At 37.4% G+C, this 72,089-nt stretch overlaps 1 protein-coding gene and 1 long non-coding RNA gene across 2 annotated transcripts; one reads left to right on the top strand and one right to left on the bottom strand.

The window, feature by feature from the left end:
- Positions 1–25,325: 25,325 nt before the first annotated feature.
- hs3st3b1a (heparan sulfate (glucosamine) 3-O-sulfotransferase 3B1a) lies at positions 25,326–46,175 on the bottom strand. Its single transcript, XM_077211711.1, has 2 exons — positions 45,441–46,175; positions 25,326–27,953 (listed from the first exon to the last, which is right to left on the bottom strand). Exons 1-2 carry the CDS (start codon positions 45,914–45,916, stop codon positions 27,335–27,337), a joined length of 1,095 nt encoding a protein of 364 aa, XP_077067826.1. The 5' UTR covers positions 45,917–46,175; the 3' UTR covers positions 25,326–27,334.
- A 14,687-nt stretch (positions 46,176–60,862) lies between these two features.
- Positions 60,863–63,807, top strand: LOC143722397 (uncharacterized). Its single transcript, XR_013196877.1, has 3 exons — positions 60,863–61,029; positions 62,703–62,834; positions 63,426–63,807. It is a non-coding gene; the product is annotated as an uncharacterized LOC143722397 (long non-coding RNA).
- Positions 63,808–72,089: the final 8,282 nt, after the last annotated feature.

Genomic DNA, 72,089 nt, shown 5'->3' with positions numbered 1-72,089 from the left:
TTAGAATACCACAAAAATGTGTTGATACTACAACATTGTAATTTTAACAGGCTTGTGCAACATTTTTCTTTTTATTCACACGATACAGTGAAATTTCAGTACATATAAGCAGCGAATGATCTGCATTAATATAAATATAGTTACTTAAAGCTTATTTGCATAATTAAATGTAGGAAATATGTTGCTGTGTTCATATTATCCCATTTCCATTTTCTTCTCTGATCCAGTTATTGTGGAAGCTGGTTTCCATCACGTAAAAAAATAAAATAAAAATGTAATAGCGACTTTTTATCTCTCAGAATAGTGTGATATAAAGTCGCAATTGTGTGTTCTAAAGTCAAAATTGCATGATATAAATTCACAAATACGTTATAAAGTCAGAATTGAAAGATATAAAGTCACAATTGTGAGTTATAAAGTTAGAATTGCGTGTTATAAAGTAAGAATTGCGAGATTTAAAGTTGCAATTAAAAAAGTCAGAAGTTTTTATCTTGCCATTATGACTAATTCTTGCAATTGCAAGTTTGTTACGCAATTCTGAATCCTCGCATTTGAAAAAAAAATTCTAAATTGTGAAATAGTCGTAATTACTTTTAAAAAAAATGTATTCAATGGCGGAAACAAGCTTCCATAACTATTAGAATAATGATAAATGATTAAAGGGGTGGTAAAACACAATTTCACTTTTCTAACTTTAGCTAGTGTGTGATGTTGCTGTTTGAGCATAAACAACATCTGCGAAGTTACAGAGCTCAAAGTTCAAAGCAAAGGGTGATATTTGCTTTTAAAAAATTCAATTTCTAAGCACTACAGCAAACAGCCGGTTTTGGACTACACGACATTCCTCCAGAGTTGCTGACATCAGCAAGTCCCATTATTTACATAAACCCCTCCTCGGAGAATACTTAATAAGCGGGGCGAGGCCATTTTATATTGTTGTTTTGGAGAGGAGTTGTCGCAATGCCGTCGAAACGCTGCCGTTATTTTCATCTGGATTGCAGGTCCACTTTGTTCAGCCTTCCTAGGGATGAGGGAGTTAGGGATCAATGGTTAAAATTTATTTTTAACTCGGTCCCTCATAATTATGACCCAAATCTCGCTATCTGTGCTGCACATGTTACGGAGGAAAGCTTTCACAATCTTCACGAGTTCAATGCAGGATTCGCACAACGGCTTGTCCTGAAAGATGAAGCAGTTCCAACTTTAAGAACAGAAGCTTTTGTTTACGAGCCACAACCTGTAAGTATGATTTATTTTTCATCGATGTGTTTTCCTGTAATAGTTCATATTGTTAATTGTACATTGTAGCAAGGAAGTAAACAAATGACAACGCTGTTTGGCTCTGCTGGTTTGTTAAATGCTCATTCATACTTAACGTTATCTGACAAACACCTAACGTTATAAACTTTTTTTTAATCTCAACAGTGAACTTGGAATTAGTGTAAATTATTCTTTGATTCGAGCTTTTATGTTTATCTACATGCTTGTTTATCTACAGGCATGCTAAACATGGTTCTGTGTTTGCTTTGGCTAACTTAGTGTAGTAACGTTAAAGCCAATGTTAAGTGTTAGTTTTGGGTTAATAGTTCTGTCGACAGATATTTGTCTACAATCGTTCTAAAAATACAAAAGTAACCGTGGCATACAGTCAGAAACGATCACTATAGATCCGCAGTCTTTACTCAAACAAATCCCTTTGAAGACTGTAGTATAATTTGTTAGAACGATTATATGAAATTCTTGTTTATGAAGCTTATTTTTTTTGTAATTCTATAATAATTAGTAACATAATTAAATTAATAGCGTGTCTAAAAAGTAATGAGAGAACAACAAAAACAAACCTTTCTGAAACGTCGCTTAACAGCCGTTCTTGAACAGGTTCTGCTCCATCATTCACTAACGTTTCCCGGGTATTGACGCCATTGTTTATAATACACCAAAGCACAAAGTACCGGTAAAGGTTAGGGGCGTGACGTTTCTGGAAAACGTGCACTCGATGGCTAGTGAATCACAACACACTGGGCCAGCTAACCAATCTGAGCCCATTGCGTAGTTTTGAGGGACTGGCTTCATAGAACCAGGAAACCATCAGACCGTTTTTACAAGGAGGGGCAGAGCAGTGTAGAATAAAGGTAAAATATATGAAAAATAATGCAATTTAAAAAAAACAAAGCATGAACACATGTTACAGTGCACCCCACAAACACAATCAAGCCTCTGTATTTTTCATGCCAGGCCAGTTGTTGGCTTTGTTGACTTTGTAAAGAAACACTACGCGTCTATTTATTGAACGCGTAATATCCATTTTCACAGATTCCCGTTTTAGTAGTTTACACAGAGACGATCATGGTATTGTTTTCAAAAACTTGCACTGTACACTATACACTATACACAATCTGATTGGCCTGACCAGTTTTTGTTTTTTCCAGCTCGAAAGTCAACGGAGAGTTGCTAGACTACACTGGCTGCAAAATAATTTTTACTGCCGCTAGGGTGCGTCTAGATTTCTAGGCTAACATTTATGATCAGTGAGGCAAATGAATGGCATTAAATACAAAAACACAACAGAGATAACAGCATTGATCATTGGATTTATTCCATACCAGGTACCTGAAAACATTTAAGTTTAGCATTCATTGGAAAGAGCTGAATTGCTTCTAAGCGGTGAGTCTGATTCCACACACATGTGAGTATGATCATAAATTAATATTGGCATTAAAAAACTTACATAATGCGCTTGTTTATTCATATAACAGAAATATTAGTTATAACATGATAGATGAAATAGAATTCCAACAAACTCCATTTGCGATAAAAGCATATTCTTCTGCTCATGTTGTAGTCATGTTGCAAGTATCCACATAGTGATTTGAGTGTGTATTTGCAGAACGGCACGGAAACACCAACGCTGAGCTATATCGCGAAAATAGCCGCGTGAGTAGTCTAAGTGGTCCGACGCAGAATTATAAATTCAGCCTTTACACTTTCTCCAACAGTAGAGCCTCATATAATGGTAAAATATCCAGCTGTTGTGGGATTTGTTCAGCCATTTTATGTGTTTTATGTAGCCCCACCCCATTTCCTCACTGCATTCGTTGTGATCTGTCTTACGATTTGTGTTTCCACAGCATGGAGGTAAGATCTTATGGATTTATGAATGAACCACTTGTTTCCAGTCTACTGACATTTGTTATGATATCCGCCTCAAACATCACAATGGTCATGCTAACTTTAGTTAACTCTGCAGTAAGTAAATGGCCTGCTGCGCTCTTGTTGTGAAAAAGGTGTAACAGCATACCTTAAATCCTCAACAAGCAACATTATTTGAGGTATTATTCATGTCAGTAGAACAAACAGGGCAAGTTACACATCAAAGTTTATTACTTGGGGATAGGGGGTTTGTTTGAATGTCTAACCTTAAGTATGAGCAATAGTAATCGGCTTGATTGGGGCCGTCCCTGCAGGACTACAATGCCTCAATTTAATTCCTCTGCAGTGGATGGCTATATGGGTCGTTGTGAGCTCTCTGAGTTAGTTTAACCCCATTGACCTCCTTACCTACAGCTCTGAGTATGTTAGTGTTAAAGTGCTCCAGGTTTGTGTTCAAGAGGGGTTGCTTAAATGGGTTTGTTTGCTTGGCCCCTCTGGACCCTCTTCCTCCATGAGTAATGATGAGGGGCCCGGTGGACCTCGTCCAGGAATTAGATAAATGAGAGCACGAATTACTCCTTGAGTAAACATTTTAGCCCAAATGACTGATGGAGACTTTGGTGAGAATGGCACAGAGAGATTACTCTCCTGACCAAAGACTGACACAGTTGGAAACAATGAAGACTCCAAATCAATTGTAGGTTCGCCAGGATTGTTAGTGTCACCTCTGCTTAACGACAGACTGTATGTATTTTGAATGTGCCATAATGGTTAACTATTTATCTAACAACTGACTATTTTTCTATTTATGTTATCTCTCTATACATTATAAATTCATTTACTAATTCAATTCAGACATGTATTCAGCCAGTGTGTCACGTCTTGCAATTAACTGTGATCTTATCTGAGTTATCTTTGTCTCCCGGCCGTATATCTCACCTTAAAGATGAGCTTGTTTGTCAGTTACAGAAGGGTGAGGCTCAACCAGCATCTGCTCAGATTTGCACATTCCTCCCACAGATACATACCTGAATCTTGCCAGCTTGCAAGTTAAATGCGGTTTCTAATTGTTCAAAGGTGGGATGATTGTGGTTGTGATTTGCGATTACTTGCGATTTTCTGCTCAAGGCACATTAGGTGAGAACATGCCATAGTGGTTGCACTTATATTTGGAATTTAAAGGGGTAGTTCACAAAAAATTTAAATTATGTAATTATTTGCTCACCCCCATGTCGTTTCAAACCGGTACGCTCTTAGAAAGTGTCAGGCTCTTTTCCATACAACAATAAGTTATTTGTTATCATTTTCAGATATCACTTTCAAATCTTTTACAGTCCAAAAATGCTCTATAAAAGTAATGAACAACAGTTTAAATTTCATCATCAGACTAAGCTAATGCATTACTTTAGAAGATTTTAATGAAATGTACAATTTTTGCACCTTTTATAATACTATGAATTGAAGTGCTGCATTATTTTCAACATTTATTTATTAATTTTCATGGAAAATGTAAAAGTAAACAGGTTTGGAAGACAGATGACGGAGACTAAATAATGACAGAATTCTTATTTTTTAAGTGAGCTACCCCTTTAAAAGCCAGTATTATTCATGAATAATGCAACTAAGCACCAAATGTCCCCATGGAATGTAAAAAGAGGCACCGATAGACAAATGTAAACATTGAAATGCTTCAGGCATTTATTCCCCTAGTCCTCAGCTGTACGTACCACACAGGTTCATTTGGAATCTCTCAGCCTTTCTAAAGTTTTAAAAGCCTAAAAATGCAAACCGAGTGACAGGGTTTAGGGAGTATAGAGGTCTGTGTATAGATGATAACATTGTTATGTTCATTACACCATCATTGTTTACATTCACCTCACTTCGAGGATTGCAAAGCACCGTAAATGAAGACAGTCTCAATCTGTCTGTTTCCCCAGAGGACAAACCCCTAAGCTTAAATGAACACATACTCTTTATGATGCAAGTCCCAAGCTGTTAATGATGACGCCATATTGAGTATTACACTAATACACTAACAATGTTGTTTGTCTAAAACAATGTAGGCAGGTTTGCAATTCATTTAAGTTCATTCAAGTTTTCGGAAAAAGCATAAACTAAATGAGTATATAAAGAAACAAGGCCCATGGAGCCGTGGTTTACAGAGATTTTAAAACAGTTTAGGGGAGTTACGAAGAGTTACTACAAATAGCTCTCACAGCAGTGCAGTAATACTGATGTAAAGATGCCACAGTTGTGTGTTTATTTTATACAATGACTTTGAACTGGAACCATCCGTTTTATAATCTGAAGTTTTCCATGAAAGCTACATTTACATCTTGAATAAATACAAAATTGTAGCCTAGATGCTAGCCGAACTTAGACCCGCCCACAACATTTGAGGATGGGAAGTTCGGTCTGGACTTTATCCGTTGTGAAGCAAGTATGCCCGAACCAAAGCTGTTCGGACCAATCATATTGTCAGGGCGGACTTATAAGATGATGGACTGATGATCAACCGTAGCGTATTTATCCACGTCACCAAAGAGCGCTTTGGTTGAATTCGTTTACAACAAAGAATGGCTGTCCCTGGATAATTTAGATGTGTAGTTTCAGCCATCGCGTCTGTTATAGAAGATGTAGACAGCGCCTTCATTTTAAAAGAGGAACAGAGAACCGCGAACCGTGATCAAGGCATTTGTCAATCCAGTTGAGTGCAGAGGCATTTTCTTTCCTTGTTCGGTTGAAACACGCCCTATAATCACAGCCCAATGGACCAGTATCAGACTCACATTCTGACTAGAATGAGTATGACGACGACAGGCTAACAAAAATTGTGTCACATTTGAGATTCTTTCACTTATAGGCCGCACTGTGTTTTGAGAAATGAATAGAAATTTACTGAAGTGAATCAAATTAAGGGTAAAAAGCATGTCTTAGTTAATTAGTGGTGGTCATGCATTAGGGTGTGTTCACAATTGTAGTTTGGTTCGCTTGATTAGTTTGGTCCAGACCAAAAAAAAAGCTCTGGTCAGCTTAGTGTTCACATAGGCATTTTAACACTGAACCTAGAGATTCCGAAGCTAAAGGCATAGGGATATGGCTTTTATTACATATATTTTGTGACGGAACTGACTGAACATTCAAAACAATACTGTGTTCTAGGATAAATGCAGGTATCTGTCCTTTTTAGGGTCGCATCTTGTGACATTGTGTCCCATTTTTGGTTCGTTTACATGTCTTTGGTGCATGTTGAATTCATATTTCAGTTGAACCGCACCAGAGTTTGTTTGGAAGTGGAGCGAGACCCATCTTCTCAGCGGTCTTGGCCCGTTTGTTTGGTGACACCAGGGTTCAGATGGCAGCGTTCACACTTGTTCAAACAAACCTCGCTAACAAAACAATCACACCAGAGTTCGTTTTAATTGAACCAAACATGCCAAGTGTGAACACACCCTTAGTGGCGTGATTTAAGACCGTTTACACCTGGTATTAAGATGCGTTTTGATCGAGGGGATCACAAGTGGACGACGCTAAAAACAGGAGTAAACAGAGTCTTAAAGGTTTTTGATGTCTTGTAAACAATCCCTAAATGTTCTCCTGCTTTCTCTGGTTGTTTTCAAATCTAAATTGCACAAGGTTATTTTGTCCATTAGATCGAAATATCTGAAAAAGTCCATACATTTACCCGCCCATAGACCCTCCCCTCAAAGATATCAAGACAGAAATGGTACATAATCAAATACCAGGTGTAAACGGGAATGCATCTCCCTCGTCTACTTGTGATCCAATCGACCAAAACGCATCTTTTTACCTGGTGTAAACAGGGCCTAAAAGACTTCTGCTCCACCTTGTAGTTCCCCTAAAGTCTCAACAAGAGATGGAAATATTTTACACTGCGCTTCAATCCCTAAATCACACTTAATACTATATTAAAATCACTTTACAATTAAGTTAAAAGATTCAGCACATCGCATATTAAACTGATTGCTAAGTAAGCAATTAAGACCTTCTTCAAGCCAGATCTCAGACTTCACGACAGCAGAACATTTCTACCAGGCCTGAACAAGATTTGCACCATTGAGTTTTGCTAAGTCACTTCCTTTGAGAGCTGTGGTTTACCAAGAAAACCCATTAGTACTTAATCATCATCCAGTTATGGCAAAACACACCTTACCTGAATCTATAAAAAAAGTAAAAAAGCATGCAATTCAGCACTGTCAGTGTTGGCGGTAGCTAAAAACATGTCTGTTTGAAAAATCGCTTGATAAAAATACAAAGGTGTGGCTGTTTGATGGTGGATTTCTGCAAAGTTGCACAAAAAACACTTTTTTTACTTTCACAGAAGTTTCATCTAAGCATTCTCAAATCCTCAACGTCATAAAACAAGCAATTGTATCTGTTTCAATAAGAGAAGACGTTTGAGTGATTTGAGAGAGCACATCTGTAATGTCTTCGCTTGTTACACCAACATCATTATAACCAAAATCAGAGAGAGAAAGTGCTGTTGACTTGAAACCTCCACTGTCTGTAAACAGCTCTTAGTTAGTTTTATGTTGTTGATTTAGACACTTTTATGCTTATTGTGAGCTAGTTGTTCAAAAGCCCTCAAAATCAGTGTCACCATCGGTGCAAGTGCTAATGACTCATTTGACCCTTGACCTCTTCTCGCACCAGCTTACGAGTGGCCGCTATGTTTGCTGACATGAGTGTATGGTACTGTTGAATTATTTATACGCTTCATCTTGTATATGATAAACCAGTGGCCATAAAAAAGTCTGTGGTTTTGCAAAGTAAGACATGCTCCTGGATCAACCCTATCCCTACCCGTAAACCTAACCCTACCTGTAACATATCCCTAAATCAGAGAGAAATTATGGTGAATAACACTGATGTAACAGCACCTAACCCTGGTTGTAAGCCTAAACTTGACATAAACTGTAAACTTGTCTCTCAAATCTGATTGGTTGATTGTGAATATTGTTCCAGGATTAACAAAGATCTGTATTCAGGAACACGTTTCACTTGGTGAAATCACCAGTGGTTAAATTGGGCCGGGGCTCTTAGCCTAGGCACATAAGCCTGCTCGTTTGCAGTCAGTTGCCTACTGGAAATTGTTACATACAATTTGATGAAAGTGATGTTTTTGAAAACATCTTTCTGACAATAAATGAAAGATTTTTGAAATGGCATGTCTATTTTGTCTCGGCGGAGCTGAGATGAGAACAATAGGAACACGGCCGTATTCTTGCTCAGCTGCTTGATCTCGTTGTCAGTCGACCATGATCGCGCACAGCTCGCGCACGCGCATCTAGGTGACACGGATAAATGTACGCACTACGCAGCGATATATAATGAATATTCCTGGGAGACCCGTAATTGCGCGGGATGTGGAAGCGCGCAAAAGTTCCAGAAATGTACAAAAAGTGCCCTGGCCTTGAATGACAAGGGGAAAATAAGACTAAATAAAAATGAAATAACCAAGACTGACCATGTGATTTTTCTCAGGAGATGTTTTGAGCATTTTACTTCAGACACCGGATTATGAGCAAACTGCCAAGAGAACTGCTAGCTGGCTACTCAAAATGAACTAGCAATCTATTCAGTCAGCATATTTGTATCTGATCTGTTTGAATTACAGAAATAAGACTTGCCAGACCTACTTTTACCAAGCAACCTTTCCACAAGGATAGATTGATTTTATTTTTGTGACTTGTGCATATCTTGATGAGAAATTATGCAGAGTAGGATGTGTGTGTGTGTGTGTGTGTGTGTGTGTGTGTGTGTGTGTGTGTGTGTGTGTGTGTGTGTGTGTGTTGTAGTAGTAGTAAAGAGAGAAAATGGGAGAAGGAAGTGTGTGTGAGGTGGACCTGGTCACCACAGACCCAAATCTTCTCAGCTGTTGCTACTGTCATCACTGTCTCTTCATGTGGCACATTATGTTTGGCACATTGTATGGGAGGTAATACAATGTGTAATCAAGTGATGACTGATTAACAGTAATGTAAATGCTAAATGTCTAATACCTGTTGAAACTACAACGATGCAAAGTATATGCTCTTAACCTTGCAGTTTTTCACATATCATGTAATACTCAATTTCTCCATTTCTTTGCACAAAACTCTCCAGAAAGTGCCATTTAATGGTTTATTTTTCACAAAAAAATCACGGTTGGGGGCTTACCCCCGGACCCCCCTAGGGAGAGCCCCCACACACAATACATCCCAATTTAACCCCTGGAAATCACGTTCACTTAACTGATCCTATATGGGCCATTAGGGGCAGGACCTTTTATTAGAAGAGCTTAACAACAAGGTTGGCAGGTTTTTTTTGAGCACGGGCTTAGCAAAAGGTCATCTGGGTAGTTTGTGGCTAGAATAATCATACTTTATGTAGTCTGGCTCTGAGAGAATAACTGACTGAATTCAAGCTCACTTTTTAGCTCAATTTAGTGATTTTCCTCCTCAAGTTAAAAGCAGAAAACGGTGAATGTCTGAAGCCTTGACCGCTGCTTTTTAACGGGAACTCAGAAAGAAAAAGCATTGATTGAATAGACAATAAATAGCCAATTATGTACATTTTATAAAATATGTGCTTATGAATCATTGTTTTATTTGTAAATTTGGTTATGAAACATTTTGTTCTGCACTTATCAGTAATATCCTGTTATGATGCTTTCAGAATTTTTTCTCAAGGATGCATTTACAAGGTTAGCAATGTCATTGTGTCTTAGATCAGGTGTACACAGGTCGAATGACACAAAATTTCAGTTTTAGTCATTTAGTGGTTTATTTATTTTTCGGATGGTAGATCTCTTTTTTTTTTTTTGGTCACACACCACCTTCATACACAACATAACATATTGGTGCAATATTCAATATTTTTGTACTTTTTAAAATTTGTATGTGCTCGATTTGAGTCATTTCACATGTAAATTCTTCCAAGTTTATCCTCCTGTGTGGCATCATGGCATGTTTTGCATCCAGTAGGATTGGGGTGGATTTTCCAAAAGCATTGTTAGCCAACTATGGTCATACGTTCCATTGTTACCAGAATAGTTCAACTGAACTATTTAGTGTCTGAAGTTCCTGCAAACATTCACAAAAAGCATTGCAAAATTATGTGGTTGGAACTATATTCCTCAAACTCTGGTTAGAAGCATAGTTTATTGACATACATATAGCTCATGCTCTTGGAGAAAATAAGCAAGCTAACATGCATTACAATCTATATCTTTCATTTTTATTTATTTATTTTTATATTTAAATTTTTTTCAAGCATACAATTAAAAAGTGTACAATATGTACCACATAATACAATAATCAAAAGTACACTGATAATCAAACAAATAAAAATTCACCTCTGCTTGAAAAGGAGTGGGATGAAGTTTAACACTTATTGATTCCCACCCCTTATTTCAAACTCTTGATAAATTAGTTTATTCCTTTGGTATTATTAACTTTTTTTTTTCAAAACACAAACTCATATTTCATCATACATTTACACAATATTCAAGCAACATTTCATATGTATATGCAAATTTCATTCTACATTTTTAGTTTGTCAAGATAATGAAAGCACTCCCAGGTAGCCAAAACGGTTCGGCCCAATGATGGCCCAGATCCAGCAGGCCGGAAGAAATAACTCGGTCCGGTTGCAGTTGGCAGAGTCGAGATGGACGCGGAATGAATTACGCCCCAGAATCGGCCTAAATACTTTGGCCTGAGTCTGGCTGCCAAAACTGGGCCACAATCATGCAGACAAGAATTGAAACACTTAATCGGTACTGGCCCAAGTCTGGGTACACTGAGCCGATACTGCCGATACTGCATAGGGCCACAATCACGCCAACCAAAATGGTACACTTAGCCGGTACTGGTCCGAGACTGGGTACTGAAACTGAGCCAACACTGGGCCTCAATCATGCCAACACTTAACTGTTACTAGTCTTGTTTGCTAAATTAAAAAATATACTTCCACTTACTCTTATACAGAATTAAAAACATTTTTGTTTGTTCAGGACACCTTCTAAAAAATGTGTATTAAAGACACCTTCCATTTTTTATATAAAACAGAGCTTATATAAAACAGAATAATTTGTTTTTCCACAAAATGGCATTGTGACCTTAAAGCAACACCAAGGAACTTTTCCTCTGCGGTCGCCCTACAGGTTGGAAGCGGAATTGTCCATTACCGCTGTCGTAAATAATTTAGCCTACCGCAGCCTACTGTTGCACACGCACACTCGCTGTTTATCCAGCACCGGCTTTGGAATCGACAATGGCCACAGAAAAGGTAGAGTATGATGAATGATTTTATGAAAGACATCCCAAACGAAGAAAAACTATGCATGCCATAAAGCAGTCGAATTTTGTAGTTCTCTAAGTACTAACCGAAACCCGAAGTTACATAGTGCCAGTAAAAGCAATACAAACCACGTCAGGCTATGGCAGACGTGTCATTTAACCTATTGTAAGTCGATGTACCATCACAAGGGTCTTGGAAATATATTATGAAGGTTGAAAAACTACATAGAGTTACTTTAAGATGGCATCTACTTCCAACTAAAATTTACATTCATTTTACAGTGTCCTTGTTAAGCCTACACGCATGTCAACTAAATATGTCAACTTTACAAAGATTTGCTACCATAACATGCAGCTTTGTTTTGTCACTAAACCGTTCTCAGACTCTCGAGCGTCAATTTGCAACACTTCCAAAGCAAGAAGTTTCGATACACCTGCGGTAATAATCTACGATTAGTGGCGAGGACAGATAATTGCAGAGATTAGCATTGGTGCTGACTCTCAAATCATCATCAAAAGCACAATAGACTCTGCTGAGTTCAGGAGAGCCATGAGATCACAACTCAAGGGCAGATCTTCATTACTTCAGATTAAGACCCAACTGAGCCATGTTTCCCATGGGCACAAACACTGCTATAAATCTGAATGTATTGTACTACCCTACCCTCACCCCTAAAGACATACTCAAACACAGTGCAATACAAAATAATCTGATAACCTTATTGAAATCTTTCCCTTTGACCATGAAGATTAAATGTACTAGAAAATATCTCCAGTACCATACATCTCCCTATCCAACAAAACGTTGCACACAAACAGGCATACAGTATCTATACACACAACAATACATGAATTTGCTGATTCGGCTGGGTATTTTCGGGTGCTTTCACACCGTGGGCCTTAGTTTGTTTGACGGCAGAGATTGGTTTGCTTGGTGTGAAAGCGTTTTTATGAACATGGATGTGCCCCACTGAAACTCACCCTTCTTCTGCCTCAACCTCCTCCACAGTTTTGGCATTAAGTATTGATGAACGTGAATTTTTTTTCTCAACATTTTCTGGCATTGTTCAGTTTGGAAGCGTTCAAGGTCGTTCAACTTTCAAGCTGTCAACTTGTGGTGTGAGAAGCAGCCTCAGAGCTCAAATGGCTTATGTAGCCTGATCTTTATATTTATGGTCAGTGAAGGGCCTATTAAAACTGGTTGATCTGAGTGTTGAATCAAATATGAAGAGATATGCCCACATTCCAAGAGTTTTGGGTACCATAAATTATGTTGGAATGAGTAACTGATGGCTATTAAGGGATGTTTCTATAAACCAGTCCATTGTAAATAGCCTTCCACTGCAAAATATCTTTCCAAGCGTACAATCTATCACATCATTGTCAATATAGTTAACAGTCCTTTCACTAGACGAGAGGGAAGTTAGACACTTTAGAAGCACCTCATCAAACCAAGAGAATTGTAAAACACTTTAGGATTGTGCTAGTTATCAGAACAGGTAAGGTGAGGGTTGTCTGATATTGAAATTCTATAGGCCTACACATGTTCTGATTTGCTTTTTGAAATTGTTGCAGACTGAGTTCATCATTTTATTTTAGGACACTGATTTAGCAGAAGTGGCTGAAGTCAGTCCTTTGAAAAGAGTTTTGAGCTGGGTGAAAACCATTTTCATGACTCTATAAATGATTATCACTATTTTACCCCTCATCCCTTGCATGCATATCCCATAAAGCTGGCATTGCTTTGATCTTGTGTTTTTTTTTTGTTTTTTTTGTGATTTGCTCCAGAATCTGAGTAATGTACAATTTTGCAGCAGCCTTTCTTTGGAAAGACTTCACCATTCTCAGAATAAGCTCTACCTTTTTTGCACCAGGAATAGAAGTAGGGTTTTAGAGTCCTATGTGAAAAACAACAACAACAACAACAACCCCAAAACATAGCCTATGCTCCGTTTTTAGTAAAACATTTTTTAACTGATCATAAACGTGTGTAGGCACGGAGACCCAATGATTTCGACTGTTTTCTTTGTGGACCATTATTATCACATTCTTCATCCTCTCTCTTTTTGAAATGAATATTCTTCTCAAGTGTGGGACACCAGATTAATTTTGCCAATATAAAAAAAATACATCTTATTCCAGTACTAACACATATGGCTTCATTTTTCCAGTTTTATAGCATTCATAATTTTCAAGTGTGAATGAGAGCTTGCTCACAATAAAACCATTATGCATGTGGACTTTAAATTTCAGAGTCCAAACTTCGTACTCGGGACTTCAGCAGAGATTTTGGCCAAATGTAAATGACTGTTACTTCTGGCAAGACTGGTCATTTCCACTACTGACTATAAGTGACTTTGCAACTACATGTCAACTATTCTACTGCATACTAAGTTTTGCTTTTCCTTATACTAAATCTACTGTTTAACATCAGTTAGAGAATACTTCTCTTTGTGTTAATAAAGGTGCTTTAGATTTATTTACGTATGGGTCTCTGGAAGACACCAACATTGAAATGTTGATGGAACTAAATCTGCTGGAGAGGAAATAGTTGCAAATAATAAATTTAGCACGAGCAGTTAGTGAAATATTGTAATTATATACTGTAACAATTCCCAGGATTTGTGACAAATTAAATAGATTGTACTATTTGCCATCAAACCGCACTGGAGTTTTTACTTCGAAAGTTCCTACTTTAAAACAGCAGGACCTCAGAACTGAATGATTGGACTCAGAGAGGGTTTACTTTGGCAAACAGGTGTAACTTTGAGATATAGAGAGTGGAGAGGGTAATGGCCAAATTTCTACATTTTACCATAAGATTTCATATTTCCATGAAGTGATCCATCACAATCGCTTGGATATTAAAGCCACACACGCACGTGCACACACACACACACACACACACACACACACACACACACACACACACACACACACACACACACACACACACACACACACACACACACACACACACGCACTGGAGTGTAAGATGATAATGAGGCAAATGTTAAAAAAAAAACAGCTGAATATTGTGCTGAATTTGGGTTTGTATGGTGTATTTAGGTAAAGTTATCTAAGTTATTAAGTTATCTGCTACTGATCTAGCAATTTAATTTCATATAAATCCAGACCCAATTCATGAGTTCACACTTACAAATAAGTCAGATTGCATAAATGGTATGCATATTTGGGGTGCTGTCCGAGGAGAGGGCTCCGGGCTCGGTATCCGGCCCGAACCAAGAGTACTACCCAGAACCCAGAGTACTCCCCTCGTATTCCTGGCTGTGGAAGGAACAAGCCAAGAGTGTGGTGTCGGGGTGGTGAAGGGATGCTGAAAAACTGTCGAGGAATGTAGGGGAGTCGACTGAATGCATACATATATATATTCTTCCTTCTCATGCTGATGGGATGGACATGATGATTGTTGATGACAAGTTAATTTGATTGATTATTTGAACGTGCTCCGCCCGAACTTTGTTTAATGAATCATCATAACAAGAGAGTTTGTTTGGCAATTGTTTGACAGTATTACAAAGAAACAGTGATATGATCAAATAGGTCTATCATTGCATTTGAATGGGTCTAGCTTCATATACCAATACATAGTAAAGTCTTGAATCAATTAATTAAAATGTGCGGTTTGAACTGATTCACTTCCTGTAATTCAAACGCACATGCCGCAGCCAATCCATTATCAAGGATGAAGCAAACTGGATTTTTTCACTCAATTCAAATTATATTCTGTCTACATAGACAGTGTGGAATGACATTTCACAGAGAAACTGAAGTTTGAATTATTTAACAGTTCAAAAATGATAGACAGCCCTAGTCAGAGGATGACCAGAGAAACGCTCGCCTTGTGTTTTTAACTTCCATTCCCACAGCCACCAATTCCCACAGGCACCACCGCCAGGACAGAAACTATTCTTCAAATGGTCCACATGTTCCTTTATTGAGAATTGTAGATCTATATTTTTGCATTGTAAAGCCCAAAGTGGACTTTAGTTTTGATGCAAATGCGGAGTGAGTATATGTGTATATATATATATATATATATATATATATATATATTAAATGATTGTCTGTTCACATGCATCAGTTGGACGTTTTTGGCTGTTGTGTCATGCACTGTTTTTTTGTGGAGTGAGCACTGTGTGAAGGTGTAAAGTTTGATACAAATTTAACTTTGCATGTATATGAAGTAATGAATTTTGAAGAATTAACATGTTTTATGAAAGTAAATATGGTTGATTATGGTTGGACTGTAAAACAGCAACATGTTAGTAGAGTGGGATGCATTTCTCAACTTTGAAAGACAGTGCCTTCGTACTTTCACTAGTTTCATGTCAGAATCAGGCAGCAGCAGTTGATTCATGATAGTATCATCATCTTGTTGTTTGCAGTGCTTCGTGAAAGGCTGAGAAAGATTCCATCTGCCTTCATTATTTCAGATGTCACAGGAACATTAAAGCAGTGATTGATGCAATGCTGGTGGAGACATCCAGGGACTAAAAGGAGAGCAAACAACCTGCATACAATTTTTGGTGTGATAAAGAATCACATGAAAACATCTTATTTGTTGATAAGACAGAAATGTTTTCGCACATGTGCCTGCATGTGAGCTTACAAACGCAATATACAGTGTGAAATAACACTACAGACAGGGCTTGACATTAACACCCGCAAACGGGGTCAAATGCAGGTGTATTTCAGGAGTGGCGTGTAACGCAGTCATTCCTACTATACAGTAGCCACTGTGGATGTTTGATTTTTCAATTGTAGTATTTTAAAAAGGGATCTGAGAGAATAAACTCAGTGCAATGTAGTATTGTCAAAAATATTGATTTTTCTATACATATCTGAAATGCTTCCAATACTAATTTCCCACAGAATAGATACACAATACCAGCTGCTGCGCTTTCTCGCTCTCTCATCTCTCTGACAGAGAGTTGACACACAAACCCACCTCTCCTCGCTCAATTGCTTCATTTGCTCCATATGAGTATTGTTGGTGTTACAGGGTTCGGATTGTGGCGTTGGAATATTGTGCGTATTACACATAATTTGACTCATTCCCACAGATTTTGTGCTCACATCTAAAGTATGCACACATAAAGCTGCCTCTCAGCACTAAATTTAGTTATTTTTCGCTGCTTATTGTGCTTAAACAGTCAAATACGCACAAAAAATGGTCAAAATGCTGGTCTTGGTGAGTATTCACGTAAACACAGTCATTTATGATTTAAGTGAACACAAATAGTTGATAAAGAAAACGCATGTCTAACAGTATAATGGATCTGTGCGGCAGGTCTTGAAGTGACAGCATCCTAATAAACCTGCTGCCAAATTATAAGATAATATTAAAAATATCTATATGCCAGTTTTCCCCATGGTATCAATGTCAAAATTGTGGCCAGTGAAAATTCTGAGTGGCTAGTAACTTTGGAAAACCTCTAGCCACAGTGGCTGGTGAGCCAAAAAGTTAATGTCAAGCCCTGGTTACAGAGAAAAGTGTCATTTTACAAATCCTGCCAATAGAAACTGTGCAGGCTGGCCCATTGTCCAATCTGAAGTTGCACGTGAATGGGTTAGGGTTAGATCTGATCCGGCCGTGTGGAATCCACCTGTACCAGATGTGTGCGGGATCTAGGCCAACACTATGTTGCTGTCTGGGAAGACAGTGTGGTCGAGAGCCATGTATGGAAATCATTTCAGGATCATTAAGGAGACCTCGGATGTGGCATGATCTCACACAGACTTGCCACAGAAACGGACTGCAGTTCTAGAATTGAATGAATGAATCTGAAAATTGTAGTCATATTGAGTCTTAGCAACACTGAAATGAGAGAACAGTAGACAAAACATCTGCTTAACACCTTGATGAGGTTGAGAAACATCTCTGCCTTTCTCCATTTTTATTCTGCCAACCTCTGTCAGAGACAATCTGGCAGCAGAGAAGAGAAAACTCTTTTAGATCTCTCCTCAAAAGTGTGCTGAATAAAGTACCAGGAGAACAGAGAGGGTTGCCAGGGTGACAGGAGGTGACATGCCCATGCAAGAAACCATGGAAACATTTGGAATTCTGCAAAGTAGGTCTGTAACGAATCGGGACTCCGATGTTCAGAGCAGAACGGAGGAGCAGAGGAGTTTGAGCAGGGAGCAGCAGTATCCACAGAAACACAAAATACAACCTTCATGGTGGCCAACGAACAAGAAAACAGTCTAGCAGAGATATAGTTAAATAACATGTCAGAATTGAATCACAAGCTTATGAATTGAACTCGGGACATTTGAGTCAAGCACCAATAAAACAGTAGCCTACCAGTTATTGTACCATGTAAACATTGTTTACCCCGCAAACACACTTGTCATGTATCACTTATCAACACACCTCTCCCCAACCTCCATAATTCTCACTCCAAGCTAAACTCAAAAGACTTGTCAAAATCGGCAGGTCCTGATGAATTGGAACTTTACTTTTTAAAGCTAGCAGCTGATTTTATTGCACCACCTCTGACTCATATTTTTAACCTTTATCTTGTCTTAAATGAAATTCCACATATGGAAATCAGTTTTTGTTCTTACCCTGTTTAAAGGCGGAGATCCCACACACCCAAATAATTACCGGCCCACTTCCAAGCTGTCAGTCTTGGCCAAAGTCCTCGAAACATTTGTCAAAAATCAATTAAAGCACTTTCTGTCTGTTAATAATACCCTATCTGATTTTCAATCTGGTTTTAGAAAACAACATAGCACAACTACGGCAGCCTTAAAAGTACTAAATGATTTTATTGAATCTGTTGATAACAAGAAACACTGTGCAGCCTTATTCATTGATCTATCAAAAGAGTTTGATACTGTTGATCATACCTTACTGATACAACGACTTGTCAGAATTGGATTATCTAAACATACTATTGGTTGGTTTAATAACTATCTCTCAAACAGAACTCAGTGTGTACAGGCAGAAGGTTTTATCACTGGTTCACTCAATGTAACTAAAGGTGTGCCACAGGGGTCAGTCCTATGACCACTCCTATTTACTCTATATATAAATAATATTGGTCAAAATGTTCATAATGTAAATTTTCATTATTACGCTGATGATATAGTTATATATAGTTTGTTATATAGTTCAGCATCCAGACTCAGTCTGGCTCTCTCTCGGTTACAGCTTGCATTTAATATTGTTCAGCGTAACTTATTTGAATTAAAACTAGTTTTAAATGCTGATAAAACAAAATTCATGTTGTTTTCTTAATCAAAATCAATCCCTAATAATCTTCTGCCTACATCCCAAGGTTCGAAGATTGAGTTTGTGTCTCAGTATAGGTATCTTGGGATTTTAATTGATGACACTCTCTCCTTTGGCCCTCATGTTCAGATGAAAAGATTGAAAGTGACATTGGGTTTTTACTTTAGAATCAAATTCTGTCTTTGAAATACTGGCAAGTTTTTATTTATAAATCTATCCTGGATCTACTTCCTTCATATCTTTATACCTACATATGTAAAAAGTATGTTTGTAGCTAATAGCCTACGGTCCCAGGAATTATTCTTACTGTCTGTTCCAGTGGTACGTACTGAATTGGGGAAAAAGGCATTTAAATTTGCTGCTCCTTCTGAATAATTTGCAAAGTATGTTGAAACTAAGGGAGCTGGTTTCATTGGACATTTTCAAAGTAGTTTTGAATGATTTGGAGAATGAAACATCAGGCTGTAGATGTTAAGTTTTGATATTGAAATTTGATTGGATTTGCTTGTGGGTGTATATGTATTGATTGGATGTTATCTGTTAAACTCAAACGAGCTGTGTCTGTCAGTTTTGGCCAGGACGCTCTTGTAAAAGAGATTCTTAAACTCGATGTGCTTCTTTTCCTGGTAAAATAAAGGTTATAATAAAAAGTTAGGCAGCGCTGCAGAATAGGCATATTTTTAGATATGAACAAAAGTTTGCAGTATTATGGATAATAAATAGAAGTGTAAAACTGGGTGTTTAAAACTAACAAACAAAATCGCAGATATAAAGAATCCACTCAAAAGTGTGGTTAAAACCTTGTCAAAATGCTTTTGATTTAAAACCTTATATAACTAAGATAACATTTCGAGAACTTTCACATTTGACAGCCTCTCCTGCTCTCCACTATCTAAGCTTTCTGTGTGTCACAGTTATGTTCAGTTATTTTCAACTGACTTTCACACGATTTACACGACACCGTTTTCAACTAAAATCGTTAAACTTTTTATCCGTTTTGGCTTTTCGTTTACACGACAACGGCATTTTGGGTGCCTGAAAACACAAACTTTTAAAAACAGGTTTCAAAGCACAAGTTTTTGAAAAAGGTGTCCGTGTAAACAACAAAAACTCACATGCATATTACGTGTTCAGCCTGTAGTGTTTCATCGCCATCTAATGGCCTGGCAGCAGAATACGTGTTTAGTCGTTTTCGCGGATCCGTTTGAATGCGGATCGTTTTGACAATGGTTTAGTCAATGACAATGACATTTAGGTATGTGGAAAATTCAAAAGAAAAACTTCTGTTTTAAGCATATCGTTGTCATGTAAACGTACCCTTGGTTTGTTTTCATTCGTTCCTGTGTTCCTTTGATTGATTTTACCCCTTCTCCTTTGTTTCTATGGTTACAGATTATTAGTTTGTTGGGTTCAGCTGTGTTTGATTAATTATCTTGTTTGAATCTGCACTTAAATTCCGTTCTCTCCTCAGTGTTTTATCGGTTGTTGTTTGTGTTTGTTATACAAGCTCTTACGTTTTATCGCCTGCTTGTGGATTGAACCTGGTTTATATTTTATATCTGCCTTCATCTTCATCTTGTAACACTGTGATGAAGGCTGCATTTTTCAATATTTTTATTTTAAAGACAGTCCCTGTCTGTTCTCACACATAAGATACAACAAAAAGATTAAATCCTTGATTTTTGTAGTCTTCATCATAGCATCTAAACTTGGGTACGGGTGTGGCCGAAGCTCAATTTATGGTGACTTTTAAAGAGACAGATTAAGCATGAGAAAAAGAAATAAGAGGAGAGGGCGATACAACCATCCTTATCTTTAAGAGCCAAGCTGGCTGAGCCACTGCACCTCAGGCATTCAGTGAGCTCCTTTACTTCTAGATCTTTCTTGAAGGTTAAACTGTGCTTGGGTTGTAGATGGTCCTGGGTGACGAGGACAGACAACAGAGAGGTCATTCTAATCCCACTGGGGGTCCTTGTGCCCCATTACTGTGATTATGAGGATGACACTGGGTCAAGGTCACAGTACTGCAGTGGAAATAGAAGATCTTTATCTCTTTTTGTCCTCTTGAGCTAAGATCAGGCTTATTTTGGGCATGATACCAGCAGGGGTAAATATTACCATCTGCGACTAATGTGGGAATAGTGATTTCCCATCTTTACTAATGAGGCTTGTTACTTCTGTTAAGGAGCTCGGGAATGCTTCATCTTGCTCCATCCAAGTTGGAACAATCTTAGCAGGGAACCTAATTTAAAGTTTTCAGTTATAAAAATGCATTGGTGCATATGTTGCTGAAAAACAGAGACGATTAAATGTCAAATAGTTAATATACATCAAAATAATATCTCCCTGAAAGATGATCTCTTTATGTCTTTTCTCATTACCATAGCACTTTTCAAAGGCATTACTCTATTAACAAGTGCTGCTGCATATTTGGATTAAGTGAGTGAATAAAGAAAATCTCTTTTTTCATGGTTGGGTAATACTGTATAAAGCTTATGCAGTCTGCAATTAAGACATTTTATAGCAGGGAAATCTAGCCCACTCTCAAACTCGGATTAGGGCCCATGTTGAGAACCATATGTAAAGTTCACTAATCTTATTTGCCAAAGCCTAAAGCCTTCAACTCTGCCATAGCTGGTATTAAGAAAAAGTCAAGTGCTTTGCCCAGCATACAAGGGCTTGAACAGTTTAAAAGCTACTAAAACAAAAGGGATTTAACCTCTGTGAAGAATATCATGTCACCAAGGCTTAAACTGTCATGTTTTAATTTGTTTTAAAAGTTTATAATGGGGTTTTACAGGGAGGAGATTTAGGCCGTATATGATGGCAGACAAACTAAATTAAAAAAAAGTTTAATTGAACAGACTCATCGTTTTCCAATAATTATTCATTCCAATGAAATTTGGAAACAATCACATAGCAGTAGATCTTGACACTTTTGAATAGGATGAAGATGTCCAAAATCTTGTTTTTTTGTTTAAATATCTGTTTCCCAGAAGACAAATTAAGTACAATTTACCTTGATCTTCAAATTTAAAAAGTTTTCACCCCCCGCTCTTAATGCATCGTGTTTCCCTCTGGAGCATCAGCGAATGTTTGAACCTTTTTTAATAGTTGTGTTTTAGTCCCTTAATTGTCATAAGTATGAAAAGTTCTCAAAACCATACAGTCACTGCTGGAAAGGGTTCAAATATTCCAAATATGCTGGAAAACTGAAGAATTTTCGGGACCTGGAGGATTTTTCTGAAGAATATTGGTCAGTTTAACTGCGACAAAAAAGGGACTCAAGAAACACCATCACAAAACATAAAGATAATCGTGGATCATCCAGGTGACGACACAGTATTAAGAATCAATGGTAATAAACTTTTAAATGGGGTCATTTTTATAAATTCAGCTATTTGTTTGTCTTGTGGACTATATGTAAACATCTTTTATGTTAAATTAAAAAAGAAATCAGGACAATACTAAATAAAAAATAATATTTACACAGATTCCGCAAGTGCTGTGTAAATCTTTGAGCATATATATATAAATAGCATCCAAAGTGCCTTTTCTCTGTGATATTTCTTGTTGTATTTACTGGCTCGCTATGTTGTAACCACCTGACAGCCAAAAATATCTTTTTTGACGGCCAATAAAAAACAGTGTATTTTTCGGAATGATTTTTTTTTTTCTGAGCAGCACAAATTACAAATTTATATCGTAATAATAAAATTATTTCTTTATATTATTGTGTATATTTACCAGTTTTCTGTTTGTTTTTGGAAGAGTCTGAAGTGGACTCCAGCTCAGGTAAAAATACAAGGCCATAAAACTGAGAGCCTATAAGCAAAGATGGCATACTTTTGGGGGATCCTGCACCACTCCAGCAAGTGCCATTGAGATGAATGTGAATGTTAATGGTTCCAGTATGGTTGTCTCTGCAATAAGACTGTTTTTAATTTTTTTACATTTACATTTATTCATTAAGCAGACACTTTTATCGAAACCGGCTTACAAATGAGAACAATAAAATCAGATAAACTAACAGTCAGACAACAATATGCAAGTGCTATGACCCCTCTCAGTTTAATCTAACGCAGTATATGTATTTTTCTTTTTAATAATAATAAAAAAATAGAATAGAAGAGAAAGTGTTAGTATTACTGAATCAAGTGCTGCCGAAAAAGATAGTTAGGCAGATCATTCCACCAGCAGGGAACAGTCAAGGTGAAGGTCCGAGAAAGCGATTTTGTGCCTCTTTGAGATGGTATACAACAAGACGACGTTCGCTTGGAGAGAGCAAGTTTCTGGATGGCACATAAGTCTGAAGTGGTTAGTTTAGGTATAGGGGTGCAAAGCCAGTGGTTGTTCTGTAGGAAGACGTCAGTGACTTGAATTTAATGCGAGTGCAAACTGTTAACCAGTGCAATTTTGTGAGGAGAGGTGTGACGTGTGCTCTCTTCGACTCGTTAAAGACCAGTCTTGCTGCAACATTCTGGATCAGTTGCAGAGGTTTAACAGAGCAAGCTGGAAGACCAGCCAAGAGAGCATTGCAATAGTCCAGTCATTACAATAGTCCAGCGCTTGGACAAGGAGTTGTGTTTTTTTGGTTAAATAAACATTTGAACGGAAGTATATTATAGCCTAAATGATTTAACAGATCTTCATAAACTTTGATTAATTTATTTGCACATATATTCATTTTTCATTGCACAGCATGTTCTTTGTTTTGAAAAAACAAACAAACAAAAAAAAAACAATACTGCATGACTATTGACAGTGATGTTGTTGACAACTGATGTGTTTGGATTTCTTCAATCTGTAATATTTAAACAGTAATATAATGAGACCTGCCACAATATCACCACCAATTTCTCCAGCATTGTTTAACCTGGTGAGCTGTTTTCTGGGGCTTCGGGACACATCGTAGCTTTTAGCACTGGCTGTTAGTTCACAGGAGACCATTTGGAGGGTGGAGACCTGTCCCTTGGGCTCCTGAAACAGCACCTGCTGTTAACTTGCACATTATTAACACGGTTACCTTGGTGATCGAAGAGAAATTGGTGCCTTACAAGCACTCAAATAATTCCCTGTTCAAACGCTTTACATTTACTGCACATACATGAAATTAACTATTTAACACAACTGTAAAATGAACGAAATTTTAGCGTGTCCTTCAGTGACGTGCTTCCCATGCAGGTAATAGGGAACGTCCTCAGTACTTTAGCTAATGTTCGGGTTTTCTCAAAATTATAAATAAACGTTCTTCAAGTAACGTAAGTAGAATGTTCGTTTAAAGTTATCTGGTGTTTAATAATGTTCTCAAAACAATAGGACATAAATGTTGTTTATACACCATTCATGCAACATTTTTTTGAAACTTTTTAGTTTTACATTAGTCTACTGTTTTTTAACTTTTAACGTTTTGAATGTTCTGAGAACATTCAGAAATTACATTTTCATAACTTAATGTTAGAAAAACGTACTTAGGGTTCATTTAAACGACAACGTTGTCAAAACGATTCCCGTTCAAGGGATCCTTGAAAACGACTAAAAGCGTTGCATTATTCATGCCAGGCCAGTAGTTGGCGATGTCACATTGTAAACAAACACTACACGCCTATTGCCTGAACACGTAATACTCATGCGCATTACGTCACCGTTTTCACAAATTCTCGTTTTTGTAGTTTACATGGTATTGTTTATATTGTTTCAAAAGTTTGCGTTTTCAGGCCCTCAAAAATGCAGTTGCCGTGTTAATGAACAGACGAACAAAAAGTTTTAAATTTTTAGGTGAAAACGGTGTCGTTTAAACAACCCCTTAGTTATATTAGTTACCTGGGTTGACAAATCACACATTACACAATTTACACTGGCAAATGCCTGTCCTCTTTAGTCCCAGCATTTTGATGTGATCAACAAGCAGCGAGTGATTACCTCCATCTATTATCAGGCCATCTTTAACGGCTTACAGATGGCCCTCGTCTGTCTGTTAGCAGGACATAAAAGCTGCCCCTGGTAATAGCGGGATACCAGGCAAAGCTTGTGAAGAAGCACCCTTTCAGCAATTTTACAGGGAGAAGATCGAAACCAACTGTAAATGCTTTTTCCCAGCTGGGGGATTATTGTTTGCACAGATACCCGCAGGCTGATATGTGCTAAGCTCCTGTTGTCTGACAGCTGAGAAAAACAGAGCAGAAATCTGACTATGTTAGATTGTGTAACAGGGTGTAGAGTATTTTTAATTCTGGGACATGCGTTTTCTGAGATGTCTGCCTGATCTCACTCACTCAAAACTATCCAAGTTTTTATGCTTGTATATACACTATCAGATTTTTTTAATGTTTCTTTTTTTTTTTTTAAGAAGACTCTCATGCTCTACAAAGCTAAATTTATTTGATCAAAAATACAGTAGAAACAATTTAAAATTGAATGTAATTTATTTCTGTGATGGTAAAGCTGAATTTTCAGCATCATCACTCCAGTCTTCAGTTTCACATGATCCTTCAAGAAATTCTAATATGATGATTTGCTGCTCAAGAAACATTTCTGATTATTATCAATGTTGAAAACAGCTGTGCTGCTTTTTGTGGAAACCGTGAAAAATTATATTTGCATCAGCAACGCTCTGGGAAAAATAGATTTATTTAATCACAGCACAGAAATACTCAGTGTCTCGTAGCCCTGTTTGGTATGAAGTTGGAAAGAAACAACCGAACACTCCTTTTTCAACTAAATTTCATCAGAAAAAAACATTTGAAAATACATAATCAGGGTTGAATAAAACTCAACCATTGATGTATGAAAAATAATTATTACCAGGGAAAATTCATTTTCCCGTTTTTAATCGAACTTCTCCCTTTCATATTCATACTGAAAGAGGCCCTCAGAAAAAAACAGACAAACATTTGACATTTTTCATAAAAAAAAAAAAAAAAACTTACAGTAACATGAAGTCATAACATGACATTTTTGTCTGACTGCATTGCATTTCTTTTGTTGAAAACTATCAATACAGTCTTTTGTAACAGAGTATCAAGCACGGTTGTAATACATTTAAAATGTCTGTCTTCAGGGACTTCCTGTGTGTAATGCTGTATGTAGAAAATTACATACATTCTCTTAAATTGTGTTAAACAGCTGGTGTCCTAAACATCAGTGCCAAACCATTTTTCGGACATAATTGACATGTCATATAGTTGTATGTGTATTGATCCACAAGATGTGGCTTTGGAACAGCTGAGACTCAATATCGACCCTTTAACCCCTTTAAAATGAAGGATGACAAGCTAGAATCCTCAAAAAAACATTAGATGACGTTTACCAAAATATGACTCATCATATACCCGTAATTAGTTTCATTGTGCTATTTTCCTTTGTCAAACATTCCCTCTTTTAACTCTTTCCCCACCATTCCAGCTATCCATGTTTTCACTGTTACCCTACAGGGGCGCTATTACGAATTTCTTAGGCCACGTCCACACGAAGCTGGTGCGTTCCCTATCCGATTATTTTTTTCCTCGTTCTAAAAAAATACTCCGTAAACACGGCGCCGTCTCAAGAAATATCTGCGTCCACACGAAACCACTGAAACCGACTGAAAACGGTGTAGTATATATGCCAGACCAGTATGGGGCGCTGTAATTGTGCCACAGAGATACACTATACACGGAGAAGAAGACTTTGAGCATGCGCCGACACGTGATGTGATGACATCATCGTTTCACAAAATATACGGATTGGCTGTACACACGAAACCGCAAGGGTGTCGTTTTCAGATTTATCCACTTTGGGACCCGGTTTCAAAAAATAGCGGTTTCACTCTCCCAAATCGCCGGATCCGTGTGGACGAAACGCCAATACGATAAAAAATGTATACGTATACAGCGAAACGCGTCTTCGTGTGGACGGGCCCTTAATTTTCTTCTGAAATAGTACAGAATCTCCAGATCCAAAACACAGGTGAAGAAGCAGAAACAAGTGATAGAAGATTGCTTACGCACATGTAAAATAACTGGATCATCAAACATTAAACAGCATATTAATCAAAACTGCCTAACGTTACTGAATGAAATGTCGACCCAGGACGAGGTATAGGACTGTGAAGCTTTGGGGGTGTTGATGGACTCAATCTACTGCATCTATGTTTTGATCATTATTCTGAATCTGATCCGAATTAAATTCTCAGCTTTTTGTTCAAAATGCTGCTTTTGTATGAAACTTACCCACATTCGAGTGTTGATAAAAAGAACGCACAAAGCCAGAATCAAAGGTTGTTGTTTTTTTCAAAGCAGAGTGGCTGTTCTTTCTTTTGATGTATTGCATTTTCAGATATTCATACAAAATATTACGGGGGCCATTACATTTTTCCGAAAATTATCAAAAATGTAGGCGATGGCGGGGAAATTCCTACTTCAAACAATTCTTCCCATAAGAAAAGACAAAATATCAAGCTTACATATTTGACTGGAATGTAAAAGGTAGAAACTTGCAGTATGTACAACAACAGATAGGCAGCCAAGTGAGTATATTCTTTTCAATAAATTATTATAAAATAGATCTATACTTTTTTTTGTTTGTTTTTTACAATTAATTATTTTCCAAAAATGTGTTCTTAAAGGAAAAAAAATAAAAATCAGTCCCAGCCGAAGTCATGACCAGTCATGTGGTAGAACTTTTTGTTAAATGGCTTGTAGAAGTCTCGCAGTCTTTGAATCACATCTGGATGGATGTTTGGGTGCGTGCGACCTTTCGTTTTTCCGAGGCAGTGCGGTTTGCTGTTGCTTTCGGGTCTTTTGAGGCACGGGAAGCCCTTGGCGGCGTTAAAATGAAAGTGTTTGTGTGTGACCTCCCTCCTCAGGCCCAAGAAGTGCTGTACGCGGGCCATCTCCCCGGCCGGGTCGCTGATCAGACGCTCCCCGCTCACAAACAACAACTGGCTCTTGGGGAAAAACTGCAGCCACTGATCCAGATGCCTGGCGTACATGCCGATCTGCACCGCGCTCCACGAGGTGTCTATTACATTGCCTGTGATGTTTCTAAAAGTCAAGCTCTCGAAAGACGGGATGTCAGGTTTCTTTGAGCGGGTCTGCGTGTAGTCCGAGATCACCCGGGTTACTGGGTCTCGGACCACAACTATCAGCTTAGTGTCCTTAGACATGGCGTGGATCCGGCCTGGAACCTCCTTGGTTACAAAGTAGCTTGGTGTCTTCTCCATAGTCAGCTGACCCTCCAGAGTTTTAGGCATTAGTTCCCTAGGAGCAGAGATGCATGGGGTGAGTATCAAAGAAGGATTCATACTGACAGACATGACCGATATGAAAAACAGCAGGACTGTAATGGTACACACACACACATCTCTGTCTATTGTATGACTAAAGACCCAAAGCTCAAAGAAGACAGTCTCCGCATCAGAAGAGACACCCATGGATAGTTCAGGACCATCTGATGCGTACTCGACAGTGTTTTCAACTAAAAACAGAACTTTTTATGCCTTTTGCCCGTCCATTTACATGACAACAGTGTGTACAGTAATCGTCTCTGTGCAAACTACAAAAACGCAAATTTGTGAAAACGGTAACATCATGAGTATTGCGTGTTCAGTCTATAGGCGTGTAGTGTTTCTTTACAAAGTGACATCGCCAACTACTGGCATGGTATGAATAATACAGCGTTTATTGTCGTTCTGGCAGACTATGTGTGAACGGGGATCGTATTGACAACGTTATCGTCCGTACGCAAAACTTTTCAAAAATGTGTCCATTTCAGTACATTGTTGTCGTGTAAATGTACCCTTTCAGCATGTTCAAGTTATACATGTTATCAACAGGAATTTAACTCATTTGATGATATTAAACAACACAATCTATCATTTGAGCTTCTGTAAGAAGAGTTTTTGGAATACAGGCTCCAATGTGCTTTTTGGGGAAGAAAAGAATTAGGCCATTTGTGCCACCAAATCTTTAGTTTGAACACTTACTTTAGAAACAAACGAATGCATATCATGCAATATAGTAGCCTGGCAAGCCAGACCTATCAAGATGTTAGGTCTGGGAACTCACAATTGGCATAACTCAATCCGAGGGGCGGGATAAACAGTTGTCTTTCAAATTCCCTCTGCACGCAATAGGACAGCGCTACAACCAACCAGAGCAACGAACGGCTGTGGCTGAGTGAGTTCCATGCGTTTTCCCACCAGCGGAGCTAGTTGATAGGCCTATATTAAATTTTTGCCGTACCCGGTCGTCAAAACTCCAAACACATCTTCCTTTTTTAAGAATGACTTAAGTGACGTTCTCTTAACTCCAAGTCATCCAGAGTCGCGGTCAAAGCCAGCAGCATCTTCGTTGTTTTCAAGTAGCAAGGAAATCACCTGGAAATCACGTGGAACTGTCACAACTCTGCCGTCATTATGTTAAGCCTGCCCACCAACTCTATACACAATGTGATTGGCCTGACCAGAGTTTGTTTTTTCCAGCTCGAATGCCAACAGAGAGTTGCTAGACTACACTTTGCTGCAAAATATTTTTTGCTGCCGCTAGGGTGCGTCTAGATTTCTAGGCTAGTAATATAGTACACCTGTTTATCACTAAAATAAATAAGCCTATGTATTATATTTACTTTTTTAATAGGGTGCTTTGGAATAATATTTATTGTGAAAAGCAATTTACATTGAATCTAAATTGAAATAATAAAATACAGTGCTTAGCATAGGTGAACACACCCATGCTAAAGTTGACTAAAAAGGAATAAAATATCATCTTTTGGAAATTGATCTTAATGCCTTTATTAAGAAAATGAGGAAAAATCCAGCCAGGACACAAATTTTCTTTGTGAATGAATAATGTATTGTAAATAAATAAATGTTCTTCCTCAAAATACAGGTTGCATAAGTTAGGACACCCCTATGTTAAATTCCCATAGAGACAGGCAGATTTTTATTTTTAAAGGCCAGTTATTTCATGGATCCAGGATACTATGCATCCTGATGAAGTTCATTTGGCCTTTGGAATTAATATATATATATATTAGGGTTGGGCGGTATTACGGTAATATCGTATACCGCGGGGTCTTAAAATAGCAACGGTATCAGTTTCAATACCGTCATTACCGCCACTTATATATAATATATAAATATAATTTATTCAATGCCTAAAAATGCTTATGTAGTTGTCATCAAGTGACAGTGTGGAGGAGAAAGAGAGAGAGAGAGAGAAGGGAGAGGCGGTAAATACTGACGAGGCAATTTGTAAATGTTGCAATAAAAAAGGTGACCGCGAGAGATGGAAACACCTCTAACCTAATGTGGCATCTCCGAAACAACCACCCACTCGCTGCTGCGAAGATGCATTAAGCCCCGAGTTCATTAAATAAGCGCATTAGTTTATATTTGTTAAAATATGATAATGTTTTTCTTTACGTTGATAATGAAAACTGAAGAGCACTAGTAAGATGGGATGCATCGGGAGTCACACATTGACCACTTAATTAAGTTTCATTTTGTAAAAGGCCTTTCTTTAAAGTTAATTTCGTTCGAGCGGAGTCACTTGCATTGAAATCTCATCATAAATTAACCGAAACTCAGTGTATGTCTCACAGACATGACAGATAGGCCTGTATCTAAATAAAGCTTGAAATTTCATTAAACGAAACAATTCAAAACGAAAAGAAATAGGCCACTCGCTGATTATTTAATCCATGATGTGCATTTCTCTCTATGCGCGTTCATACGGTAAATGGCGATCATCAAATTCATTAAACGAAACTATTCAAAACGAAAAGAAATAGGCTAGCCTACTCTCTGATTATGTAATCCATGATGTGCATTTCTCTCTATCGTTCACTATGGAGATGGCGATTCGTCAATTTCTTTAAACGAAACAATTCAAAAGGAAAAGAAATATAGGCAGCATACTCTCGGATTAATCCAGGATGTGCATTTCTCTCTATACGCGCGTTCACTACGGAGATATCAATCGTCAATTTCTTTAAACGAAACAATTCAAAACGAAAAGAAAAAGGCTAGCCTATACCTTCTGATTATGTAATCCATGATTTGCATTTCTCTCTATATATGCGCGTTCACTAGGAGATGGCGATCGTCAACTTAATCTTTGCAGCACTGACAGAAAAGTTGTATTAATTAAAATCAATGGACGCGTGTTACCGGATTTAGAAATGCACTTCTTGCTTGTTGCTTGTTAATTTAATTTAAATTAATTAATAAAATGAATACTTTAATTGTCATAATTAAAATAAATAAATAAATAATATTAAGTGTCCCATTTTTGCTCATTTATAAATAGTATTTATATCTACACTCTTCAGCACCTGGGTTAAAAAATTATTTGGCGCCACCATATTATAACGGCCCACGTATTAAAAATAGTCGAGTCTAAATAGGGCTAAGGCTCATATTACATTTAACAGACACAACGTGCACGGGTTGGCCTTGATTTTTTTTTTTTTTTTTTTTGCCCGATCTGGTAGGCTATTCATTTTCTGAACGGTGTAGGCACAAGCCAACAGTTTGGTGACGCTGTCTGGGCCTTATGTCATAATTTTTAATTAGTCACGGTAATACCGTATACCCCGGTAAAATAGGGAGGAGGTTTGACGGTATCAAAATTTGGATACCGCCCAAGCCTAATATATATATATTTTATTATTATTATTGTAGTAATTTGCGTTGGTTTCAGTACAGTAACAATATAAAAGCCCCCCCTTACATCATATAAATGGGTACATGAAACATTGTAGCTGCATTTCAGAAAAAGGATCATCATTTTTGCTATGGTTAGCAAGTTTGAACCGCTCTGGGTCTGAAGGCCTCTTCTGTCAACGCAGGAAGTTTATGCCCAGAATAAATTGCAAATTGGACCAGACTTCATATTATTAGACTACAAAGACAACGGCAAAGTAGACAGGACCAAAAGCTGTTGGGCTAATATATAGAAAATCACATTTTCAGATTGATAACCAACCCTGAGTTAATCTGTGCTTGAGTTATAGTGACTGGATCAGTCTGCATTATGAAGTGTTATTGTGCACACAGAAGAAAAGACAACCATCTCCCTATGCACCACTTAATCCCTCTTACAGTCTTAAAATAATCCTTCTCTGTAACATCACAACTATCTCTCAGTACAGATCACAAAATAAATCACACAAAGGATCGGAAATGTGCATAAAAAATGCAGCATACTCCCTTTTCCCCTGTGTTTTATTTCACACTAGGTTTCGCTTGTGGATGTAGATTTAATTTCACTCCCATGATACCTGAATCAGCAGTATCAGGCCAGCAGCTGTAATTGGCAAATTAGTCTTTTAACTCTAGCTAGCAAGGGGAGAATGAACTAGGTCAAGTGAGGTTTATGCAAGACCAGACATATGCACAATAATAAACAAACTCAGGTCAATGCAGGGTCAGGAAAGGTCGACTGAGGACAAGATATAGGGACTATCACCTATGATTATCACAAGGTGTTGTTTTATTTAAAGGGGTAATATCATGAGGAATCAAATTTCCCTTGATTTGTTTCACTGTAAAAAAATATTGTTGGTTTAACTTAAAAAGGTAAGTAACCTGGTTGCATTAATTTTAGTTTATTTAAAACCATTTTGTTTAGTTAACTCTTCGGGGTCGCCGATCACGCCGGCGTGATCAAGTTACATGACCAGTTTAAGACGTCGAAGCATAAAAACAAAGTCACGTTGAGCGCTGCCGTCCACTTCTGTCGAAAGTGCTGGCTTGAAATTCTATTTTACTTTTTGTTTTGTGTTGATAGACCAAGTAAAAACGGAGATATGATCATTTAAACTTTATATAAAAAAATACTGACGCGTTCGTAAAAGAACGCAAGATGGGATGCGACAGGCGTTGCATTTATTCTAATAACTTCGTCGGTTTTTGTCATAAAACAAAACGGAGAAAAATGTGTGAATCTGCTGACTCTGCTCTTCAGGCTGCACATTTTAGGGAATGGAGGAGGAGCCAACTGAGCTAAGACGCAAAATTGAAAGGCAGAGGATTTTACGGAGTTGATAAAGAGAGACATATATACGTTATATATATAGAGAGAGATTATTGCTAGTTTTTGGAAGAGTTTGAGTAGATTTTGAGAGTAGTTTAGGAGTAGTGTAGATAGTTTAGGTAGTTTAGGAGAAGTTTAGGTAGTTTAGGAGTAGATTTAGATTAACTGTTTTTAGGAGAGGCACAGATAAAAAATTAAAATAAAAAACACCTGATATTTGTTGTAAATAGTTGTATGTATAATTTGATTTTGTGTTCATTTTACCTTTTGTATGGTATATTTGCACTATTGAGGAACCCCTCTTACTCAAGGAATGAAATCCCTGTAATGTAGCTATCTGTGTAATTGTACATGAAGTGTTTTGTAGAGTTTCTAAGCAAAAAGGAAAAGAAAAAACGCCTATTGCCACACCTGCTTTTTGCTGCATATAGTTTAATTTTATCTCAATTTTACATTTTTTATGTTGTATTTGCACTATTTGCGAACCCTCATACTCTGGGAACGCAAGGCCTTAAATATAGCTCTCTGAATAATTGTGTGCACAACATTTTTTAAAAAGTGGCTGAGCTAAAAAGAAAGGAAAAAACACCCGCTTTTTTTTGTAAATCATATTTTTTTTGTATATAGGTTGATTATATCTGATTTGTACCTGTATATGTTGACATTTACAACTTGTGTTTACATTTTAAACCTTTTAAAATGCTTCATTGAGCATGTTTGTGTTTTTTGTAGTAGAAAAGCTATAATTTTTCTATTCGGATTTTGTGTTTTTTGTGTGATTTTGGGTCCAGTATGTTGATAGAGTACATCAAAGTGAAAAACTAATTGTCAGATCATATAGGTGATGTTGTGCTGAAAAAAATTATACCAAACATTGGTATGCTAAACATTTGTTTATGTTGCAAAATTTAAAAAAAATAAAAGTACTCAAAAACGGCCAAAATAGCCCAAGACTCCGAAGGGTTAATACAATGAAGGAGATTGGTTCAATCAAAAGTAACTCAAAATATTATGTTATCTGAACCACATAAATTAATCAAATTGATTTGTCAAAAAAAAGTGTTGTGATAACAAATCATGAAAATATGTTTTACAGTGTTGAAATAAAGAGTTAGAAACTAGATAAACATTGTAACTAGCAGACTTCAAAATAACTTTTTCAAACTTTTATTCAGCAAGGATTGTAAAGACATTTATGTTGCAGATTTTGATTTAAATTCAATTAAAATAAATGCTGATATTTCAAACTTTCTATTCATCAAAGTATCCTGATAAAAAAAAATATTATAGTTTGCACAGCTGTTTTCAAGATTGATAATAATAAATGTTTCTTGAGCATCTAATCATTATATTAGTATGATTTCTGAATGTATATTAGTTCTGAATATTAGTATGAATTCTGACCATTAGAGATTTCTTTTAAAAAAAACTAAAAATCGCTCCAACTTTTGAGTGCAAGAAGTAGTATTGAAGGGCAGCAAATGTGCAGCAAAGTTAAGACAAAAAAATAAATAAATGAAAATAATGTATCACGCAGCGGCTCACTCTCCTCACATAACGGGCGACTCACTCTTTTTTACAAAATAGGTAAAAGTAAAACACATTTCAAAGTTACATGCAACATTATGTTTTGCAGCTAGGTGGGCATTATAACGTGTGTTACAAAGTGAGCACATTTGTCTCTGAAGGAAAGGCTGGACTAAAATAGAGCAGATGGTCAACAGTGTTTTCTCTGGGACATGGTAAGTCCCTTTGGGGTGGACTTTGGGCTTTTTCACTTTGTAAACCTATAACATGCACAAAATATATATATAACAATAAAAGAAAATTCCCGCTACTCCGTGAGAGATACGAGACCGGTGCGTCTCACAGGTGTCGCTCATCAGTAATCACTCGCGTCGTTCTCCCGCGGCCCTCAGTCGCGTCCTGCTCGCCACAGTAAACATAATGAATGGCGACTGTAGAACGCAAAAGCCGAATCCCGGACATTTTTGGCGATCTCGAAATCCCGGGCAGACTTGTCACGGAGACTCACTAGTAGATAGCCTTGTTGTTTAACTGCGCTCTCTTACCGGTAGGGCGTGGCTTGGGAATGGCAAATTCAAAAATAATTTCACATTTCTACTACATAAAATGACCCATTTTAAATACACATTCATCTTTACATCTTTAGGTGAAGTATCCCTTTTAGTAAAAATCTATCTACCTTTGCCATTTTAACCTATACAAACAAATGCCAAAAACATATTTTTAGAAAAGTGCCCGCAACAATCACAAAAAAGGCCCGCGAAATCCTGGAGGGACTGCCTAAAGTTTGCTTCGGTTCAGCAAGCAAAAATATGCATGATTAGTAAAAAAGAGCAAAGAGCAATAAATGGGTGCAGAGTGAAGCTAGATTTTACATTATGTATGTTGTGCTTGCCTTGTGAAAAAGAAAGTGTATTAATCAATCACTGTATTAATCAATTAATTTTGGTAAGTACTAGTAAAGTTCAAGTATATTTTTTTGTAGTGAGGATACTAGAGCTGCACGACTGGATAAACTGAGAATCACTGGATGAATCAGCATTTTTGAACAAGTGTCTTGGATGAATGATTCAATGACAAATACATCTTTTTAACAGTCCCTTGTCGCCACCTACTGCTGTAACGATGTAATCGATGTAATTGTTATTTGAAGCGCCATGTTACTTTCTAAAGATGATTTGCTCTATTTTGAACATCAGTGTTTTTATCCGAACTATAAACTTTTTATCCCAGTATTTCTGAGACAATATGAATATTTGTATCAGAAATAACGATACTGAGTGGTTAAAAATACTCTTTGTGAAACTGTTTCTAAGTGTTCATGACAACTGCTCTCTGGATCTTTGGAGATTTGAATATTTCGGTGTGATTTTGTCAAAGGTTTAAATGGACACAGGCGAACCGTTGCATTTAGGAATGAGATCGCGTGGGTGTTCGAATCGAGACCACGATCTTTTGTTGATTTATTGTGCAGCTCTAATTAGTATAAAGTAAAAGTAGAGAAAGTATAAAATACTAATATCAATATACTAGTATAACATACTTTTTCTTAGGACTAATTGGCCCGCTCTTTATTTTATAAAAGTATATACTTCAAGTGTAACAACAGTAAACTTTGAGTACACAACAGTTTGCATAAGTTTTTCTTCAGTATTGCAACTATTCTACAAGTGAACTCTTAGATATACTTTTTGTTTACTAGTTAAATACTAGTTTATGAATGTACACATTAATGTATACTATCAGTAAACTACTGGTTTACAAGTACTGGTTATTTTAATGAATTAAATACTTGAGACCCTCCATCAATGTATACTGTGTCTCTAAGTGTGAGAAGTCCATCCAATTACAAAAAAAGTAATAGCACATCTCTCCTCAACAAACCACAAGATTTGAGCAACCATTCACATCCTTAGCACATAGAGGTTTTTTTAAAAAAACCTCATAACACTAAGCAATAGTAATGATGTTTGCTTATCCAAGCCCTACTAATAAATGAGTTAACATGGATTTTAGCAAGCCAACCCTGAAGCCAGGAACAGTCAAGAGAAAAAAACAGACTTCTGCTCACAGGCCGGCATAATAAAGTCTTCACTAGGCCACAGTTTAAGATTAAACTGCACTCTTGGACGGGCAGAGAAATAAAGCTCTGCAGCTCCACAGGGTTAAATTAGAGAGCCTGTTGTGCTAGATGGCGGTTATTACCTTGTTTTGTCGAGAGGGAAGTGAGCTGTGTCTTCTCTGGAGTATGTTTTTGAAGAGCTCTCTGTAAACCTATGTTTACATTATCTGTTATCAGGTAGCGCGTTCAAAGGCTGGTGTTTATGCCTTTTAAAGTCTCTGTGTTGTTTGAAGTTCCCTCAGGATAGTTTGAGTTGCTGAGAAGATGGTGGTCATAGAACAGCACTTTGCAGAGGGGAACGGCACTGTTTAATGAGTTGCTTTCTGCTTATGCAAATGTTCAGTGGAATTTCTTATGTTTTTATATCACAGCCTTGATAGCACATGTTTATGTTAGATTATCATGTTTAGAATGTAGTCTGTATGCAAATTAACTTATTTTAAGATCTTTTAAAATATGGCACTTAAAATAGAATGTGATTCTTTCAAGACGATTCATTCTTTGAGCTTCAAACAAGAGCTTGTTGGGGGAATATACACTACCATTCAAAAGTTTGAAGTTAGTAATTTTTTTTAAATTATTAGGCTATTTTTATTCAGCAATGATGTAAGAAATTGATCGGAAGTAAAAGTAAAGTTTATAGTGTTATAAAAGATTTCTATTTCAAATAAATCATGTTCTTTTAAACTTTCTATTTATCAAAAGAATCCTTAAATGTATCAAGGTTTCCACAAAAATATTGAGCAGTTTTTAACATTGATAATAATAATAATAATAATAATAAATGTTTCTTGAGCAAAGAAAAAAGTTACTGCCTTGAATTTGTAAGTACAGTCAACTTGGATGTTTAAGTCATTTCAACTTAAATTACTTTTAAAAATGAGTGGAATCTTGTATAACCTTTTTTTTAAATTGAAAACTGGTGAACGTATTGTAATGAGTTAAAGCAGTGAAAAAAATATGTTGTCATACTTTTGATCATATAATATTTTACAGAGTATTAAAATGATTGATGTATTAGAATGATCATGTGACACTGCACTGTAAAATCTAATTAGTTAGACTTACTTAAAAAAGCAAGCAAAACAATTGTCGTAAAAAAGCATGCAAAACGATTGACTTAAAAAACAAGTAAAGTGAAATAGGAATAGAACAACGACAAAAATAGGTGTTGCCTACACCGGGTTATCCTATTTTTAAAATTTGCACCCTGTTGACTTAAATGGGGCAAGATTTAAACCTGCTTTTGGCCTCTTAACATCCTTGATGTGCCATTACAAGTGCACAGCCATGTGAATAATTTTATTCAGAGTGAACACGGTGCCCTCTTTTCGGTCGAAATCCACAGTAGTCTATTGTCGAGTGTGCGCGCGCGATCATTGGTAACTAAGCAATGGTGATTTACCAATGATCGCGTTTGCGCATTCGACAATCGACTACTGTGGACTTCGACCGAAAACAGGAAGTAAATGCAGGTATATGAGCTGGCTGAATTAACATCACTTTTATTCATATCTTTCACATCTTCTGCAGTCAGATTCACCGTGTTCACTCTGACTAAAATCACTCACATGGCTGTGTGCACTTGTAATGGCACATCAAGGATGTTAAGAGGCTAAAAGCAGGTTTAAAACTTGCCCCATTTAAGTCAACAGGGTGCAAATTTTAAAAAGAGGATAACACGATGTAGGCAACACCGATTTTTGTCGTTTTTCTCTGTACTGACAGCACTCCAAATTTACAAAAAAATTAGCTCAATGTTAAAATTGACCGGAGTTCTCCTTTAATTGACATGGATGTAGTTATGTTATACATCATTAATTCATACATTATATATAAAATTAATACTAATGTGTATATATATATATATATATATATATGTGTGTGTGTGTGTGTGTATGTAAGTGTGTATGTATGTATATATGTATGTATATACACACACACACACACACACACACACACACACACACACACACACACACACACACACACACACACACACACACACACACACACACACACACACACACACACACACACACACACACACACACACACACACATTAGTATACACTTAATATGTATATATTACTTCTCTTCCTTTGAAACCAAATAACTGATATATTGTTTCATCGCCACATCAATGGGGAGATAATTACAATAGTATAGATTAAGTTCCAAGTGCCCAACCAAAGGGAACAGTAATCGCTATAATGGTGACTAAACATTTTAGGAAAATCAACATCAATTTATGAAGTCGGCTTATGTGATGTTATCTCAAAGTTTTCATTTGTATTGACAATTCAACATTCAAGATGACTTTGGGAAATGAGTGAATGCAAACAGAGAAAAATAACTACAGAAGTGGAGGAAATTAGTGAAAAGTCCATTAAGAATTTCCCCGCCTCAAAAACCAAACTCAAACCAATCAATTAATCTTTACCTGGGTTTTCTGAGTAAACAAAGCATAATATGTGAATAGTAGAAGTAGATTACTAGATTTTTACAATTACGTTAAGTAAAGTTAACTAAAAAGTGTGAAGACTGGAGTAATGATGCTGAAAATTCAGCTTTTTCATCACAGGAATAAATTATATTTTAAAATATATGGAATTATATTGTTAATTACTATTTTGAAACAGGAAGTAAAAACTTTTGAAGTACCTGAATGATGTAACGTGAGTGAGAACAGAAGTGAATTGAGTGAACAAGATGGATGAAGTTCGCTAATCCTGTCTCGTCTGCATTGTATAATATCTCCTGAAAGATACCACAGAGACTTTTTTCAAAAACTTTTAAACATATTACCAGCCTCAAACTTTTAAACAGTAGTGTCTACATTATATTTAGCCCTCCTAAAACACACAGTTTAGTAAAAGCTATATCCTATTCACCGGTGTATATCACTGTACAGCACCCATAGAAGGACAACAGTTTATGTTAGATGCCATATCTTCTAATTTTCTTAATAAAATATATAATTTTATTGAAAATTTTAATCCTAGAGCTGGAGGGTTTGCAAGCCCTTTCAGCTATGATTTTTAAAATGGTGCACATCACCTACAGTAGTATCCAATTGCTTAAATATATCCTACCCACCTGTTCTCAAGCAAAATGAGCACTAAACAAAGGTCATTTTAAGAGAGCAGAGACTTAACCTGGGAAGGAATTCTTCTGGGAGGGTACGAGAAGTGGTGGTATGCAGCTACTTCAAATAATCTGACAGAGTTTCCTGTGGGACACGTTCCAGACCCGCATCAAAGGTAAAACTGGGGGGCTGTGGGTCCTTTCATGACTAAAGTATGACATCTTATTATTTTTACAATCTTACAGACTCGAGTATTTCTGTCTGTGGATAAAACAGTATGTCTGTCATCATATATTATAGACAAAAATAGGGAAAATAAAATATTTTTACTTCTACTCTGAAAAACTGTGAGACGCATGGGATTTTTAGCGTATTGCCTCCCACATCAGAAACTCCAGCTCAGAGCAGTGCGAGTAGAACCAGAGGGGTAACATTGGTGCCGTGACCCGAATGGGAGTGAGGTTTAGGGGGTTAGTGTAAGGGAGGACAGCTAGTAAAAAGCTATACAGGTAAACCTGACTACTCTGGCCTCAAGAAATGCACTAGCGACTTACTCCTATCGTTCTTAATGGCGCGACGGCGGGACTACCTGTCACTCATATGAGATCGACCAATAGCAAACCACAACCATCCCATCAATTCCTAAGAAAGACTACTGAACTATCAAAATCAGACTACCGAAATCAAGAAACGACTACAGCAACTTATGTTTCATGTTGACTTGAATTCTGCATTCATTGGCTAAAGACGTGTATTTGTATATTAATTCGAGTATTCAGACCCACTTATGAGGTTCCATTTCAGTTGTTTATTTAGGCAACAGACAGGAAGGCAGCTCATATGCTTTTGAACAGAGCTCTACATTCCCTTAAAGTGCCAGTGAAGAGAAGAGCAAAGGGTTTATAAATTACTATAAGCAACTGGCTTTTTCACACAGAAGAAATCCATCATTCTCTTCAATCCAGTCATGCCTTACCATCCCACACAAAGGCTAGCAGCAATTTTATCAGTAAACACAACAGCAACATCTTTCAAGACTGCGGAAAAGTTACGTGCACGTTTTAAGAATACCCTCATTCTGCTCCACTCAGGGCTTTTTTTGAGGGAGATCCTGCTGTGTTTCTCAAAAAGCACTTTCACCCTCTGAGCACATTTGCATACAAAGTGAAGAAAGAAACAACACAATTCACTCTAATTGCCTGCTCTTTCTCACTGGGGTTAATGCAGAACCTCAGGGGTTCAGCAGATCCTCTTTTGAAAGATTCAGTATCTCACTCAATAGACTCACTTTCAATTTACTGCCAGCATCTGCCATCCACAAACAAGTCACTCCTTGTGACTCTATCATTGCGTCGGAGACAAAAAGTCATATGATTGTGCCAGAGAACGTTTCACCATGTCCTTTTCTGAATCTGTACTCTCAAAGGGACAGTTGAGTACTGACACATGAAATAATCTGGACCAGCATGTCATTATTACCATTATAATACATTTAAATTACCATGGTAATACTCTAATATTCTTTAAAGTACCAAATACGATGCTATATTAATATGGTAATTTAGTTGTAGCTACAGTAATATAGTACCATGCCATTAACCCTATAAAGTGGACAGTATTATATTTGATACACAAATTTCTATTGCCTCTAAAAGATCAATATGATCAAAACTTTGCTGAAAACCCCTTTTGTACACAATCTTCTATGTGCCTTCTGTTGTCTGAATGATAGTTTTGATTTTTAGCAAGTAAAAATGTCCATCTTCAGGTTGTGATACACACACCTTTTTGTTGTGAAATCTTAATTTACTTTTATAAACATAGGAATAACTTTTATATTGTTAGTAATATTTAAAGATGAACATTTACTGGACTGAAGCAAGTCATTTTTTAGAAAAAATCAAGTTAAAATGTGAGTATCAAATGTGATGCATCATGTTTTCGAGGAACGTTTATTTGTTCATCGATCAATCATCATTGTATTGCATTGCATTATATTTTTTGCCACCACAATTAAAACTACAGAGATTTGATCACTTATTTATCATTTAGTATCATCATAGTATCATTTATCATCTTACTAAGAAATATTAATGGGAGATATAGAGTGGCAAATGAGTGGCAACTAGAGTGCATTTTATGAAAGCATCTGCTATTGTTATTAAGATGTCATTGATACTTTTCAAGCTATCAGAATTTCACCTTACTTTTTGGCCATATAAATATTAGCATCTGCACCAAAGTTGCTGCCTTAAAATTTTAAGTACAATCAACCTAAATTACATTGAACTTAAAAAATGATTCTTGTATAACTTAAAGTTGAAAATTGCTTAACTTATTTTGATGAGTTAAAGCAATATAAAACATATGTTGTCATAACGTATTGATCATATAATTGTTTTTGCATTGTACAAGGCATGAAAGCCTGAAGGATCAAATATGATACTCAACAAAAACACATGCAGACTTTTTATTTATTTTTATTTAATATATTTTGTCTAAAGTTTCAATCAACTATGTTTTTCTGACTATTATTTGATGTCAGGCTTTACCGAGTTATTATCGTAAGGGTTTGCTGGGAAAGAAAATCAGATTAAGGGGTCAAATATTTCAGAATTAGGAACAAAATCATAAATATCCACAAATGCATGGCCTGTTTATTGAATTAATAAGCCCGTCTGTTTCTTCAAAAGCCTCATATGAAACGTCCCGCTGCATGTACAGTTATAAAGCCCTGCTGTGCTCAGTCACCCTTCTGAACGCCTCCTGCAGGGAGCACATGGACGCCTCTTCTGTGTTGGACTAACAGTGCAGCAGAGCTCAATACCTCAACTGGAGACTTGGCCACCTGGCTGCCTGCTTCTCTCCATGTTTCTGCTTCACAATTAGTCTACTGGGCTCCCTGGATAAAGGGGCTCATCCTGCTCTTTGCCTCTTCCTTGTATCCCCACTGTGCGTCAATACTGAAGGAACTGGGTCTTCAGATTCCTCCACAGAAGGTCTGCAGCGGCGTGAACAATAAAAAGCTTTGGTGTGCATTTTCCTTTGCTAGGGTTTCTATTTTCTAATGAAACTTTCTAGCATTTCATTTTGTCTATGTTGATGTTTATATTAAACAAATTGCATAGTTTGAACTGTGATTGGCCGCTGTCAATCAGGGGTGCGTTTTCCAAAATCATCGTTAGCCAAATATGGTTGTGTGTTTGGAACGACAGCTCTCGACCTGTGGTTAGAAGAATAGTTTCTTGTTTGCATGACATGTGGACTCAATAAATCCTTATCTTGAGCCAAATAAGCAAGCTGACATTCAGTACAATCTATATCTTTTATTAAGATTACATACAAATGCAATTTGCGTCTTTTAGTTTGTCAAGAGATTTAAAGCACCATTTTTGAAGAGTGCGCATGTGGGAACGTGTGCTAGTACGTAAGAACGAGCCTTTGATTGAATCTAGAAATAAAGGAAAATAACTGAGAAAAATGAGAATAGTAATCAGATACCATGGCCGTAATTTATAGCAAAACATCTAGCATTAATTCGATCTCAAGCAGATTCATTAAAAGGAGTTATTACTCCACCACCTGCGTGACATCATTAACCAACGTGGTTGAATTACCAATTTGCGACAGTACAGTTTCGGGAAACAGTCATGGCTAGCTATTTGATTTCTTCAACGATGCATCGAACTATTGTAGTTTAGCAGCGAGTTACGTCGTTGTACGGGAAACACACCTCAGATGGTCTAAGGTGATTCTGGGCCAAAATAACTAGCAAAATGGACAAATTTATTGGTGATAGTCAAAATTCTTTATCACTATTAAAAAAAATAGTTCTTATTGCCATTGATGGTTCCATTAGGAACTTTTAACATCCATGGAATCTTTCTATTACACTATAAAAGGTACTTTATAGTGTAAAATGGTTCTTTAGATTATTCAAAAGTTCTTCTGACTAAGAAAAAAAAATATTTTGAGAACTGTTCTCTGAAAGGTTCTTTAGGGAACCAAAAAGGGTTCTTCCATATGGCATCACCATGAAAACCCTGTTTTGAAACATTTATTTTTAAAGGGATATTTCACCCAATAGGAGTATCATTCTTATGAGCTTCATTCTTCTGTTAAACAAAAAAGATAGAAAAAATGTTGGTTACCAGACAGTTGACGGTAGCCATTGACTTCCATAATATTTTTTTTCCTACTATGGAAGTCAATGGTTACGTCAACTGTCTGGTTACCAACATTCTTTAAAATATATTCTGTTGTGTTCAACAGAAGAAAGAAACTCTTGAGGGCGAGTAATTAATGACAATTTTCATTTTTGGGTGAACTATCCCTTTAAAAGGGATAACTGGCCAAACCAACACTCTAGTGACTGTGTCAGTTTTATACTACAACTTAGAATGTCAAACTTAATCTAAAATCACACAAGGGAAAACAGTTAATTTCATCTGTTTTCACAATACGGCTGTCTGATAAAAGAATTAAAAAATACTAGGAATCAAGGCTGAGGGTCAAACCTGCACGGATTGATAATGTTGTGCAAATGCACCTGACTATGAAGGGGTATTACACAAGCACACAGCATAATGTTTATTTAGTCTATGTTTGCCTTGAGTCGTTCCAGCATTTTATCTAGTTCACCATTACCAAACTACACTCAACAAGTTACCTTTTCTCTCTTTCGGTTTCCTTTAATGTAGCCTAAATCATGCCCATCAACATTAGTTCTGTTTGTAATTATGTAAAATGTAACAACCAATGACAACTATCTAAATCCTTTATATTAAACATGGTCAGGTGCCTTTAACTACTATGTACTTTACTACTATGTCAAAAAATATATATTTAGGCACAATGTACTTATTGTGTTGATGTTGTATTTCAAAACACTATGCTGGTATTGAGATACGGGTAAGGGACGGGTTTGTTGGTATGGCTAGGTTTAAGAGTGGGTTAAGGTGTAAGGAAAGGGTCAACAGAGTAATTATAGATGAAATTACAGAAATTAAGTACATCATGCAGGTATTACATGTATACAAGTACAATGTAAAAACATGTATGGACACAATAGTGCATTGTACCAAATTATTCATTTGAATGTTAGTAGTACATCGTAGTTAAAACCACTTAATATAAACTTGGACCCAAAACATTAACAACAAGTTTATTTTACAGTGTCCTTGTTACATGTTACTGTATTAATAACTATAAATTATGCATAATTACATGCAACTAACCCTAAACCAAACCTTAACCCTGACACTATAGTGACACTGTAACACGGATACCATAAAATAAAGTGTAACCAACAAGTTTTGGTTACATTTTTTTTAAGGTGTCATTGTTAGTGTATTTATATATTAAAGTACAGAGTAATATTGAGTAACTACATGTACTTACTAGATGTAATTCCAGTCCTGGAAACCAGTAAAATTAGTAAAAACTTAAAGTCAATTGAAAATTATTAGTCAGTATAAATGGTCATTGGCTAGAAATTGCCTTTGGTGAGTGCAATGAAATTAAAAATCACAAAGGGCCATAAAAATCATGGAAATGTATTGGTTCCAGACGTCCTTCACAGTGTAGATACAATAAACATTTAACGAAATTATAATTATAAATTATACTTCTAATTATATAACTTGTAATCTAACCTTTTTGGTTACATAATTGTTTGAAACTCTGTTGAAACGTAGACCTATATATAAACCATGTAAAAAAAAAAAAAACACAAACAAAAAAAACATTGAAATAGCCTACCTTTTTTCCTTTCATCTTTAGCCTTAAACAGTGGCGTCAGAGCTCCTGATATCTCCCATAGTTCTCACACTGACTATAGGCTACAAACAGGTTAATGTGTCACTACTCGGATGAATATGAGCCACATAATTCCCCGGTCTTAATCCGCAATTATCCTGAACGATGTAAAAACGTAAGTATGAATAACAGCGTGTTGTGTGGATAAACGCACCTGTACCATTCGAGACCTTTCTCGTAGTTTCGATCAAAGAAGTGCGGCTCTGCTCCTACCGCGCGGACATCAGGATGAAGACGCAGGAACTCGAGCAGCGCGCGCGTCCCGCCCTTCTTCACCCCTATTATAATCGCTTGGGGCAACTTTTTGGTCTCGGACCCGTTCAGGGCACCTGTCACTCCCGAGTCCTCGTCATAAGCAACATCGCCCTTATTTTCCTCCCAGCCATCTCCTCTGCTGTCAGCATCACTCTCGTTGTTCAATAAGTCCCTGGACTGGCTTTTGAGGAACATCTCCTGGTCTTGTTTCTGGATAGGTCTGAGTCGTCTTTCTTCCATCATGAGGGTCGGTGTGGTGGAGCAGTAGCCCACGCAGCAGTACATCATGTACACCCACAGTGACAGCATGATGCAGAACACGAAAAGTTTGTTTTTCACCGGCTGAGTAGAGTGACAGTGCAGACTATATTCCATAGGACTCTCCTGTTTGGAATGTCAATGTCCAATAGGGCATATTGGCAAAGTTACTTGTTCCTCCGCATAAGTCCCTGTAACATGCAGGCATCTCCGCGAGAGAGGAAAAATAAGAGCATGATTCGTCGGAAGATGTGGAATTCATTTGGTCCGGACAGCGCAGGAGATGTGGGAAGTCACAGCTGTTACACTGGCACGAGCGCGTGTTGTTCGCGCGAATCACTCCATCGCCTCCCACTGGTTCATGTCATTTGAGTGAACTGAACTGCGGGCCAAGCGCTCAATTTAAAGGAGAGGGGCGTGTGAATGACATCGGGATTGACCAATCAGAGCACATGCCCAAGCCCTTTTGTAGTTTTTCTTTACTTTTTTAATTGATCGAGTACAGTGTCTTTGTTTTGTCATCTTGAAGTAGATTCAGGCTATTTTTGTAGAACAAAAATAGCAAAATGTCATTATATGAACTTATTTTAAAAAGCATATTTCCACCATGCTCAGGGAAATAGTGGACCATGGGGCAAACTGTCTCACTACAGGGGCAAGATGTCACAACCTGTTACTTAAATGGATCATTTTAGGCTTATATGCCAAATAAAGAAATGAAAACATGTGATAACTTACCCTAATAAACTTTCTTTGATTGTGATTGACTGTGATTTAAAGTGCCCCTATTATGGATTTTTGAAAATGACCTTTCATGTAGTGTTTAACAGATCTAAGTGAATGAAAACATCCTGCAAAGTTTTAAATCTTAAAGTGCACCATATATAAAGTTATTGTCTTTCAAAAGTAGAGTCGACTCTGAGTCAATGAAATCAATCGTTTTTCAAACGACTCGAGTCATAAGCCGCTTCGTTGGGACGTCAAGACGAAATATTAGCATATTGCCCGCCCACTTATTGCGCGCGCAGACACCACGGGAAACTAAAATTTGAAGGTGGGTGTGTGTGTGTGGGGGGGGGGTTATATTCTCATCTTCAAAACCAATATTTTGATCCCTGACAGCTTCTTCACCAGATCCTCAAGTGATAGTGACACTAATACTTGATTGCGTTTGCCATTTCAAGTTTTGCTGATGATACTTCCTATTCTTTTGTTTTCTGCCTGCGGTGACTATGAGTGAAACATCACTTCATCATTGTGTATCAGACATTGACACCTTGTTGAAATAAATATTTTTTGAATAAAGATTCAATTATTGTTGTGCAGAAAAAAAAATACTGTTACACACCTTGGGTTGTTAGCAACCCTATGCAATTTTTACAAAAAAATGAATGGGAAAACTGACATTCTTTTATATATTGTTTTCTTATTATATCGTTTATAATGAATTGGTTGAGGAATACTAAGAAGGTTGTTGTCTAACTTTAAAAAAAAAAAAATGAATGAGGAGGAGGGTAGTGAATGACGTCCCAGGTCATTAAAGACCTGAGGTATGCGTTTAAGGCTTAAAATGTTCTTCACACTAAGAAATACAATGGTTATTTCAAGAAAGTTTCTTTGGGAAACCAAAACAAATTTTTCTATTGCTAAAACCCCCCCCTTTTGGAACCTTTATCTTTAAGAGTGTAATATTTTTTTATGTTGAATTAACATTTTTAAATGACTAGAATCATAATCTGAGTACACCTTTCTAAAAATAAACAGTCATTCAATCCACCTGTCCTTTCTCCCTTAACTATGAAATGAACATAGCATGAATCTAGCTGTGAAAATACAAATTGTTATGCTTATGACACAAGTAAGTGTTGTCATTTTATCTGTGAAGAGGTTGACCTGACAGGAAGCGAATGTGTGTCACAGACAACAGCGCATGCAGGAAGTCTAGATACAGTGATCTCTCTCTCACACACACACACACACACACACACACACACACACACACACACACACACACACACACACACACACACACACACACACACACACACACACACACACTGTGTGGTAGATGAGATAAAGGGATTAGTGGGCAGTGGTTGTGTGGTTCTGCTCAAACTCTGATTGACATGGAAGCTCTGGCGTAATCCTGATAATCCTGTAGAATGCTACAGGTGCTAGAGGTCCAGATCCCCTGACCTGAGGCCAAACACACACACACACACACACACACACACACACACACACACACACACACACACACACACACACACACACACACACACACACACAGGGGCGCATTCTCAAGTTCAAATGTGTCTCTGTTCAACAATTCCTTAACTTTACTCCCCCCCCTCTAGAATAACATCGTCTAACATACCCTACATCTCTTTTCATGCTAAGTGTTTGGTGCCACCGTGACATGTTTATAGCTAAGAGCGAGAGACGAGCAGCGGGAGATGTACAAACATCTGCTGGAATCGTGCCTAAACAATTCTGCATCGGGAATCTTATCGTTTCTCTCACAAGCAAACAGAACTGTTGTTCATTTTTATCGCACAGCGCATTGCATGAAGGATTGGTTTGCGTTACTTTAAGCCATTCATCATCAAGAAGAGACTTGACTTCTCAAAGGCACATTTGCCAATGTAATTGTCAAAGCAATTATGACAAAAATTGCATGTTCATGTTTACAACCTTGTATCAGAACAGGTCTGAAATATAGCACATAGTCATTTATTATGTGCTAATAATTCCATAACGTGATGAAGAGTTTGACAGAGTGGGGAAAAATGCATACAAAGACATAAAGAGAGAAAGAGACAAAGGGAAAAAGTAACACATTCTATGTTGGCGGTTTGTTCTTTGTGAGCGCCTCCTTTTGATATGATTGGCACTTCAAAGTAAGCGGGTGACTAGAAGGGAGGGGACACCGTGGTGGGAACAAAAGACACCTGAGGGGCGGGAGTGCAGAGATCTACACCATCGACCGCTCCAGCATCCGGAAGACCATATGGGCAGATCAGTTCAGTCGTTATGCTTCATGATGCATAGACACACACACACACACACACACACACCATTGTGTGTTTTCGGAGAGATTTAGGAGCTGTTCGGTTGACACATCAAAGGAATCAAAGTCTTGTACATCTCTCTCAATGGAATATCTGTAACCATGTTAACATGTGCTCCTCTGATCTGCCATTAAATCACATACTAAAACCATTTCTACACCATTTGAACCAGTACACTGCAACCATAACATTGTATGTAAATGGAGGTAAGGAACTAATGTATTTAAGGGTTCCCATTAGACTAATACATTTCCATGACTTTTCCACTGTCTCTCCAGTTACTTTTTTTAAATATATATTATATATATAGTAGATTTTCAGGTTTTCAGACAAGTAGACAATACAATCACAGGACAGAACCAAACACACACACACACAAAAAAACTCCTTCAGTTAGATTCAAATGTGCTGAAAACCACATCACCAGGCACAGGCAAGGAAGGTCAAAACAGATGTTTGCCTAGTGAGACATTATAAACCAGGTGAGATTGTACAACTTGACCACATGAGATATACATAGGTATCTTTACATTAAAGACAGAGGGTCCTCTCCAGTTATTTGTGATGAAAAAAAAGGATTAAAATAAAAAATTTGGTTAGCTACTAAATCATTTAGGGTAGGCTACGTTTACATGACAACGATGTTCTAAAAACAGAAACATTTTTTCTTTGCGTTTAATTGCGTATGATAATGTTGCCAGAACAATCACCGTTCACATGGATCCGCGAGAACGACGAAAAGCGCTGTACTATTCATGCCAGGCCAGTACAAAAACACTACGCGCCTATGGATTGAACATCTAATACACATGCGCATGAAGTCACTGTTTTCACAATTTCACTTTTTTGTAGTTTACATAGAGACGATAACAGTATAATTTTCAAAAACTTTCAGACCCCCAAAAATGAAGTTGTTGTGTAAATGAACGGCCAAAACATATAAAAAGCTTTCCGTTTTTAGTTGAAAATGGCGTCATGTAAACGAAGAAGGATTTTTAAACAAGTTTAACTGAAAACAGTCATGAATTTAATTTGGAGTCAATTCGTTCAAATCAGACCTCACTTTGGCTCGTGACCAAATTGTATGCGCTTAAACATTTTAGAGCAGAGCGTAACTACAAAAATGTATATGCTCTACACAAATTTTCACGACTGTTTATCCATTTCCATGTCTTTTCCAATCCTGGAAAATACATTTCAAATTCCTTAATATCCAGCTGGTAAATGACAGTACGCGCTTTGATGTTCGATTTTGTCATGTCCTGCCTTTATCCCATCTCCCTTTATTATCTCAAATGTCTTTTCAACATAATGTTTCTCTAAAAACATCTGAGGCTTTTTATATTTAATTTAACCTTACATCAGTAAATTCTTTCTGCATTATGAGTGAGTGACTAACAGAGGACAACGAAGCAGCTGGTGCCCTCATTATTTGCTCTCATCTTCAACAGGAGCATAAACAGCACAACAGGAAAAGCCAATTCCTAGTGACGCTAATTGCAGGATCATTAACTATGTAGAAAAGCAGATCAACGCACTGCTCAGGGTCCTTAAGTCACGCTTCAGAGTCATTTGCTCTGGCTAAGACTGTTTTAGATGTCTATAAATTCCCACCAGCCTGTTGAACTTCTGTCTTATCTCCTCCTCTGAGGTCCAAGTCCGCTTGGATTTCAGGGCATTATCCTCCTTATCCAGCTATTCTGTCCATGTGTTGCCGTTGGCAAATGTTATAAAGCAAAAGGCCACTTAATCATTTGAGCTTAGCGAGTCTTCAGCAGGATTGTGTGTTCAGTGTCTCTGACCTCTGACTTCTGCCCTGGTTCTCTTTCTCAGAGACTCTACGACGACTTCTGATGATTCCCGTCTTCATGAACTCTATGGAGCAAACATAAAGATAAACTGATCACATTTTACTGTAATGATGCAAAAGAAGTGTGCGTGCTCATGCCATGAGAGGTGAATGGGAAAGGCTGAGCGGCTGTGGTGTCTCAGCCTCCACCGGGCTGGTGTAAAATAATAATGCGGTTACAAGGTGTGTATAATTTATACATTATTTAAATAACTCCTGACCAATCGGCACTAAAAGTATCTGCTGTTCAATTTACATACTGCTGCTTTTCTGAACGCTTTCCTCTCTTCAGATGAAGGGTTGCCACGTACTGTTGCTGTTAAAACACAATATAATGAGCAGACACGGCAAAACTGTACCAGAGGTACAACTGTACCAAATATAAACAACATTCGATAGATAGATAGATAGATAGATAGATAGATAGATAGATAGATAGATAGATAGATAGATAGATAGATAGATAGATAGATAGATAGATAGATAGATAGATAGATAGATAGATAGATAGATAGATTCATTCAAAACAAACCGATAATTTGTAGCAGAAGTTAGAAGGAATATGTTCTTTTCTCAGTAAACTTTGGGTTTGCAGTGGACCACCATCCGTCCCAATAAGCACTGTGAAAAAGTCCAGATGTTCTACATCCACCTTATGTGACGGTTGATTCAGAAACACAGGCTAAATACAGAATCCAAAGGCGTCTCAAAACTGGTATTTTAGGGTTGTAAGAAAACATTATTTTACAAGGCATGTTTATTTAAAGAACATGTCTGGATTGCTTTGATATAATGTCTTTAACATCATATTTTTTTCCCAAATAAGGGAAAGATTAACATAGAACCTAATAATAAAAACATTATTTCTTTAATGCTCCCTTGCTTAGCTTCACTAATGAGGGCTAATGACAAATTCCTTTATACCGAAATTGCCATTGAAATGGCTAACAAAACACAGAAATTGATCCGTGATCTTAACCAGCCCTTAACGTTCTACAGATCTTACAGTATTCAAACAAAGCCCTAAATAAACTTCAAACTTTGAGGCGTTTTCCAAACTTTCAGACAATGCTTTGCCAAGCCAACATAAAAGTTTGTCTTGGCAGACTTTGCCTTTCTAGTTTTCATTGGTTGTTTTACAATACTTCTCTGTTAGCAAAGACTGTGATGAATCCTGGGATGAGTTTGACTGTTTTGGAAATGTTGTTGAGAAATAGTTCAGGAAAAGTTGTTCCAAACTGCCCCAGGAAACTGATGAGGATGTAGAGTGTAATTTTGACGTTGAACAGCCTGTCTGCAAAAGACGTTGCCTGCCAGGAAATTAGGCATCTGGGTGAAAGATATTGAGGGGGCGGGTGAAGGGGTCGGGGGAAGGTTGAGGACCCTAAACAGCCCTCATTATGCAAGCTATGTTTTCATACCAGTAGTGAACTTGTGAAATGTTCAAAGTGTTCATCATAAGCGGCATCCGAGGAAAAGAACACTGTGAACAGTGAGTTCCTTCTCAGCAATGACTCACCAGCAGCAAACATTAGAGTGGAATAATATTGTTCCGAAATAATCAGCATTGAAGTCTGGCAATGAATTCCAATTCTGATGATTATGGCTGATTGCATTAATTATTCAAACTCTTCCAGGATTCTTCACTGCAAGTCAGGTAAATTACGATATTTGTCCGGTAAATTGAAATGGATTCATGAAACTATTTCACAAATGTTTCAACCTTTATTAGCCTATAGGCTGCTCTGTTTTTTCCACGACATATGCTTTTATTTTCTATAGTCATAAACAATATTTATTTCTGGAAAAAAAAACAACTACTACAAAACTTTTACTTCAAACCTTTTTTACAGCCAAGGAATAAATATAAATAAAATTAATTTAAAATTAAGAATTTTGAGATTTTGAGAAACTCACAAATGTATGGACCCCCGCACATGACATGAAAAAAAAAAAAAAGATATATATCATGGCCGGCCACAAATTAAGAATTCATTCTCTCGTTTTAGTAAATCGTGGCAATAATTTACTAATTTGTTCCCTCGTTTTTATAAATCATGGCTACATTGAACTAATTGGTTCCCTCTTTTTGATTCAACTAATCGGGATTAAAAGGGAAAGAATTGTTACAACGTCGCCATGATTTACTTAAAACAAAAGAACAAATTAGTAAAACGAGCTGACGTATTAGTAAGTCCGGGGAACGAATTGTTAATTTGTACAAGATACATGTTTTTTTTTCTGCATGTCATACATTTGTAAGTCCAAACTGTGAGATATAAACTCGCAATTGCAAAACAAAACCTCTAAATTGTGAAAAAAAATATATATTCTGTGGCCGAAGACTACCTTTAATAACTTCACCAGAGGCCAAGACTATTGTTGTCTTTGATCAGGACCGAGATGACAAACCTGTGAGGTCCCTCACCCTAAGCATTCAGCCGTCCAGAGTCAAAACATGGTGAAAGGGGGGATGGGGGGACACATACAAATCTACTCTTCCAAGACCATCAAATAATGACATCTGTTTAAAGACATCTGCCATCAATTTCAATTGATAACATGATAGTAGACTCAATTTGCAGTGTTCTCTTTAGCATTTTCCCCTGCTGACATATCATACCCCGAAGTTTGTGACCGTCAGTGAACCGTATGTCCCTTCAGGCTGGAAAGAGAGAGAAATGATAAGAGGCTTCCTTAAATTACAGACTGCAGTCTCATCTAAATGGAGTTCAACCAGAGGCTGAGGGAAACAAGGTCATCCATTAAAGCTACACAATTAAAGCTGCAGCCTGCATTTTTCGTGACAAATTTCAGAAAGAATAAAACCAGATTATTACTCCATACAAGAGCCTTTCAGCAGGGGAGCTTTCATCTTGAAGTTTTTAAAAATATGCTTCGAGCAGGTACAGCAGAGCTGTGTTATTGCAGTAAGTAATACTTCTGGAATACTGTAAAGCTCAAGGATTCGGTCCAAACATCACCTGGAGTCACCAATGACCTCTTAACCAGATATTAGAAGAGATAAACAAACACAGGTCTCTAAAATGCTAATTTTGCTTTGATAAAATGCACTGTTGCACATGGTTTGGGCACATCTGTCGATGCCGCTTTGGGAACGCCCCTGCGTGATTGCGTCTGAAGCACATGTTTCAACTACTCCAATGGCAAGAGTGAACGTCACGGGCGGGTGACGTCATGACCAGAAAAGGATAAAAGCACATCTGGGTTAGAACTGCGCTAGCTTCGAAAAAGGCCGAAGCAAGTCGATCACAGGGATGTAGGAAGTATGGCAAAGTGACGCATCGTCTCATTCCCTACTCAGGGAAACTAGGGCTACAGTCGTAAACTGAGACGTTCCCTTTCGAGGGATCTCGCAATGGCACTTTGGGAACAAGAATGCCCGAACGCCATACGGCCAATAACCTGTTGTGTTACCTGTGTCACGACATGAGAACTCTAGACACCGGGGTATCCATGTCTAGGTCATAAAATCTGACAAACGTAAGCGGCGAAGACCAGGCAGCTGCATCACAAACTTCTTGAATGGACATCCCAGAAATTAGGGCCTTGGAGGCCGCCATACCCCTAGTAGAATGGGCTCTACTGGCCAAAGGTGAAGGCCGACCCAGAACCTCATATACAAGAGAGATAGCCTCGACTATCCACTTGCTAGACGTCTTACGTTGATGCAGGAAGGCCTTTCTTAGGGGGCCCAAAGCATACCAGTAATTGATCAGACTGTCTCCACTGTGCAGATCTGTGGACATAACTATCCAGTGCTCTGACTGGACAGATGAGGTTCAGTTTTTCCTGGTCTAAATCCTTAAAGGGAGGAGAACAGAACGCCTGCAGTACGATAGGCCATGGTACATTGGTTGGAACCTTAGGTACGTAACCAGGTTTCGGATAGAGGAACTCAAGGCATGAAGGAGATACCGGCAGGGCCTGGAGATCTCCTACTCTTTTTAGTGAGGACATGGCTAGAAGGAACACAGTTTTGAGGGTCAGAAATTTTTCTGAAACAGACTCGAGAGGTTCAAAGGGAGCGACAGATAGACCTTCTAGAACAAAAGTCAGATCCCAAGCTGGAATTCTGGTACGAACTGCAGGCCTCAGCCTCAGAGTGCCATGAAGGAAATGTATAATGAGAGGATATCTTCCAATAGATTAACCCCCCAAGGGGGCATGGTAAGCAGCAATCGCAATAGTTCAATTTAAATATGAAGCTGTATGGTTTTTGTGACAGACAACAATAAATATAACAGACAGTTTGACACAGAGCGCTTGCTGAGGCACAGAAGCTAGCACAGTTCCAACCGGATATGCTTTTATCATTTCCTGGTAATGACATCACCCGCCTGTGACATTCACTCTCCCCATTGGACTAGTTGACACATGTGCTTCAGACGCAATCACGCAGGGGCGTTCCCAAAGCGTCATCGACGCATCGTGAGTTCCCTCAAAAAAGGGAACTGTTTTTACATAATCAAATGGAAGAAACACAATGTAACTCTAAACTCAATTGTGATATTTCAGTTGCTGTAAGTACCATAACCTCATCATCTGCAGTGAGAAACTGCTCAGAATACACAGATGATGAAGGACGTAAAGACATCATTGGGGATTGTGAAGATATTTCACTGGAACTTGGTCTTCATTTCATCTATATCGTGTTCAATGTCAATTGTTATTTATTAATGTATTCAGCTAACCTCTGTTGTTAGAGCACTGTCATTTTTGCTACAATCTGACATGTCAATAAAAAATAAAAGTACCTAATTGACACAACATGCTGTTTTTGAAAAAATGTAAACCCCAAATAGATGCAACAAGATATAAGACCAGGCAGATAGAACAATATTAATAAATAATATATAAAAAATAATAGTAATATTAATAATATTAATAATATGAAGATACTAAAATACTAATATTAATTCAAATAAATATAGTTGAAATGGTTGTTTATAACACCATTAGCACTAACACCATTAAGGATCTATTAGCACTTTTTTTTCCGCTTAGGTTTTGTTTATTTCACACGTTATCATAACATAATTTATACACAATTTCAGAAGAACAATAGTCATATGTAAGTCGCATGAAAATGGGGAACCCCAAAGAAGCTACTAAAAGCTTTTAGGAGAGGGCCCAATATAATACTGTATACAAACCAAAAACTCAATATACCAAAGACACAAAATAAACAAGTATATAAAAACAACAAAAAACAAACACTACAAGCAAACAGACAATCCCAGCACAAGTATAACTCTTACGGAATGTTCATCAATCATATGTTATGAGCAATTTTTCTTTAAGATTTTTCTTAAAAATGTAGAAAGAATGCAATAATTTCAAGTTTTCCTCAAGCTCGTTCCAAATCTGTGGTCCTCTACAAACTACACTCAGGCTCGTACATTTTAACCGTCGTTTTTTTTTTCCAATGATGAAATATTTATCCCTTGTGTCATATGTGTGCTGGGGACGACTGATTGGGACTTTCAAAGCATGGTTCTTTATGGAACCTTATAAAAAGGGTTCTGCTATTGTTACAAGCTGAAGAACCCTTGGTACTGTTTAGAACCATTTTTAGGCAAAAGTCCCCTGATGACCTACTAATTCTGAAGTGTGTACACTTTACTATGAGGACACAGGAGAGGATTAATGAATGACAGTGAAGCGACGCAACTGAGGCTGGTATGTCACATGAAAACGACAACATGGCGAACGTAGTATCTCCAGATTATATTCATACTACACACACTCATACTATATAGATTGTGGAGTAATTACTTACTCAAGAGAGTATGCAATTTCGGACGCAGCCACAGTGTCACAATATGTGATTTTGACTCCTAAATTCTTGTTTTAGAAATATGCCAGACTACACTATGCTTCCCAACCAATTATCGCTTGCTGTCTTGAACGACATATGATGTCATTGAGAAGGCGGAACTACTGACCTCTGGAAACAAGAGTGTAAACAAACAATGGCTGCCGAAGTGGCGTCATGTTTTTAGAAAAGCAACCCCCCAAAAAAACCTAAAGAAAACCCTCCCTTGCTTGATTTCACAGAAACCAATACCAATATTTTTTTAGTTTTGCCGTGTTTGAAAGCTGTGTACAGAAGAGCTTTTGTGCTCCTATTGGTTAACGTCACAGATGTGACAGAACCCATCCTGGAGGACTGAAAAAAAAATTAAATATACTAGTCTTTCTGTTGGTTGTCGTCCACTATGACACACTATACGAAATTAAATGATCAATTCTTGTGTCCCGACGCCCATTGCCAAATCACCACGACACTCTATATCAAACGGATCATGCCAAAATCTGGCTGATATTGTATTAAACCCTGCATTAAATTTCAATCTGTTCTTACACAAATTCATAACATTAGAGAAGACAACAGAAAATCACAAAAGTTGTTTTGAATATGTTTTACTCTTTTTTGGAGATTGACAGTCACTGATTAGTGTATGCTTTCCCTATATGTAATTTCTTCATTGGCAGCATCTATCCATCTTCACTGTCAAGAGTATGGCCCGGAAATACTTAATAAAAAAATAATGTTTTTTCTTCCATCCAAGAAAAAAAAATCATATGGGTTTAAGTGAGGATCAGCAAACAATCATTTTTTTGGGTGAACTTAAAATAAGATCCACACATACACAGGAAAACTACTGAATCACTTCATCCATCTTTCATTCACCCAGTCAAGCATGATCTGAACACCCCTTTAATCTGTCAAACCAAAAGCAGAGCAGTTGTCTGGCACCCATCACTGGTACTGTGAGCAATCTGCTCTCAAACTGTGTTATGTAGTTTAATGAATAGCCTCAGTTAAAGTTGTCATTAAAAAGACAAACTGAAGGCTTTACCTAGGTTGCATTCGCTCTCCTCTGTGTCAACATGATGATAATGTTTTTTCCTGAACAGCTGCCCTATGTCACTGTTTTACACTTACAGTGCACAAACCGCACATACACTGTTGCACACCTTTAGTCATTCCTCTTCAGGTGTGTGTTGAGGTGTGTTTTAGACACTGCTAATTTAAGATGTTATGCTGCATGTGTGGGCCTTGCCTGAGGATAGTACCTGTCATTGTGAAATCTTTCACAAATCACACTAGTGAAGTTTGGCACTCAGGGAAGGGTTAACTGACCCAAACTGCACTGTGAAAGACTTCATAAATCAGAATGGTTAAGGTAAGGACTCAGCGAAGGGTTAACTAGCCAAAAATGTACTGTTAAAGTCTTCACAAATCAAAATACTGATGTTAAGAACTCAGGGAAGGGTTAACTGACTAAAACTATACTGTGAAAGTTTTCACAAATCAAAATGCAACGTTAAACGATTAGTTCACTTTTAAAAAAAACTTTTGCTGATAATTTACTCACCCCCGTGTCATCCAAGATGTCCATGTCTTTCTTTCTTCAGTCGAAGAGAAATTAAGGTTTTTGATGAAAACATTCCAGGATTTTTCTCCATATAATGGACCATATTCAAGGTCCAAATGGCAGTTTCTGTGCAGCTTCAAATGGCTTTAAACGATACCAGTCGATGAATAGGAGTCTTATCTAGCGAAACGTTCTGTGATGCGCGTTCGTGACGGCATGTAATACGCGTTCGTGACGGCATGTAATACGCAATTACGTTGAAAAGGTCATGCTTCAGTGTTTAAAAATGTGAAGAAGGAGGACCATACACACATAATCAAATGTCTTAGTGTCAGTTTACTGTTTAAAATGCTCATTTCGTGTGCGTATCCTGGGTGTTTTAATATTAAAAAGGCTAAAAGTATACATTTGTAAACACTGACTCGGTACTTCCGCTTACGTCAAGCGTGACTTTTTCAGCGTAATTGCGTATTACGTGCTGTCACGAACGCGCATCACAGAACAGGGCAAGGCGAGCATTTGTGCTTATAAAACTTACAAATTTTTATTTATTTTTTAAATGACCGATCGTTTCGCTAGATATTATTCATCGTCTGGTATCGTTTAAAGCCCTTTGAAGCTGCACTGAAACTGTCATTTGGACCTTGAACCATTTGGGTCCCATTGAAGTCAATTATATGGAGAAAAATCCTGGAATGTTTTCATCAAAAACCTTAATTTCTTTTCGACTGAAGAAAGAAAGACATGGACATCTTGGATGACATGGGGGTGAGTAAATTATCAGCAAAAGTTTTTTTAAAAGTGAACTAATCCTTTAAGGACTCAAGGAAGGGATAATGACCAAAAAAATATTTTTCTAATGTAATATTTCACAAATCACAAAGAGTCAATTTTAGTCTAGTATTACCCGACTAGATGACATTTTTTAAACTTACATTCTGGTTTATCTAATGGCTTGGACCGTTATTCATTGGCGCAGCATTTTTGTCATTATTACAAGAAAAAGGGAACAGAGCAGTGAGAAACACTGGAATGCGATTAAAAGCGATTGTGAAAATTTTCACAAATCAGTCTCAATCTAAATCAAGTGATTTTGTTTTAAGACGGCCTGCGTGTTCATTGGAAACAGATGCTAGACATGAAGAAAAAACAATTACTTTTTTTGCACTATTTTCAGTGATTTATTTTTGATAAATAAAATAATTATTTTTTGTTTAATAAATATACTGTCATTAAAATGTGTTCATTTAAAAAATACAGAAAAAAATTATTGAAAAAGATTCTGAAAGCTTTGAATGAGATCCCATAATAATTTATAGTTGTAACAATTAAATATGATATTTTATTATTTGGAATAGCATTGTTTGAGAAGCAGACACACTCTGTCAGTTTAAATCTAGACTAAAAAAATCTCTTTAACCTGGCAAACACATAGAACATTGTTAATTTACTGTATACTTTTCAAATCAGTTAAATGATTGTTAGGCTGCATAAGATCAGCCTGAACCGGGAACATTTCCTATAACACCCGATGTACTTGTTAAATCTTAAGAATAATGGCATCTATGCTAATATTAGTGTCTCAGTTTATTCCGAAGTTTACTGTAATCAACCAGATCCGGGCCGTATGCAGATCAGACGGAGGACCAGCGCTTAGACACGACCACAACGCATCCCTGAAGTGTCAGCAGAGTTTGTGTCAACTAGACTCTCCCCTGTGAAGGCCTCATCGACACGACAGCCATCGGCACTGATCCTCAACGAACCCGTCTCCATACCGACGTGATGAATCCGATCTTCATGGAACTGGATAAATATTCTGAATATTCTAATCCAATCCAATCTGACTTCTGACCTATAATGCTGCCTGAATCATATACTCTGTTCGTTCATTGGCCAGAGGAGAACAGGGTACACTTAATATACGACTATATTATTGATCTGGCTACGATGACACCATGTATGAGAACTGAACTGAGGTGGACGATAACATCACTGTTTTCTCCAGAGCGGCTGTATAGATAAATTAACTAATTTAAAATAACTTTTTTCAACAGAAATGTACGATCACTGAACTTACTTAAGATGGACTATGACACTATTTTCTTCTAGATCTGAACAATCTGTATTCTAAACAGCGCTATATTAATAAAGGTGACTATTTTAATATCATATCTTTAAATATGATGGTTTCATTTTAAATATGATGATTATGTGTAAGGTGGACAGCCAACATTATATTTGATATTTACCATCTGAATCCGTGTCATGTCAACAAATGGAAAAGTCAACCAGCTGTTCATTATCATGTTAATTATTGTGCCTTTGGCCCAAGCAGCAGGACCTTTTACCCCAAATACCACTGTCCAGGTGGATTATTATCCGTCCATGAGGTGTCTCTTGATATGCCAATTAATGCCAAACGTTTCTAGTTGAGATCCACTTTCCTACAGTGTGTAGGTGTAACTTGGAGTTCAGTCATAATTACAACTTATTACGACTTGTACCACATGATCTCTGTACTACCTGACCCCTGCAGATTCATTTTGGGATGGTTTTGCCATAGAAATGCTCAATCATCACCTAATTACGGTGATTGTTACAACATACTGCCATCATTCATCTCATTCAAACCTAATCAAACACACCTGAACAAGCTAATCATGGTCCTCAAGATTAGGCTACTAAAGCTACAGGCAGATGAGTGTGATCAGGGTTGGAGTTGGCCAGACCAGTGTAGTTTTTTGTGCCTCCAGACTGACTAATTCAGCTGTTTTCCAGCAGAGCTGATTGTGACTGTGAGATCGCAGGTCGAGATGATGACAGCTCGAGTGTACTGCTCGTTGGGCATTGTTTTATTGTGTCTGTTTGCATGTTTGAGCACAACACATGCTAAAGCCGCAGGTGAGAAGATCTTTTAACTTCATTACACACCGCCCAAAGAAAAACATAAAGTACCTTACAAAATGACTTTTTTTAACACCATAGTAAACTTATGAACAACATTAACTCCATGTCTTCTATCAGCATTGTATTTATGTTCAGTGTTGGGAATAAATAGTTAAATGTTGCGGAGTTGTGTAATTTAACAAATGTAACTGTAACCTAGTTACAGAGAAATTATTCTAGAGCCAATTATATCAATCCACATTGCCGCTGAAAGCTACGACCTGGGGTGTGTTTCCCAAAAGCATCGTTGGCCAACTGATCGCAATTTCCATTTAACTCTGGTTATGACAGAACTTGCAACCATAGTTTGCTTTGGGAAATGCACCCCTGTTTGAGAGCTGCCACCATACCCAGACAGCAACATAGTGTCGGCCCAGATCCGGCCCACATCTAGGAATTGTGGAATAGCATTTGTTGTGAAAAAATACTGCGGTTGCTGACAATTTAAATCTAGTGGGTTTGGTGTCTCATGTTGCAAATCCAATGACGCTGGTAGTGACGATTCTCTCTGATCAATCGGTGATCTGTAGTGTTTTCACTTCACATTTTAGTATCGGTACGGTACGCTTGGAACCTCAGCAGAGGTGGAACTATATAGCGAACTGTACCGTGCCGTGGAAAAGCGCCACGTGTACCAGATGTGGGCTGGATCTGGGCACCATGTTGCTGTCTGGGTGGTGGGTAATAAATGCATTGCAGTGTTGTACATTTTAAAAATTTGTTTAATCCAGAAATCAGAAAAGGATACAAATATAAGTTCATTGCAATGTTTGTCAACTATTAAAATACAATTTAGCCTAACAGTAAGCAGTCATTAAATAAAGTAGGAAAGGCATTGGCTACTCCCCAGTGCCACACCATGCTAATGTGTATTCAAGACGTTTTCAGGCGTTTAGACATGTCAGGAGTTTAGGACACCATGCTTACGATAAGGTTTATTTCCTATTTGAGTGTATGTATATGCTTTAATAAAAACATTTTCTCAAGGCAATGTTCCATGCCAGTGTTTCCTGTAATAGCTATGCAAAGATTTGATTTCAAAAATGGTATCATGGCTATTCAACTTATGATTTAAAACTTTCTTAGTTTAAATCTGTATTTAACCACAGAATGATAAAAAAAGTTATAAAGTCTGATTTTGTTGTGGCTGTGCTTTGAACTCCAACTACTATAGTCTTAATTAAAGTGAAGAATGTTTTAAAGTCTGACAGCAATCAGTGTTGAGTACTATAAGGTAAAACCATGGTTTAAATGTTTGAAAATGATTAACAGCTGAAAACATTTGTTAGAAATTTTGAAAGTAATTGGTTCCATTCAGTTAAGAAAAGTAACTGATAGTTACACTACTAATTACAAATTTAAATGGCTTAACTTGTAATCTGTAACCTTCCCAACACTGCTTCTGCTACATGCTATACTGGGGTAGGTTGTTGTGTCAGAAAGCTCTGTCTTCGAAACTAATTGACAGTTTAGTGATGAGTGGCATTTCTACCTGATTTGAAGCAGATAAATATGAATATTTTCAAGTTTGAGACTATACAGTAGCAAGACCCCTGATTTGCAAATGCTGAAACTATTACAGTACTCCCTGGTCTCGTATAACAATCCTTCTGAATCCTCTTCTACAGTGTCCAGTCAGTGTCCGGCCAAGCTAATGGGCAAGGTGAACCGTCGAAGATGCACTTCTGATAGAGACTGCTCTGGACGACACATATGCTGTACATTTCCAAGTGGGCGTGTTTGTGTGCTGCCTTTTTCCAGTGAGAACTCTTCGCTTGCTAGTAAATTTCGTGCCCGATCTCTTGAAAGTGCGTATCTATACAACGAATGTTATTTCTCGTGCCATTTATACGCCAAAAATTGTTTTCGCGTGCATATGATACGCACTTTATGGCGTGTAATACGCACGCACTCCCCACCCCTAATCCTAACCAAGGGGTTTTCAGTTCGTAGCATATGCACGCTAAAACCATTTTTGGTGTATAAATGGCACGAGAAATAACATTCGTGGTATAGATACGCACTTTCATGAGATTGTGTTGGTAAATTTCGCAAATAATTGCAAAGAAACCGCAAGTAACACATTGAACTAACCATGAAACTTAGAAATACTATAGTATTCTGTTGTGGATTTTGGGTCAGCTTTGTCTTTTTTTTCAGTATGCCACTTTATAGTGCCCATATAGCACAGTTTCAAGCACAGAATGGCTTTACAAAATTAATAAAGATAATCAATAGTTTAAATACAATTCCCTCTCTAAGTAAAACTTGCTATTCATGCTGTGAGTGTTTTGTGCTGTATATCTGAGACTAAATGGACTGTCTAAAACGGAATATCTGTATCCCAGCAGCTGGACCGCTGAAGCCTCCAGTGAAGCCTCGCAAATCTTCCAATCGCAACAGCATGTCGTGTCGAGATGATTTTGCATAACATTCTTTTTATAGTTCAAATCAGTGCTTTTTTTCATATGGTATGGTTTCCCTGTTAATCACCAAATAAAGCCATGTTTAGTGAAACTTTATTTTTACACGAGTGTTTGTAGGATGGACAAAAAAAAAGTAATTTCTCAAATCTGAATTTCCACTCATAAATTAAGGCATGGTACTAAAGCATAAATGCAATGTGGAACGAACACAATTGCCCAAGCAGGCACACATGTGTATTCACTTCCTGCTCTGTGCTTATAGCTGTTTTTTTTTGGTTACTTTTTAATTGTAAAGTTTTTTTGTCTTAAAGGGTTCGTTCATCCAAAAATTAAAATTCTGTCAATATTAACTCACCCTCATGTTGTTCCAACCACGTAAGACCTTCGTCCATCAAAAGTGTAACAGCACAGCGCTTCTGGTTGTACGTCACACACGACCAGCGTCGGCCAATAGTGAGCCTACGGGTGACGTAGCTCTACGCAATCACACTGTTAACTGACTAGAGGCCCACAGAGAAGGAAATTAATATAACTTAACTTGATAACTTCTGACTGCAGTCTAAAGTGGATTTTAATTAAATAATGTGCAGATGTCCATTTGACACATTATTTGTAGTGTTTTGTAATAAACTGAATGCCACACTTGCTTAGCATTTCTCATTCATTATTGCTTTAAAAATACCTCAAGCCACAAGGAAAAAACGTGCAGAATGTATATTTTCATAGTCATATAATTATTTGGCTTCATGTTACATCTGTAGAACCATTTCTCTTTGTGGAAATGAACAACGTCAGAATGCGTACCTACTCTTGAGTATGCGATTTCGTAAGCCACCAGTTTGCCATATAATAAAATTTTGACTACAACATTCTTGTGTGATGGACAATAAATATGTCAGACTACACGTTAGTGTTAGATTCGAGTACCTTACCTTGCACCTACAGTACCTTGCACAAATCACACATACACTCACTGCTGCACACCTTTGGTCATTCCTGTTGAGGTGTGTTTTAGACACTGCTAATTTAAGATGTTATGCTGCATGTGTGGGCCTTGCCTGAGGATAGTACCCGTCACCCACAGACTGACTTTGGCAGTCCTAGACTGTTTGAGATTACTTCTCAGAAGGTCTGAATGACAGCAGTGTCAAACATCTGAAATGGATAAATATAGACCTAATGATATCACTGCTAGTCAAAGGATTACAGTTTGGTGATTAATTTGACTGCAGGCATGAAATAGTTTTTGGTGCAATATTTTGAGTCTTAGGGTGTATTCACACCAGGAAAGTCCAATAGTTCACTTGCTTTTTTTTTTTGGTACGGTTTGCATTCACACTGCTCTTTTTGCAAGTGAACCAAAATTTGTAAACAAAACCACGCGTGTGCTAAGGTCGTCCATTCATTGGACAAGGATTCTCAAGTAGGGAAATCAGGAAGTGCAAAAAAGGCTTAACGTAAATGAACGCAGCATCATCCTTGTATTGTAGGCTAACTATCGTTACATTATATGAACTGCAAATGCTTTTTTTTTTGCATCTATGTGCGATTAGACTAAAGAGAATGCTCTGTATGTGAATGTCCTGATGCACACACTCATTTATTCATTCCATTTCAATGATGCACACACGACGTGCAGAAAGACGCGGAACAGATGTAATGTAGTAGGCTACAACAGATCACTTTCCCATAACACAACTCCGACTACGGAAGCTGTTAACTCAAAGGCGCAGTGCTTTCTTACAATTGGGTCGGTTCATGTTCACACCGTAAACGAACCGTACCAGAGTTCGTTTGGAACCGTACCGAAACCACCTCTTCAGCTGGGTCTCGGTTCGGTTGTTTGGTCCGCACCCGAGTTCGATTGCTGTATTCACACCTGCCCAAAAGGTCCGCACCAAGGGGGGAAACGAACTAGAGTTTGTTTCAATCGAACCAAACAAGGCAGGTATGAATACACCCTTAAATTCCTGATCTGACCTTTAAAGATAAAGTTCACCCAAAAAATAAATAAACATTTTAATACTTTCCCTTAAACCCATATGATTTCCTTACTTTCATTCAATGTCGGAATGAAACAAAAGTTTATGGAATCTTTTCTTCTCTTTTGTGATTTATAGCCGAATGAAAAGGCTTTTTGAACAAGAAAACATTTGAAGTGGAACTTGATTTTGGCCATCAGAATGTCATGGAGGTATATATCAGCTCTATATATAAGCCACCTCTTGCGTTGATTCGATACATTATCTGTGCTCCTCCCAAACCTTTTTAATAAAACATCATTTGTATAGGTGATTGTATACATAGCTGATGTAAATTTGGGTATTATCAGCATTGAACAGAAGTGATACCCTATGCTATATTTCCTAATGATTTGCCCCAGAGGAAGCATATAAATACTAAACAGTATAGGACCCAAGACAGATCCCTGAGGAACACCATGCCAGAGCTGTCCAGTGTCAGATTTGTTGTTTCTCAAGACAACAAACTGGAATCGATCAATTAGGTCGGATTTAAACCATTTAAGCACAGTACTAGAGATACCAAACCAACTCTCAAGCCTATTGAGCAAAATGGACTGGCACATTTTGTCAAATTCTGCACACAGAACTAACAACACCAAGATAGTGAAGGCTCCAGAGTCAGCGGAGACAAACAGGTCATTCATAACTCGGACCAAGGCAGTCTCTCTGTCCCTTTCTAAACCCAGATTAAAATGTTTCAAAAAGTTTGCTGAAATGACAAGAGTGAATGGAGTTGTGCTACAATGACATGTTCCAAAATGACAGGTTCCAAAACATTAGTGAGAAAGGGAAGATTTGAGGTCAGACTTATCACATCCAGACTTTTTAAAGACTGGTCTAATAGCTGCAAACTTTTGGGAATTATTATTATATTATTATAACTATACCAGTAGTAAAGGAGGTGTTCATAATATTCAAAAGGAGGGGAATAATTGATGACAGATAGCCCTTAAGAACAAATGTTGGGATAGGCTCAAGAGTACATGTAGTTTAGTCATTGGCATCAATCATTTCAAAATGCAATCAATACTTATGGTGCGTTCACGTGCTATGGAAAATATGATATTTTCCACTTGTGAACTCGTATTTACCAGTGTTTTGTGTTTTCAAGTGCTTTTGTTGTCGTAATGTGGTAAAAAGATGGAAATCCAGACCTTTTTTTAGCTAAAACTATTTTAGATTGCTTAAGTCATCTGCTACAGCAAGAAGATGATTTATCAAAACTTTTCTAGATCATGAATGGTACATATTTTTAACATTCACGACTCTCGCGTTGCTCTCCGCCATTTTGAAAAGGTCAAAGGTTATCTCATCTCGGCAACTCGTGCATCAAAATATTCTACGAGCTGCCCAGTGGAAAATGCCACATGAGGGGGTGTTCATGTGCATTTCCACGTCGGCTTTTGGTATTTACCATAATTACCATAGCATGTGAACGCACCATTACTGTTTTAAAGCTACAGAATTTAGTATTGGAAAACTATAAGTCTCAGGAAAGAAATTGATGAAAAAATGAGTGTTAGTTGACATGTAGTTGCAAAGTGATTAGTTTATCGAAATAGTGTAACCCTTAAATGTTCATCACAAAACAGTGGCTGAGACATTCAGCAAAATTCTTTTTGTGTTTATTGAAAAAAAGTCTTATGAGTTTTGAACAACGTGAAGGTGAGTAAATGTTCATTTTGGTGACCTACTGTGTGGCTTTAAGAGCTAGCTACAGTATTTACCTTTTTGTTAAGCTTGATTGAACTTGACAGCTGAGCACTGAGAAGCATCCACCTGGTTTCCAATCTATTTAGGTCTTACTTGTCAGATGAGGCATTTTTGTTACTTAATTTTACATTTTCGCACCCCACATATATTGTGTGCTCATTGCAAGCAGAAAAAGGCGATACATATATGTCTGGAGTGACGCCATGAGTAATGAGAAGGTCAATTTTCTCACTGGCTTATCAGGTCCATCGCCCTTCCGTGCATTTAGTGTCTCACAGGCTGTGGAGATAGCCATCATTTTCTGTCACCCTATCCACCTAGAAACAACCTTTCTAGTTTAGACTTGCAAATTCCTACTGCTTCTAATTTCACAGCATTTTCATTAGCCAGGGTGCAAGGGATAGCCATGGCTCCAGGACCCTTTAACGATCGCACTCACAGTCTGATCTCTGTACTGCCCCAGTCTGGAAGAGCATCTTAATCCCAGTACTCTTGTTTAAAGCCATGTGCCATGCACAGACAGGTTGGTAATAACAGTGCTCTTGGCCTCTAACATTAGATGCTTTAGAAGTCAGTCTATGAAGCAACACACACGGTTAATGAAGTTCTTTATTGGTGGTAAGAGACACAGCTTCAAACAAAACTTCTTCTGGTAAAATGACACTCTTTGTGAAGAAGTTGTGGCGTTGGCTGATCACATATGTTCTGTATGAACTTCCCCTGCAGATAGTGGGAGGGTCCATCTACAGGTCACAACCTGGACTTGATACCTTTAACAACAACTGTGCCAGCTATAGCCTCAGTTAGCTTTGTTCTTAATTAGTGCTAACAGAATGAAAAGGATATCAGATAACAACATTTGCATCACAAAAAGCTACATCATACAATGAGGAGGTGATTCATGGCGTAAGCACAGGGATTGAAGACATTCAATTTAAGTGTGCTGCGTTGCCTTCCCCTTGTGAAAAAGAAGTGTGCTTGTTTTGAATGTGCACTTGTAGTGTACTTCAAATTGTAAACATATATTTTTTTAGACGATAAAATTTTTTTTATTTGCAGATAATATAATATTAATTAAATAAAAGGCCCATTAAGTGTACTTAAAGAGAGTACAGTTTTCTTATGTCGTATAATGTCACACTCTTAAGAACACTTTGTAATAATGTCAAATGAAAATTTAAAAAAGTACATTTTGCTTCATGTATGTATTTTTAAATATTTAGTCATGCTAAAAAGTACACTTATTTTGATGGGCTGACTAACAGAGTAAAGCATTGAAGCATTATTTGAACTGTGTTAATCAATATTACATTTAAAGTTAATATAATTGGAATAACCCATTTTGCTACTTATTACAAATATACCTGAAAGTAGTTTACAAAAATTGCAATAAAGTATAGTTTAGTATATTTAAATGCTAGTCAGTACATTTGGCAGTAAACGTTGTATTTCTAAAACAATAGAAGTAATTGTGACATTACATACTTAAAGGTACACTATGTAACTTTTGGCAGCTGTTAAAAAACAAAACTGCATTTTGCGGAAGAACATCGTTTTGGTTGTGATTCAGCTCTGCGTGACTGTGCAGATGAATATGGTTTTCTTACTGCTCATAAAACATTTACTTCTAGGCTTAAGATATAAAACCAGTTTAGATGGAAAGGATCTCAGACGTTACTGTAGCTAGATAAATTCCAGCACAGGTACATCAACCATAATGAAATGACCCTTCACAATAAATAATGCTTTTCAATGAACTCTGCTAGAGTTCTGTTTTTTTTTTTTAAATGGGTGATTAGGTTTTAAATTTAGTGTGATTAATTTTAAACTTTCTTGCGCATTGTGACAACTAACCTCTGCCACTCTCACATACACACGTTAAAGGAGCCAGAGCAACTTTTCTCTATTCACAAATATGACGAGATGGGTGAGTGACATAAGTACGTAATTTCCCGCAAAAACCATCCCGCTCGGTCTAAAATATACACACTTATAATATTCGTATTATAGTGAGTCAGGGTAAGACAAAAACACACTTTGGAAGAAGGATTGGTGATGAAAATTTTGTAAATGAAAAAAAAAAATACATAGTGAACCTTTAATTCCTACTTAAGTGGGTTTAAAAAAAACTCTAAAGATCATCTAATTGCATTTTCAATTAATTCAAATAAACATGCAATTAATTGCCCGAAAACATTACATTCAGATTGTACTTACAGACAGTATAATAAATAAGATTTTTTATTTCTGAAAAGAGGAACCTACTTAAAAAAAATATATATATATATATATGTGTGTGTGCGTGCGTGCGTGCGTGCGTGTGTGTGTGCCAAAGTGTACTTCTCTTTCACAAGGTCGAAAACATTGTTAATAGGTAATGCTAAACATTTATTTTTAATCAAATAAAATCAATAAGCGATTCAATACAATTTCGACAATGGAACCTATTTTAATGTTTACAATGACAGGTATGAAAAACATATTCTGTATTAATCACCTGAAGAAAAAATGCTAGCTTAGCAGTTCTGGTTGCGAGACAATTTGTTGATAGTCTCACTCCTGCAAAGCTAATGGTAGTGCTGCCAGGTTTTTTCTTTATATCATCATCTGTATTAACATCAGGAAGATCTTTGTAGTCGGGAGTCTGCAATATCAAGCAGGAATATCCCACATGCGAGTTTGAATGGAAAGCATAGTACCATCAACAGCGAAGGTCAGTGGTACCAAAGGTTGTGAACTTTGAGGAAACAGCTTTATTAGCTCAGTAACAGCTCTGCCTTCAGACAATCACCAGTCACCAGAAAGCAATGTGTATTGAAGCCGCAACAATAGCCTGATTTTAAGCTTAGTAGCTTATTTTCCATGTGACTATTTGTAAATCATACGGTAAACACACTTTCCATGCTGAAATGACATTATATTTGCGTTGTTTTCACGAGCTTCATGTTTTTCATCATATCTGCAGTATCCATTTTCCACTTTGACCTCTTCCCCTCTTACATTCCTGTCTCTTCTCAGAATGGCACAACTGAATGATGAAGTGGGCTTTGGGTGGAAATACAGAGGCAGGGGTCTTTTTGGGGGAATGTACATGCTTGGGACCCCCTTTCAAATTGATTTAAGATAGTCAGGAGAGCGTCCAAAACTGCTTGTTTTCCCGTTTATGGTTCCTGCACAGGTCTGGCAGCACTAAAAGATCCGTCAATGCTTAGATGTGATTAACATTTGACTCCAGACTAATAAAAACGAATGACAGTGTTGGGGTCAGAGGGTCGAGATCAAGGCTCATAGGATGTCCTCTCAGTTTCTAGCCATCCAGATTAATGGGGCCCCTGTGGAAGGAGCAGCGAGTGGCTATTTTTCAGTATCACTTACTCAATGAGGCCTCTGAACCCTTAGGCCTCAGTGCACTGCCCACCTGTTGCCCCATTAACTACTAATGGACTGCACAACCGTCCGTTTGTAGGGGAGGGGTGATGCAGGGGTGAGTTAGTTTTGTAGTTTGAGTCCATTCCTTTGAAAAGCTTTGATTGTTCTATTTGTAGTTGACAAATAACATGACAAATGTTCATGAACCTTTTTCAACATAGAGATATTAGAATATAGTTGTATTTGGGAAGGTGTATATTTCCTCTGGATGTCAGTTGTACCATTTGACACCAGTGTGTGTTTCTGTAACCTGTTTCATTAAACTCTAATTATCAGGGTAAATATGAGATGGATTGTGCTGTAAAAAAACGTACCATGCACTGTGTAGGCTACATATTTGTTATGCAAGTCGATATTCTGATCATATTTTTTTCTAAGTACATTTTACCAATTCCAAACCACGTCTTAAAGGGATAGTTCACCCAAAAATGAAAAGAGTTCCAAAGAGTATTTTATTTTATTTTATTTTTTTTTCTAAAGAGACAGTCACTTTATTTGATGGGCGGATTTAATTTAGGCTTTTATTCACATAAAAACATTCATCGACTCACACATCAGTTGTGGTAAACGGAAGCTTAAGCATGTTCGCTTGACGTGCTAAAAACCTATGAGGTTCATTCTTGTGTTACGCAGCGCGTTTGAGCTTCTTTAAGAACCAATGAGGTTCATTCTCGTGTTAAACAGCACGTTTGAGCTTCCTCAAGAACCAATGAGGTCCATTCTCGTGTTAACCCTTTCACACGTACGATCACACCGGTGTGATCAGTCTTGGCTGGTCCCTGGAGCGTATGATCACACCGGTGTGATAGTGTTGTCAAAAATATCGATATTTCGATAAATATCGATACTGAAATATCTGAACGGTACCAATACTAATTTCCCGAAGTATCGATACACCAATACTAGCCGAGCAGTCACTTTCACTTCTCTCCAAAGGCGCGTTGACAAACACAACACGTGACGCACTCGTCTCATTCGCTCTGGTTAAATAGCAAAAGTGAATGGAAAGATGGCGATTGTGGCGTCCCCGCGACCGGCTTTGGTTGATTGATAAAGAACACCGCGAGCGGGCATGTCGGAGTCGGAGAATGGCGTGGACAGGACACGCGCTACACACCGCGAGTGGGCATGTCGGAAAATAGCGCGGACATGCGCTTCACACTTCGAGCGGGCTGCGGGCACCCAAAAGATTGTTTGACTATCAATATCCCTCTCATCACTCATTTTGTAAAATTATTTTATAGATGAAAACAGACTTAAGGAATTGGCTCCAGGGGTACCATTTAGCAGCATATGCTCAGCATCAGGGGTGTTTGTTTTTTGGACAGACCTGCACCACTGCTAAAAACATCCTAAAACACTGTAACTCTTCTCATTTTAACTTTTCTGAAACATTAACCAAGATGGCCTAGTAATGTTGTTG

The sequence above is a fragment of the Siphateles boraxobius genome, unplaced genomic scaffold (genome assembly GCF_051911475.1).
Source record: "Siphateles boraxobius isolate OS27281-9 unplaced genomic scaffold, OSU_SipBor_1 66, whole genome shotgun sequence".
NCBI lineage: Eukaryota > Metazoa > Chordata > Actinopteri > Cypriniformes > Leuciscidae > Siphateles > Siphateles boraxobius.
This window is presented reverse-complemented; position numbering and strand designations above follow the sequence as displayed.

What these genes read in the sequence shown, in the direction of transcription:
- hs3st3b1a (XM_077211711.1), bottom strand. Translation starts at nt 45,916, where the DNA reads ATGGAATATAGTCTGCACTGTCACTCTACTCAGCCGGTGAAAAACAAA. An exon ending in AAAGGTCTCGAATGGTACAG is followed by an intron (nt 27,954 to 45,440) that starts GTGCGTTTATCC and finishes CTCTGCTCCTAG; the next exon opens with GGAACTAATGCCTAAAACTC.